Source organism: Heteronotia binoei, chromosome 2, assembly GCF_032191835.1.
Source record: "Heteronotia binoei isolate CCM8104 ecotype False Entrance Well chromosome 2, APGP_CSIRO_Hbin_v1, whole genome shotgun sequence".
Classification (NCBI taxonomy): domain Eukaryota; kingdom Metazoa; phylum Chordata; class Lepidosauria; order Squamata; family Gekkonidae; genus Heteronotia; species Heteronotia binoei.
In genome coordinates, this window is record NC_083224.1 from 155,599,155 (window position 1) to 155,671,243 (window position 72,089).

Consider the following 72,089-nt stretch of genomic DNA (forward strand, 5'->3'; position numbering starts at 1 on the left):
GGTGTTTAGAAAGAAGGGGGGTGGAGACAGGCTGGGCATTTGGAGCAGTTGCACACATTTGGCAAGCCTTACAGGACATATGCCCTGAGCTGGATAGCCCATGCTAACCAGATCTCATCAGAACTCAGAAGCTAAGCAGGGTTAGCTCTGGTTGGCACTTGGATTGAAAGCCACCAAGGAATAACAGAATCACGATGGAGAGGCATGCAATGGCAAACTACCTCTGAACATCTCTTGCTTTGAAAACCTACAAGGTCACCATAAGTTGTGATGAGCCAACTATGCTTTTTCCATACCACACTTCATTCCAAACTATGGACTGCATAAACACTGTCATTTATGCCAGCCATCATTGGGCATATGACCCTTCTCCAGTTTATGGACAGTGTGATAACTAGAAGGTGTACCTATGCCGCACTGGGGCTTTAGCCCTCATGAACTATAAAGGCCCCAAGTTGAACCAAGCACCTCTCACATGGACTATTGTGCTATGGACAGACACTGTCCAGGGAGTTACAAGGACCTTGGATCATGCTTCATCTCATAGCTGCCCAGCTCCACTGCATACAACTACAGCTATGTCTCTATAGAAACAGGACAAGCAGCAAGCAAGAGGGAAGCCATGAATCTGAGGATTTCTAAAAGGCCTCTGTTTTCCTGTCAGCAGCAGCCGTGTTGAAGCTGTCTCCTCAGCATGCCTTTGATTATGCAGATGTGCATAACAATAGGACTATTGCAACACTCACCTACAAACAAAGAAGAATCTACCTGTTGCCTATACAGATATCACTCCAGTCAATAGAACGCTGTCGGATTAATCACTGCACCATCAACCAGCTCCTGTCACCCATCTCCTTTCTTTCTAAATCCTTTATTCTCCATGAGGTATCACCATTAAATACAATTAGACTCCAAATCACCCATAATATTTTATTTGTTTTTGGCCCAGAGAACTGTCACCAGTACTCCATTGTTATATTTCCTGGGAATCTTTCAGCCAGGCAGATAATCCTGTCATGAGACCCTGGCTCAGGTTATGAATTTGGTTATTTAAGGCAGAGCCTCTTTTGGGCCCCCACCTTGCTGAAAGAGCTACCCTCAATCTTGATGAGTTTGGGCCCCTTATTGCGAGCAACACTGGTCGGTGCACATATCCCCTTCCTTCCCTTCCTCATAGCTGCTGGGTCTTTTTGTCTTGTTGGAGAGGTATAGTATAACCCATCAACAAAATCCTGCTCATGCAACCGTCTATATAATTTTTCACTTCTATTTTCCTTAGTTCTGTATTGTGTGTTGATTGCTTGAACTTCTTGTATATTTAAATCCCCCTTAATAAATACATTTTAGTTTGAATACATTATTGATTTTTGGATGCTTCTGGGAATTCTGACTCCAGTATACACAGGTTATTAATCCTGTATTATTTGGCCATCTTGCCCACCTTACTAAAATTCCCCCCAAAAAACTATTTACTGAGGCTAACTGTGACTTGATGACAAAAAGGGGGATATGTATGCCTTGCTGAACTGTTTTGAAAGAGGACTAGGAGAGAAAGGGCAAGGAGGGGCTGAGCTTTTCCATTTCCTAAACAAAAGCAAAGAGCAGCTTCAACTGGCCATGTCCCCAATGTAAATAGTTGCTTGCATAGATAGGAAAGTGATTTTCCGCAAATGAGTGCTCCTAGTCTTCGTTTGCAGGCATTTGCCTCATCACCATTCAGTACTGTATCTACAGCTCAAAAGTTAAAAAGAAAGCCTGAAAGAGAAAGAATGGACAGAAGATAAAGGAGTAATATGGGTAGGGGACAACCTGTGATGCTTCTAAAGATCCTTCTCTTCCCCAGCAGACTCCTTCCCACATATAAATATACCGTGCTCTGCAACTGGAGCACTGGCTTAAGAAATCTATATAAAACTGAACAAATATTTCAGTTTGTAAGGTTGGAAGTTGATGTACACACACGGAAGGGGAAGGTGTCATAAATATAATTTTCTGTAACAGAAGTACCGTTTGTGCAGAGCTGCAGTGAACCAAATATTTTGTTCCTATGTAGTTTGGGGTAATGATTATATTCATCCTAACAAGTTATTTCACTGGTTAGGTCTTCTAAGCAGCTATTGATTTCTAACCATGACATGCAGCCTTGCCAATAAAATTTCCAGCAATACGGGAGTGCCTTGTTAGGAGTGATACAATTTTCCCAAAGAACTTACTCTGAAGTACTCATTTTTTTTTCCTTTAGTCAAATGCTCATATGATTGTATTGATTTGTGTTCACAATTTGAATGTGCATTATTTCAAGTGATTATGTGTCATTGCAGTTGGAGGCACACAGCATGGCAGCAACTGGCTGGGTAGCTGTTGTGGTTCGCAACATTGTGCATTACTTGGAATGTGTGTACTTCCAGAGTCAGCATTTGAAAAACAGTAACATTTTGAATTAATGCATCTTCTGTTCTTGTGTCTGTACAATGATGGCATTAATAAGCTGGGCATTCTTCAAGTTCGTACATCCTCAGAACTTACTGAATCACTATTTCTAGGAGTTTCCAAACTATTTGTGATCCAGTTTTGATGGACTCACATGGGTTTTGGAATCAGACTAGTAAAACGGGCAAGGCTATAATATAAGAAAAACAAACCACACAGCTTTCCTCCCTACAAGACTGGGACAACTAAGGAAAATAACTATTTTCTAAGTTTATATAATATTGGTGGGTTGGTGCAGAAGGGGAGGAGTCATTGCTGTAATGGACAAAACAAACTAGAAGGACAAGAAGCTGAGCAACAACTCTCAAACACCAGTTTCTAGAAGGCACTGTCCTCAGATCCCACACATGAATACCAGTGAGAACTCAACAAAATCATGAAGGAAGTCTCAACTTACATACAGGAAAAAATTTCAATCAGGCGTTTTCTACCTCTTGCCAAAGATACATAAACTTGGCAGCACCGAACGTCCCATTGTCTTGAGCATAGGTGCCATACGTAAGAGTATCAGGATATATGACCATGATAGCACAGACTTCCTGAGGAAACTGCAGTCCATCAGCCATCTCCCAGAAAACAGCATTCTAGCCACTATGGTGTTGAGTCTCTGTACCTGAGGGACCGTCTTTCCCCATATGAACCCCAGAGAGCACTGAGGTCAACGGGGAAAAACCTAATGACTATCCCTGGGCCGAAGGAAGTTAAATATCAGAGCACCAGAATACGGGCCTTTTCGATCGCGGCCCCTACCCTATGGAACCGACTCCCCGAGGAGGTGCGGGCCCTGCGGAGCCTTGAACAGTTCCACAGGGCCTGCAAGACCATCCTTTTTAAATCAGCATATTCGGACTGCTAAGAAAAATGGTAATTAAAGATCCGCCAATGCGGCCTAAAGATCTATACCGCAGTATAATTGTATTTACTAGACTGGTTTTTATTTTAATGTTTTATTGTTCTATATTGTAATTCTAATGTTTTATTTATTATGGTGTGTTTTTATGGATTGTTGTTAGCCGCCCTGAGCCTGCCAAGGTGGGGGAGGGCGGGATATAAATGAAATTAATAGATATAAATGAAATTAATACACCAAAATCCCCCATTAGGATAGATTACAAACCATTTGAAGCATCATCCCTGACAACACCACAGCAAATCTGGCCACTGAACTCTGCATGTTTGAAGAACAACTACTTCAGGTTTGGTGAGAAATTATACCTTCAAATCAATGGCACAACCATGAGCATAAAAATGACTCCACGGTATGCCAACATTTTCATGGTGGATCTAGAATAGCCTTTTCTAAACTCCTGCCAACTGACACCTCTCAACCAGATGTACCTCATAGGGTTGTTGTAAGAATAAATGGAGGACAGGAGAACAATGCAGTTTTAGGTCCCCACTGGGGGAAAAGACGGGCTATGCCGTTTGTTATAAGTCTAATTTTTAATGGCATTACAAAGGGCGGTTAGATTTTTCAACAGAACAATAATAATCAGGGCTCTTTTTCTTTTTCTTTTAGCAGGAACACACAGGAACGCAGTTCTGGCTGGCTTGGTGTCAGGGGTGCGGCCTAATATGCAAATAAATTCCTGATGGGCTTTTTCTACAAAAACGCTGTGATAATAGTTATTATACAATAATTAACAGATTAATGTCCCATTACCATGCATTTAAAAAGCAGCAGCATAAGCATCCAGCAGAAGACCCCTTCTATGCATAATATTAACAAAGGTTTGCTACTGTACTACTCTTAAGTGCATTCTGCTGCCAAGCAGGATAAGGATGAGAAAGACCTGAGAACTGAGGGGGGGGAGGGGGAGACACACAGAAAAATTAGATGGAGGGAAAGATAAATGAATGAGAAAAGTGTGGAAAACAGGCAGAGGAATTAAAGAAAAGAGAGGGAAAGGCTGTCATTTTTTGCTGCAACATTCTAACCACCATTTTGCAAGATCTGGTGAAGCTGGGTGCAAGGAAAGGAAGGAAGAGAGAAAGGCTGGACAATAGGAGCAAATGACCTGCAGGCTGGCAAGTAGTGTGTCAGCCATTAGCATGCTGTTCCCTCTTGCTCCAGTGCTGGTTTAGTCAATGGGTTTAGCCTAATCTGTAAAACAGGTTTGCTTCTGTCTTGCAGAAGACCAATCTAGCAGATAGTAGAGTGTCTTTTGCTATGCTCAGGCTTCCCTGCCCCTCTAGTGGCTGCAGCTTGTTCTGCATTATAAAAAACAAAAGGAAAGTCATTCAGCCGGATGCAGGGTGATGCTGGCTTCAAAGGCACTATAGCTGATTCTTTCCCTGAATTTTGCGCACACACTCAGTCCCCCTTATTGGTGGCCCTGAGGCTGAGAAGCAGGGAATGCATCCAGTATAGTGGCTTCATTTTCCAAAGTATACTTATAGGCCCTCTCTCAGCTGTCTGGGAGTCACTGTATTAGGAAGTTACTAGTTAGCTGAGAAACATTAGTAGGCAAACAGTATTCCCTTTTAAAATGGATATATACTACCTCTTAATTTTGCATTCCTCTAAAAGCCATGTTGTCCTAATAGCTTAGTAATTTTACAAAATAAACATATGCTCACATTTTGCAGAAAAGCATAATGTACATGACACTTGGTCACTTCTAACTGCTTGTTTATGGAAGAAAAATGAAAGAAAAGTTGTGAATGAAAGATGTTTACTGAGCATCTGCTAGTGATTCAGTTATTAAATTAGCAAACATTGCCGTATAGACTTGCCTTAATATTTTCCTTGCCAGCAATTTTATAACTCGATTTTAAAAGGGCAATTGCTTTCCAGCTGTTGATTGATATTAGACTAGCATCATACTTTTATATTTTAAATACTGCTGGGGCTGCACATGTTTCTATTGTGAATTGCTAATGGAATTGTATTTTACCGTTACCTTTCTATTACCATTTTTCTACAGTTTACAAGTAGATTTAAAAATTCAGCTCATTAATTCAAGTGCATTTTCATATATGTAGAAGAGTCCTGCTCATGGAAAGAGGATTGTATTGGCTTGAAAGGATTGTCATTGTATTTTCTAATTCTGTTTCCTGAACAATGGACCTACCACCATAAATTCATATTCTATTAATATGTATGCACTGCTAATAAAAGCTCTCCCTCTATAAATGTTCTAAGTAACCAATAATGAAAGTTCAGGATTGTGCTTGTGGGCCCAATTCTTTGCCATACCTGAAATCCATGTGTTAGCAGCTCCATGTATGGTTCCATATGTGTAAAACCAGGGTTTTTCTTGTAGCAGGAACACCTTTGCATATTAGGCCACACACCCCTGATGTAACCAATCTTCCAAGAGCTTTCAGGGCTCTTAGTACAGGACCTATTGTAAACTCCAGGAGGATTGGCTATATCAGGGATGTGTGACATAATATGCAAATGAATTATTGTTACAAAAAAAGCCCTGTGTAAAACCCACCATTTTCCAGATTTCATATTGGAATCTGTGCATTTTGGCAGATACATACAGAAGCCCCTGTGCACATGGAACTTAAAATATGAGGTGACTTAACTCATGAAGGAAGTGAAGTCTGCCTTCAGAATATAGGTAGTACAAAGTATACAAATACAAACTGCGTGGCACAGATAACACTTAAATCATATATAAGTTTATATTTACGCTCGTCTGCTTTGAGATTTGTAATGTGCAGTGGAGAGAGTTACCCTTATCAGAATTTGCTCTTGAAAAAGCTTGAACTGTCCACAGGCGGTTCCTCGAAACGCGCAGAGAGTATAGTTGACAGATACGTTGAGAAATTGATGATGGATTGGTTCAGCGAGTGAAGAGGAACCAGGTGGAGACCTGCAGCTGTTGCCCCACCACTTCCTTTGAACAGACTTTCATCTCACTGATGCTCTCTTGAGCCTTTTTCCCCTTTGCAAGGGTTGGGATTATTGGACTAATTTGAACTGTTTGCTTACTTGGAGCTGTGCTCCATCTGTTTGTCTGCACTTGTGATACTACATTTTGTAAATATAAACTTTTATATGATTTAAGTGTTCTCTGTGCCTCGCAGTTTGTATTTGCATACTTTTATACTGCCATTGTTACTGTGTTTTGCTGTTTGTGGTTGGACTTCAGAATATAGGTGACTGGGTGACTACTGTGTGGTAGTGGAATGTGCCATCAAGTCGCTGCTGACTTTGGTGATCCTGTTGGATTTTCAAGGCAAGAGATGTTCAGAGGTGTTTTGCCATTGCCTGCTCCTACGTGATCCTGAACTTCCTTGGTGGTCTCTCATTCAGTTACTAACCAGGGCTGACTTTGCTTAGGTTCTGAGATCTGATGAGATTCGGCTAGGTTAGGCAATTCAGAATAGGGCAGGTGACTACTAGAGAGTGGGATTTTTCTGTGGTGATGCCTTAGTGCTACCAAAGAGGCAGTCTCCTATTTAATTGGGGGAATTAGCTGAGTGGATAACTGGGATTTCCACAAATGTATACCAAGGGTACATTCAGACATACCATTAGTGGCGACACAGCTCTGTCTCACTGATGAATTAAATATGTTCGTCCAGACATCCACATCTGGCAATTGAGTGTCATCTGGGGTCACCCCGGTTTGCTGTGCTGGGCGCACACACCAATCCAACTGATGCCCCCTGGCCAAAATTGGGCGGCTGACCAGCCACACACGCAGGATGCCAGGGACTCCACTCGCCCCACGGCCACAAGCCGGTATTACCCAGCCGCCCCTGCTTACCATCAGGCTCCTCAACAACCGGCACCACGCTTGGAGTAGTGCCGCCTGCACCGCCCAGGCGAGCCGCCCCCTCTGAAGCGTTACCTTCTTCGGAGTCAGAGTTGTCATCACGACGCTCCTGGCCTGACACGCCCGAAGGCCCTGGGATGGCAGCCATATCCTGCAATGAAGAAAGACGGGCCAGGACCTCCTGTTCGAAGGCCCTGGTGGAAGTCCGGGCGGCCTTACGCCCCCGAGCCGGACACGTTGACTCGGAGCCAATCCGTGATGCCTCTCCAATGCCTCCAGCCTGTCAACAATAGCCTGCCTGGTCTGGGCCTCCTCTTCCGCCCCCGGGGGACCTCCGGGGCCGGGCCTCTTTTGCCCAGACCTCAAAGGCTGCTTGCCCTTTGACTTACCTTGGCCCTTCCCTGGTGCCGTATCTACTAAAAGGCCACCCAACCACGGGCCACAAATTGAATGCAAACAAAATGACTGGTGGGGGGCGGAGGAGAATTGGGCCCACACACACACAGCAACCGACGCTGCTGCCTTCTAAGCCCTACCCAAGCACACCCAGAGCCTGAGGCTCAGGCCTGAGCCAGAATAACCCCGCCTCCCGGACTGACCACCGTACCAGCTACCCACGTAAATAAAGGGAGCCCAGACCGCGGGGGGTGGGAGAGGGAACTCCCAGGCCAAATTGGGCCTCAGCGGCAACAGAGAGGGGGCTGAACGCGAACGACGCTGTCGCGCTCTGCAGGGGCCTCACTAACACACAGCCACGGCTGAAAGCCATGCGCAAAGATGACTAACTCAGCCGCAGGCCGCACGCAACAGACGCTCCCGGCCCCGAGGGCCTTTTGCCCAACACAGCCGCAGCCGAAAGCCGCGCGCAACGCAGAAGACGCTCCCGGCCTCGACAATCACCAGAGGTAGGGAGCAGACCGCGCCGCTACGCTTCGCCTCGAGACACCGAGGCCTGGGCCCTGCTGCCGTGCCTCTAAAGGACTGGAGGGAGACGAGCTCTTCCTCCAAAATGGCCAGCAGAAGTGCGTGGCCTCGGGTGTGGTCGGGCTTATAAAGCCCCAGAAGACCACGCCCGCAGCATCCCCGGATGAAGAGGCCGTTGCCTCGCTCCATCCGGGGAGGCAAACTCGGCCCCCACCCTAAAGCTGCCTGAAGTCGGCGCGGGTGGGAAGGGGCCGGATTCTACAGAAAAACCCCTAAGGAGCAACCTATAAGGTATATGTAGTAGATCTTTCTGTTCTCCCTTTTAACTAGGGAGTTTTTGCCAGCAGGCATCATCTCTGTGCCTATATTTAGCTATGTTGTGTCTTCACTTATCTGTGAAGATGGCAGCCTGCTATCACGTCCTTGCTAGAAGCCATAATCTTTGGGACTTCTGATTACAACAAGATAAACGCCTGGGCCATAACACCCTTGATATCCCTGATGAAGCATGCTTTGGGGGTGCAGAAAGTCTCCACCTTTAGTGGAACAGAACCTATGCATCCACCTCATGAAGTTCCTTGGTCTTTTCTTTTTGTCCCTTCACTATATTTACCTTTTTGCTAGTTATTAAGGTGATAGAGAAGCAGACACATTTCAGGAAGCAAAGAATATTTGGTATATCAGCTGTGACTGGACTGTTTTATAGCAATGGGGTCAAGCAAAAGTTTAAAATTGTTAAATAAATCAGTGCCTTACATTAAGTAAGCATGGCACAACTAATTAATTATATTTTGACCCGCTAGCAAATAAATAGCTTAATTAAATAAGGATTAAAAATTCTGGGTTAGTCCAAACATGTTCCCTATCAAGGCCATAGGTATTTCTCATTTGTTCAAATGTGTAATGTTGAACAGGCGTCTTTAGCTAACTAAATACTTATTAATTAGATTGTTCATCATATTAATCTATGCCAACAAGAGTGGATCTATCACCCTCTCTTGGTGTTCCTCCAAGTTCCTCAGTAATCTAGAGACTTTATTCCTACCAGCTAGGTATATTAAAAACCTCTAGGGTCACCAAGTTAATTCCTTTCTAAAACAGTCTGTGTTGTAAATTTGACTTTTACGGCATTCTAATTCTCTGGACCAATTAGCAGATTTTATGACTCCATTTGGAAAGGTTCCAAACTTGCATCCATATCATTGTACTTCATAATTACTCTGTTTAAACAGACTCTCCTAGACCTTTGCCACTTTTTAAGGTGGTCTGTTACTGGGCTATGGGGAAAGTGCATATATTAAGCAGATGTCAACCCCTTAGGTTTTGCCATTCTAATTTCATACCATTTACACTCAAGCAGAGGAGCTATTTAGTGATTAACATACACGAGGCCACTTAAAATAATCAAGAAGGGATGAAAGTGGCAATAAAAGAGCCATGAAAGTCCATTGTTTAGTCTAACAAGATTCCAGGTACGTTATGCTATAGCTATAAGATTTCAGCAATTAAAATATTTAAATATGACATGCAAAGGAAAAAAAAAAAGAAGAAGCTCAGAGCAGCATAGGTTGGTTTACATTTAGCTTTGTTGTAACAAAGCCCACAAGTTGCCTTAATTTTTAGCTTACCTCCTAACATTCAGTATCTATAATGCACCCCAAGAGAATGATAACCCCAATATACAAATGTCCCACACGAGAATGACCACCACAATGTATGGATGCTACAGAATTTCTCATCTTTACTGGTTGGACACAGAAAGTCACCATTTTGATTTCTCCTTGTGACATTAGAATCAGTGACCATTTCCCAAGCTTTAATACTATATTCTGTGGATGGAGCCAGCCAGTTTTTTTCAAGTTCATCCAATTATCCATATCTATAGTCCCCATCCCACATGTTTTTTATCCATTTAGGTCACATGATCTGCAGCATAGCTAGCTTGATACAATTCTTTTTCTCTGTAGGGAGAAAGTGATTATTTTCCCTGGCAGTTCTGCTGGGTGGCACACTTTTCCATAAATGCTATCCCCTACTGGATAGTGCCTGTATAATATTTTGTTATGGGAAATAAAATTCCTCTGATTTGCAAGTGCGATCAAGTCACAACCCGATGAAGTTCCACCTTTAGAGGTGGTTTGCCATTCTCATCCTCTGCACAGCAGCCCCAGTTTTCCTTGGTGGTTTCTTGTTCAAGTACTGACACTGCTTAGCCTTCAAGCTCTGATGAGACTTGGCTACTTAGGGCTATTAGGGCTGCTACTCAATGTGTACCTCATTGAAAAAATGTTCAAACAGTTTGCATTGGCACCCCTACCCTTTGTCAACTATTTTTTAATGACTGTACTCGCTCTGAGCATGAGAGTTTTGTAGTTCTATGACTGTACTCCGTCTGAGTATGGGAGTTATGTATTTCTTTTGATTTTTCCTTTGTAGGAAATACCAGCAGAGTAACTTGCACTCCTGTTGACTAGAGCTGCAACTTGCATCTGCCAGAAGAAGAAGCCATGAGCTGCTGATCTGTACCACAAGGACAGAGCCTCTCTTTCCTTTGTACTTTGACAATGCAGCCGGTAATGGGGAAACACAGGAGTATGAAGAAAGGTCATTGCTGAACCTTTGGGAAAAAGCTAAAAGGCAATGAAGATAAGAAACACAGATGTAATAAATCAAGCTTTGTAACAGCTTTTCAGATGCAAAAGCTAAAGGCCAAATGCAGGTATGTGTATCAGACAATGCCTAACATTCTGTCACAAGTAAGACTCTGAACATGTAAAGGTGGGTGAAGGAGACGGGATGATGCTTCATCCAGTACTTCCTTCACCAATTTGCATGTTTTTCAACTGAGAGGGAAAGGTTGCCTCAGAACATGGAGGCAGTGCCCGGAGCAACAAGAGGAGCCTGGTTTGGAACAATAGACTGGCCCCACCTATGGCAACAGCTGCAGTAGTGGGCAGAAGGGCAGGGAATGACTTCAAGAACAATTGTGCATTCACTCCTCTTTGCCATTGCACCCATACCTCAAAATGAAGACACCTCGCAAAAACTAATTTGTTAAATGAGAGTTTACTAAGTATGATCTGAACTGTGCAAATAATTAAACCCTTCCTGCCTATGGGTTTATCAGCATTTTGGGAATTTACCCTAGCTCTAAGCTTGACATGCTCATATGCCACAGTTTTGCCTTTTCTTGCCTGCTCCCAAATTAGGCAGAGAAAGATCACCTATCGATCCCATCCCCCCACAGTGTACAATACAAAGATTCAAAAGCTGACATGCAGTACTTAGGGATTAACCCTCCCCAGCACTCTGGAACTATGAAGCCATCAGTGGTTGGTTTAGGTGCTTTCCCTAATCCTTAGATGCCTCAAGGTTCTTGCCAGTCTAATTAAACAACAAGCATCTAATCTGCACAAATTTTGCTAAACCCATTCAAGGCCTCACCAACCCCTCAGGATCAGGCCAATTTGTATTACCTAGCCCAATGACAAGTGTGAAACAGATGAAATTATCCCAGCCAATTAGATTGGGACCCAAAATCTTCTTGCTTGGTCTCAGTGTGACTGGCTGATCCCATGTCGTTGTCAAAGGCTGCGCACAGATGGGCAACTTTGTGCACACTGGAGGCACCCCAAACTGTGTTGTCCCAAAATAAAGTGGCCAAATCCCGGTCAGATGCTCCCACACAATGCGCCTGTTTATCTTGCAGGGTGTGCTTTGGCACATTCACATGGTTGTTGCACACCATCCCCATAGGACAGTTTGGGTTTCTTATTTTCCCTTACATTTTAGCGGCCATGTGCACATGAGCTCATGTGTACATGCACACATGCACTCTGGGAAGTTTTTTTTAAAATACCAGTGAGCTCCTAGAGCAGATTGGCAGGTTCACACTGCCAATCCCCCTTGCTTGCATGCTTCTGCATTCAGATGCCCAGAAAGATGGATGCAGTGCAGCAGAAGACTTTGGGTGATTCCGCATTAGCCTTTGCTCCGGCCTCGGTGCTTTGTTTCCCCCGGGGCAGACGTTGATTTCCACATCTCTTGACCCAGAGTGGCAGTTTGACCTGCCTCTAAAGCGGTGTCACCTTGCATCTAGGAGATTGTCATTTTGCGAGAAGTTTATTTTTGATGCGGTTTTGGGGCTTGAAATTTATGTGCGGAACTCACGCCAATGTGCTGTCAAACTTCTCGCATCAGTAGAACACACCCACATAACTCCATGCCCATGATTCTGCTCAGTTATTGCATCATACTTCCTTAGGTGCTTTGAAAATTATTCAAAATTTTCCTGAAATAAAGTAATTTTTTTAACAAATCACGTTTCGCGTTACAATGTGAAAAATATATAACGATGTAACGCAATTTTCTTTTACTGGATACATCCCTTGTTCCCACCCGCCCCCATTCTTTATGGTATTCCACGTGATTTTGATAATGTGTCATTGCATTGTGATTACTTTCTTCCCCCCTTTGATTAAAATCACTCCTGACTATTATGATTTTTTTTTCCAAATAAGATTGTTACAACGCAACTAAATAAATAGCGATGTTACATGAACTACTTTAAAGTTGCGCGATTGCCACCTTTATTGACCCCCCCCCCGGTATGGCCTCAAATGGGAATGGGAATTTGATTATGTTTGTAGGTTTATATTTTTGTTAGGTTGGGGAAACTTTCTCCCTTAACCCCTCGGCATAAATCTCCCCCCCCCCCCCACCCGACCTTCATGCATCTATTTGTAATTTGTTATAGCTTTTAATGGAAAACTGTGTGCTTAACATTCAGAGTGTGTGGATAAAAATGGTGGATCGCTGACTCAGATTTCCCGGGGCTTAGATAACCTGCCAATGGCAGGGCGAAAGGAAAACACATGACTTTGCCAGTATTATGCCTCTGGTATTACGTTGTAATGCAAACAAAGACGATCGCGTTATAACGTGAACACGCATGCATGTTAAAAAAAAAAAAAAGGGAAATGTATGAGGGAGGGGGAAATTGCTATGATTGTGGGGGAACAGATTGGGAATTGAATCCGGGAGAAATCCTCTAGTGCGGAATCGAGAAATCACACCCTCATGGAACAACCACGAAGCAAAAGGGAGGCAAATGTGGAATCAGCCTTTGCTACCACTTCCATATTTGATCCATCTCAGAGGCATCAGAGGATGGGGTGAATATGAGAGCAGGACGGGAGGCAGCTGTACCTGTCTGACCTTGCTTTTTTACTTGGGGGCCATGCCTAGGTTGGCTCCAATTGGCCGTCTGAATTCAGCCATAGGGAAGAAAGGGAGGGGAACTCCACAGCACCTAGTCATGCCAAACAACATGGGAAGAGTCTGATTTCAATTCTCTTATAGCCTGAATTGGACGAGGAAAGTCTTTCCTCTTTCCCCACCTCCAAAGTCTCTGAGAGGAGAGGTGAAAAACTAACATAAGAGAAGCCATGTTGGATCAGGCCAATGGCCCATCCAGTCCAACACTCTGTGTCACACAGTGGCAAAAAAACCCAGGCACCATCAGGAGGTCCATCAGTGGGGCTAGAACACTAGAAGCCTTCCCACTGTGCCCCACCCCAAGCACCAAGAATACATCACTGCCCCAGACAGAGAGTTCCAACAATATGCTGTGGCTAATAGCCACTGATGGACCTCTCCTCCATATGTTTACCTAGTCTCCTCTTGAAGCTGTCTATGCTTGTAGCCGCCACCACTTCCTGTAGCACTGAATTCCATGTGTTAATCACCCTTTGGATGAAGAAGTAACTGCCCCTAAAATATCAGTTTAAAAAAACCCCTGCGCCTGAGGTTATTTGGGCAGAAATGCACTTTCATTTGCCAGGGATAAATGATTGTCATGAACCATGCAAAGGTTATGATTGGATAATTTTAACTGTATGGGTTGTTGGGTTTTTTTATTTGCCCTTGAGATTGTTGTATGGTGCTTTTGTGCTGTTTTTATGTCATATTTATGTCATATTATCTTTTGCACAGATCTCTGGAGAGGCAACATACTCATCTTCCAGATAAATACATTAGGCCAATTTCTCTGTTTGCATGGTATTTGTGGTAAAAGGATGTGTAGGAATATAGTGAAATGGTTTGCAGAAAGGTCTGGGTCTGGGCCATCCCATCCTTCTCAAATTTGATGTGCCTTTACCTAGCAACTGGAGGAAAATAGTGTTTCCTGTGGGGGGCAGAGAATCACATGTTCTATGGCATACCTGAATAAATCTGACTGAATAAATCTGGCAGTGAATGTGAGCTAAGTGCATCTGCCAGCACTCTTAGTTTATTAAGTGATAGCACTGTAAATGGATACGGAATGCAACCTTTCCCCATTTAAAGCTTGAACCAGTTATTCTTCATTTGTCATTACTCAATGTTTGACCTTTATGTCAATATTTCCCCAATGGCCACTGTGAATGCTTGCAGAAAATACAATCACTCAGTATGAACCTGATAAATTGTAGAGCCATACGCTATTATTCCTGGGCATTGCAGCTCTTTGCCATGTCAAGTAATTCTAACGAAACCAATGCACTGCTTCCCTAATGTTTTCTAAGCACTGGTTGAAATGGCCTGTTTCACCTTCCTTTGGTGTGTCTTGGTTGAGGAGTATGTATCACCAGGCCTGCCATATACACTGGGCCATAGCCATTACACCAACTGATGTCCCAAAGCCACAATCAAGATGACTTTTCAGGGACTTGCTTGGACAAGGTAGGCAAACAAATTTTAACAAGAACTACAGTGCTGGATTAAACCCTGTGGAAGCTAACAGACCTTCATGGTCAAAAAGCTACACAATAGAGGCAGCTACAGTGAGGAGGACGAAGTAGATCAAATTGTTCTGACCTCTTACATGGCTTTTTGTTCATGTAGGTTCCCTAGCATTGTCTTTTTCAAGGCTATAGCAGGGCTGTAGGGGGAAGGTAGGGAAAATGAGTCTGCTAGCAACTTAATCTGGTTTTGCATAAAGCCCAATCCACACTTTACAGAGTGAAGGAAAATAGGTTATTTATAATGTATTTGCCTACATAATAAGGGTAGTTATGCATGTTTTGTGTGTTTATTTCATTTACTTCGTATATTCATTCACAGCCCACCTTTCTCACTGAGATTCTAGATGGATTACAGAATATTTTAAAAAAACAATCCATCACACAAGGCAATAAGGCTAAGATTACAGAATCAGAAAACAATGCAAAACGAAAGCTGTCAAATGCATGGCATACCATAAGCAATGCAGAAAGGGGGCAATAAAGGTAGAAAACAATGCAGTGAAAGCAATTCTATGCCCTTATGAAAGTCCCTTCCTGGATTTTTCCATCATATTGTAATTTGACTCCCTTTATAATAATGCCCTCCAGAACATTTCTGTTTTGCACATTCTGCAGAATGTTAAAAGTGTGGGGACCTTCTTGACCTCCACAGGCAGGCTGTTCTGCAAGGTGGGAGCCACAAGAGGGAATGCTCACATACCAGCAGCTGCTGATTTTACCAATCTAGGTAGTTCTCTTCTGATAAGAGATTCTTGACCATAGGGGGGGGGGGGGAATCTCTGAACTGTTCTCAAACATATTCTTGTCTATACATTTCATAGATTCATCCAATCTTATTCCTGGTCAAACAGAGACAGCTAGGGACAAAAAGGCCACACAACATGGATACTTATGGATTTGTTATTCACTTTGGGTGGCAAATTGGTTTTAACATCTATTGACTGTTGCTAGATTGGCATGTTATTCAGGGTTTTTAATAGCTTTTAATGGATGTTTTTGATTTTTGTGGGGAGGGGAGGGCTTGTACACCACTTCAAGTGCCAAATTAACAGAGAGAATGGCAAATGAATTTTAAAGAGTAAATACAATATAAATGCCCTCTGCTTGTTTACTGGAAAGTAAGTGCCACTGAGTTCAATTACTCTTACTCCCTAGTAAGTCTTTTTTCCATGCAGCCGATCTTTCTTACTCAGAGGTTAGTAAATTCAGTGATAATCATTCCCAAGTAAATGTGAATGAGATTGCAACTCTCAGTTCTGGAATTTACTTAAGAGTAAATTTTATTGGCTTCAGTGTCATTTGTGTCTGAGTAAACATATCTAGCACAGGACTATAAATCATAGATGTAAAATCACACACTGAAGAGTATTGACTTTGCGTACTAAGTAGTTCAACAGTATACAGGGGGGTTATGGAGGGATTGTTTAAAAATCAGGAAAGATTTAGGTCAGCTTTCATTTGGAGGAAGCATTGAAAAGAGTAGTGTGAAAACTGTAGAGCCAGTCTTGAGGAAAAGCCATGAGGGGATTCAGGAACTAGGCCAATGAGGAGGCACAGGCACCCGCTTCCAATAGTAAAAAGGGTCAAGCAGCATTTAAAATGGATAGGAAAAGATCAGACAGTAAACTACATTTAACCCTTTGGCTTGGCAGCTGGGATTTCCTGACACCGACTGTTACTGCTGGCCTTCAGGGGTTTCCAGGATAAAACAATAATAAGTCAAGTCACGAAATAAAGGGGATTGCTTTTAGACAGCAAGAACTAAAGTGAGTCCTGGCTTCCTGAATGAGCATATTAAAAGCTAAGCAAGAAGCATACTAAAGCAAAAATAGAAGCTATGGTGTATTGTGTGTTATTACAAATCATGCTTCCTTTCCCTTATGACTTGCTCTCTGTCAGAATGGGGGGAGTTTTCTTTTACTTCTGGCATAGAATTGGTTTTGTTATTGTTGTTGCTTTATTTTGTCAAGTTGCAGCAGTCTTATGAGAACCTGGTATTCCTTGGTGGAGAGCCAGATTGGAGTAGTGGTCAAGACCAGACTCACTCTGGAGAAAGAAGTTTGATTCCCCGTTCCTCCACATGCAACCAGCTGGAGGGACCTTGGGTCAGTTACAGTTCTCTTAGAACTGTTCTCTCAAGAGCTATCCTTGCCCATCCAGGTCAGGGCTGATTTATTGTTACACTATAAGAATGTATGTCCCACAACAGCTGCTGTCATTACATCCATATTGAATGCCACTGTACAGAGGCAGTACACAGCTCAGAAAACCCAATGCCAGGAACAAACAACAAAGGAATAGGAATGAACAAATCCCCTGGCTCCATTCCACAGCCATCTACCTATGCAAAGGCTTTCCATTTCTTTGGCCTTTTCATCCTTTAAACAGTATTTGATCTTCCATATGTATTTGGCTGCATCAATGCAGAGAAATGAGACAAGATGTGAACTGGGAAATGCAAGGAAGTACCTTCTGGATGATTGGGAAAGTGGTGTCAAGCCACAATGGAGGAATTCAGAGCTGAATGGAGGAGAACAGCTGCAGAGGTTGGATCAGAGGGAGCCCAGGAGGAGGCTAAGGCAGACTGGACCAAGCATTTTCAACAAGGGAAGCTGTGGAAAAAGAGAACATGTGAGGTGAGTATGCAATGCAATATTATATTGTATTTTAATGTATTTAATGATTTCAGTAGTTTTAGTGTTGTATTGTTTTTAAAATAATATTTGACTGTTAGTCACCCTGAGTCCACTGTGGAGAGAGTAGGATATAAATATATAGTAAGTAAATAAATAAATATTGCCAACCTTAAAGGTCATCTAATTCACCCTACATTAGATTAGATAGGTTTAGGGTTGCAAGGTCACCACTTACCATTGGTGGGGGATGGGGTGTAGAGTTGCCAAAACTCCTGGCAGTGGAGCCTGGGGAGGACAGGGACCTCCGTGAGGTACAAAGTCATAGACTACATGCTCCAAAGTATCCATTTTCCCCACAGGAATTGATCTCTGTAATCTGGAGATGACCCTCTCATGGATTGCTGCCTTGTCATGGTAAGAGGGCTTGTGTGGTTCAATGAGGCTGTGGGCTATGCCATGCAGGGCCACCCAAGATGGACAGGCCACAGCTGAGAACCTAGACTAAATGTGATCCACTGGAGAAGGAAATGGCAAACCACTCCAGTATCCTTGCCAAGAAACCCCATGAACAGAAAGGCTAAAAGATATGGTGCTGGAAGATGAGCCCCTAAGGTCAGAAGGTGCCCAATATGCTACTGGGGAAGAGCTTTCAAGTAACCACAGAAAGAATGAAGTGACTGGGCCAAAGCCAAAAGGACGCTCAGCTGTGGATGTGTTTGATGGTGAAAGAACAATCAGATGCTGCAAAGAACAATACTGCATCAGAACGTGGAATGTAAGATCTATGAATCAAGGTAAGTTAGTTGTGGTCAAACAAGAGATGGCAAGACTGAACATTGACATCTTGGGAATCAGTGAACTAAAATGGACGGGAATGGGTGAATTTAACTCAGAGGATCACTACATCTATTATTGTGGCCAAGAGTCCCATAAAAGAAATGGTGTGGCCTTTATAGTTAACAAGAGAGTGAGGAAGGCAGTAATGGGATACAATTTCAAAAATGACAGAATGATCTCGGTTTGTATCCAAGGCAAACCATTCAGTATCACAGTAATCCAAGTATATCCCCCAACCACTGATGCAGAAGAGGCTGAAGTGGACCAGTTCTATGAAGATCTACAACACCTTCTAGAATTAACATAAAAAAGATGTTCTCATCATAGGGGACTGGAATGCCAAAGTAGGAAGTCAAAAGGTGTCCAGAACAACTGACAAGTTTGGCCTTGGAAAACAAAATGAAGCCGGGCAAAGGCTAATAGAGTTTTGTCAAGAGAACAAGCTGGTCATAGCAAACACCCTCTTCCAACAACCTAAAAGGCGACTTACACGTGGACATAAACTGATGGGCAACACAGAAATCAGATTGTGTAAGCCAAAATGCCCTCAAAACGAGGTTGGGGAATTGACAGATGGGCACCTGGCTTAAAAAGAATCTTGAATCTATGTATACAGGATACACATCCAGAAATTATTGCTTAAAGTTGCCAAGGACATTAATTAAATAAAACAATTAAAAATGTATTGTAGAAAAATATAGAACACACATACAAGGCAATGAATACATACAATACACATAGTCCTAATAAAAATAGAAAGAAATGCAGAGATAACACAAGGATGGACAATCAGGGTGATAATTACTGATCGTAGTCTTCAAGGAAGGCTCCAATGGTGACGAACAAGGAATAGGGGGAAGGGACCCTCAACTGGCCGAGAATCGGGGATGTATCTAAACAGCAGGGTAGGGATACTGCTAGATGCACACCTGTGGGGAGCTGAACCACAGGTTATAAGGACTACCTTGAGCCCTTAGGGGATGGGAGGTACAGGGGCGGATGACAGTGGTCAGCTGGTACATGACCTCAGAAAAAGGGGAGGCTCCGCAATGACCATAAGGGCTGGACTTATGCGGTAGCCAATAGCCAGTTTATTGGTGGCACCTGATTGGATGCCCATATCTGGCCAATGGGCTGCCTTGACCCTGGTTACCTGATTGGACTTCCAGATAACAATGGGCCAAAGTGGGAGGCTCTAGGATGACCATTAAGGGAAAGAATGTGGGAAATAATTGGGATGGCGGTGATTAAAACTATCAAATTTATCTAAAAAGGTGACAATAGATGGCGAAATTGGTACCTAAGGTAACACCTGGTCTACACAAAGACACTTGGCTCTAAGGGAAGATGTTCTTCCTCCTCTTCAGTCTTCTATTGGCAGCAGTCTTTGTCTTGGGTTCTGTTGGACAAAGGCTTAGGCGGTCAGGCAGGATCCACGCCTAAGATAAGCTTGATGGCTTTATGCATAGGTGACATCTGTTGAGTACGTGAGCCTCCCGCTTCGCTGTTATGGAGTCTGGCACTGCAGGAAGATAGCTGCTGGTGGTGTTAGCCCTCCAAGATGGAATCTCTTGTCAAGGCTGCAAACCGCTTGCCTGGACAGTTCCTGGCGACGCACCTTCTTCTGCTACAACGGCCGAGATGGGGATCGCATGAAGCGACTGGAAACCATCTGTTCTCCTGGTTAGCACTCCTCAAGAGACACGGAGTGCTACTGCTACGTTGTGGCTGTTAGTACTCATAAGTCCCTTCCAGTCTGGTAGACAAAATCCACGTTCTCCTGTCAGATGTGTGTGAGTTGAGTTTCCAGGCACCCTGGCAACCAAATGGGTGACTACGATGTTCTGAAATTAGGGGTGTTTTTCTCACAATTGACTATATACTCTGCAGTCAAAGATGGAGAAGCTCCTTACAGTCAGCAGCTCAGATCATGAGCTACTCATTGCAAAATTCAGGCTTAAATTGAAGAAAACTGGGGAAGCCATTAGGTCATTCAGGTTTGACCTTGATCACATCCCTTATGAATATACAGTGGAGGTGAAGGACAGGTTTAAGGAACTAGAGTTGATAGACAGGGTGCCTGAAGAACTATGGACAGAGGTTTGTGACATTGTACAGAAGGCAGCAATCAGCACCACCCCAAAGAAAAAGAAAATTCAAGAAAGCAAAGTGGCTGTCTGATGAGGCTTTACAAGTAGCTGAGGAAAGAAGGAAAGCAAAAGGCAAAGGTGAGAAGGAAAGATTCACTCAACTGAATGCAGATTTTCAGAGAACAGCAAGGAGAGATAAGCAGGCCTTCCTGAAGGAACAATGCAAAGCAATAGAGGAAAATAATAGAATGGGAAGGATGTGAGATCTCTTCAAGAAAATTGGAGAAATCAAAACATTCCGTGCAAAGATGGCCATGTTAAAGGACAAAAATGGTTGGGACCTAACAGAAACAGAAGAGATCAGGAGGAGGTGGCAAGAATACACAGAAGAATTATACAAGAAGGATCTCAATGTCCCAGACAATCATGACAGTGAAATTGATGACCTTGAGCCAGACATCCTGTAGTGTGAAGTCAAATGGGCTTTAGAAAGCATTACTAGCAACAAAGCGAGCCGAGATGATGGTATCCCAGTTGAGCTATTCAAAGTCCTAAAAGATGATGCTGTTAAAGTGATACACACATTATGTCAACCAATTTGGAAAATGCAACAGTGGCCACAGGAATGGAAAAGATCAGTTTATATTCCAATCCCAAAGAAGGGTAATGCCAAGGAATGTTCAAAGTATCTCACCATTGCAGTCATTTCACATGCCAGCAAGGTCATGTTAAAGATCCTACAAGCTAGGCTTCAGCAGTATGTAGATTGGGAACTACCAAAAGTTCAAGCTGGGTTTCGGAGAGATAGAGGAACTAGAGATCAAATTGCCAACATTCGATGGATTATGGAGAAAGCATGGGAGTATAAGAAAAACGTCTATTTCTGCTTCATTGTCTATGCTAAAGCCTTTGATTGTGTGGATCACAACAAACTGTGACAAGTCCTTAAAGAGATGGGAGTACCAGACGACCTCACATGTGTCCTGAGCAACCTGTATAAGGGTCAAGAAGCAACTGTCAGAATGGGATATGGAATAACTGATTGGTTTAGAATAGGAAAAGGAGTTTGACAAGGATGTATATTGTCACCCTGCTTATTTAATATATATGCAGAGTACATCATGTGGAATGCTGGCCTGGATGAAACACAAGCCAGAATTAAGATTGCCGGGAAAAACATCAACAACCTCAGATATGCAGATGACACCACTCTAATGGCAGAAAGTGAGGAGGACCTAAAGAACCTCTTGTTGAGGGTGAAAGAGGAGAGCACAAAAGTAGGCTTGAAACTCAGCATCAAAAAAATTAAGATCATGGCATCTGGCTCCATCACACCTTGGCAAATAGAAGGGGAAGACATGGAAGTAGCGACAAACTTCACATTTCTGGGATCCAAGATCACTGCAGATGGTGACTGTAGCCATGAAATTAAAAGACGTTTGCTCCTTGGGAGGACAGCTATGGTGAACCTGGGCAGTATAATAAAAAGTAGAGACATCACCCTGCCAACAAATGTCCATATAGTCAAAGCAATGGTATTCCATTCCCAGTAGTAATGTATGGCTGTGAGAGCTGGACCATAAGGAAGGCCGAGCACAGAAGAATAGATGCTTTTGAGATGTGCTGCTGAAGAAGACTCTTGAGAGTCCCTTGGACTGCAAGAAGATCAAATCAGTCAGTCCTAAGGGAAATCAACCCAGACTGTTCCCTGGAAGTTCAGATGCTGAAGCTGAAGCTCAAATTCTTTGGCCACCAAATGAGAAGGGAGCTCTCACTGGAGAAGATCTTGATGCTAGGAAAGACAGAAGGCAAAAGAAGAAGGGGATGGCAAAAGATGAGATGGATGGACAGTGTTACTGATGTAACAAATACAAATTTGAGCAGACTTCGGAGGATGGTGGAAGACAGGAGGGCCGGCATGACCTTGTCCATGGGGTCGCAAAGAGTCGGACTCGACTGTGCGACTGAACAACAACAACAATCTGGAGATGAACTGTGATTCAGGAGGATCCCCAGGTCCCACTTGGAGGCTAGCATCCCTAGATAGGCTATATCTGGCAGTCAAAAGCTACCCAGAAAAACTCCCAGATTTCTCAATATCATGAATCAATGGAGACAGCCTGCCTTTTTTGTTTGTTTGTTTGTTTAATGTTTCTTCCCATTCCTTGAGAAACAGCATTTCTCCCATCCAGTCTTATACCTGCAACCAATCAGGCAAGTTGCCTTGGCTAATCACACACTCTTTTTTGGAGGGGTCTAGGGAATTTTTAAGCTGAAGCCATACATTATGTTGCTTATTTAGTGTCAGAGGTGTGCTGCACTCACTGTTCCTTATGTCTTGGAAGAGATGACTTGTTTAGATTACAGTAGACCCCAGCTGGGCAGATCTTGCCTTGATGGCTCTTCTTGATAAACTGGTTGGAATAATTTATTATTACCACTAGGTAATTTTTTCTCCATCCTTTTCCTCTTGAGAAGGATAAGTCTGGGGGCAGGTGATGGTTGCTAGGAGGTGATTTTGTGAGAGGTATTATTTTCATTGTTTTGGGTTCTGTGTGGTTTACTATTTGGTTTATTTTGATCTGCCTTTTTTGTGGTTCTGGGAAGTTTGTTTCTTGCTTTTCTTTTACATTTTTGTGGTTTGTTGGCTTTTCTGATTACCTTCAGTTAGACTTTCCACATTTAGTGATTTTAACTATTTTCACATTTTTCTTTGCTTACACTTGCATAGGGAAGCTTCCTTTAAAAGAAAAAGAAGAGGAATAGGTTTTAATAGACTGCTTTTCTCTATTCTAAGGAGTCTCATAGCAGCTTTCAATTGCCTTCCCTTCCTTTCCCCACAACTCGGCACCTTGTAGATAAGTGGGGCTGAGAGAGTTTTGAGAGAACTGTGATTGGTCCAAGGTCACCTAGCAGGCATCATGTGGAGAAGCAGGGAATCAAACTCAGTTCTCCAGATTAGAGTCTGCAATGGGATCACCAGGGCAGGTGGGCTCCTTACTAGATGCATTCTAGAAGCACTACTTTTACTTGCAGTTACTAAGTTTGACTAAGAAACTGTGTCTATTCCCGCTATGCGTAGAGGATAGATATGAGCACCTTATTCAAGACACTGTAAAATCAGACCCCCTTGTCCAATTCCCTTGAAACTTGGCGAGTCTATAGAAAAGAAGCTGGATGAGGTTCTCTGATATTTTGATAACATTTGGTGAAAAAAGTCCTCTCAGAAAAATCTGCTATCTTCTGTCAGACATTGGTCAGACATTCTTTCTTAATGGAAATGCAACCTGGGCTACGTTCACACACTTTCAGTTCCCTTTCAATGCACTTTCCAACTGGATTATGACAGTTCACACAGCAAAATCCAGTTGGAGATTGCATTGAAAGGGGATTGAAAATTAATTTTCAGTCAAGGTTTCATGTGTGCTTCATTGTATTGGTCTCGTGTTATGAATATGACTTACCCGATGTGAGTTTGGTTTCATTAATTGTGTGTTGGATATCACCTATTTATATTTGATATAAAATTATATAAATTGCTAGGAGTGTTTTCGTTACTGTATCATAGTATTTTCCTGTTTTCAATCCCCAGTTGGAGGCAAGGGATAACCCGCTTTGGAGGCTTTCCCCCCACTTCAAGGTTATCAAAAAGTCGGAGGGGGCAGATTGAATGTTTTCTGGACACTCCATTATACCCTATGGGGACTGACGGGTCGTTTTGTAGACAAATAGGTGGTGGAACTCCTTAGCATATACCACTCCCCAGCCAAAAGCAAACTGATGCAAGAAAGGAGAGCCCCAGGCAAGTGAGACCTGCTTGGGCTGACTAGAGATTCAGCTAGCCCAAGCAGGCCTCGCTTGCCTGGGGCTCCCCTGAGCTGCCCTCCCCCAGTCAAAAAGCCACTCACCATCTAAAATCACATAAGTGGAGAAAGGGTGGTATGGGTTTCTCCAGGGATTAATGAGGGCTGTTGGGGGCGTGGCAAAGCCCCTGGTGGCTGGCTGGCTGGCTGCTCATTCTCCTAATCCAGGGATTGTTATGTAGCTGCACCTACTATTCAATGGACAAGGTTCATGGGGAGGAAGAGGGGAAACCCTTAGAAAGGATCAGGAGTTGTGCTCCTGTGAGCTCCTGCTGAATCCAAGGCCTGGGGACTGGTTTCCATAGGGTATAACAGAGTATAGATTTGTAGGGGTCCGGGGGGATGTTTTTTGAAGTAGAAACACCAAATTTTCAGCAAAGCATCTGGTGCCTCTCCTCAAAAAAACCCCTCCAAGCTTCAAAAATATTGGACTAGAGGGTCTAATTCTATGAGCCCCAAAGGAAGATGCCCCCATCCTCCATTATTTCTAATGGAAGGATGGCATTTAAAAGGAGTATGGTTCCTTTAAATGTGATGGCCAGAACTCACTTCAGAGTTTGATTGTGCTTGTCACACCACTCCCAAAGTCTCCTGGTTCCTTTCCCAAAGTCCCCAGATATTTCCTGAGGCAACCCTTACAGTGGGATTTGAGAAGAGGAGGAACTTTAGCAGGGTACAATGTCATACAGACCAACTTCCAATGCAGCCATTTCCTCCAAATGTAGTGATCTCTATCAGCTGGAGACCACGTGTACTTCTGAGAGATCTCCAACGACCACTTGGAGGTTCACAATTTTAGTGAAAAGTGAGATACCAGTTTAAAGGCTGGCCTTGAACACTCTGTGTGAGGAAGGGTTGCCAATGCCTAGTAGGGGGGTCAGGGAATCCCCTGGTTTGATGGCCCTCCCCCCCACATCAGAAACCAGTGGGGGGGGGACAGAAATGTCTGCTGAACACTCCATTATTTCCTATGGAGACCGGTTCTCATAGGGTATAATGGAGAATCAATCTGTGGGTATCTGGGACTCTGGAACCCCCTGTTTTTTTCAGTAGAAGCACCAAATTTTCAGCATATCATCTGGTGCCTCTCCACAAAGCATCCTTCAAGTTTCAAAGATATTGGACCAAGGGGTCCAATTCTGTGAGCCCCCCAAAAAGGTGTCCCTATCCATTATTTCCAAATGGAGGAAGGCATTTAAAAGGTGTGCAGTCCCTTTAAATGTGGCAGTCAGAATTCCCTTTGAAGTTCAGTCATGCTTGTCACACCCTTACTTCTGGCTCCACTCCCAGTCTCCTGGCACCATCACCAAAGTCCCCAGATATTTCTTGAGTTGGACCTGGCAACCCTCATGTTAGGACTCAGTATTATTTCAGACTTTTTGTGTGGATGCTGGAATGTTTGTTAATGTCTCACAGGCATTGGTCATCTTATTAATCTAGATTTAGTGTGATCTAGAGTTATAGCATAAGGCAAACCCCTTAAAGGAAGAGGTGGTTCATAGGGACTATTGCCTCATTGTGCAGCAACATTTGACTTTATTTCCTAAAGTGGTTAGTAGAAGGTACATGACTTAAGACAGCTCTTAAGAAGAAGAAGATATTGGATTTATACCCCGCCCTCCACTCCGAAGAGTCTCAGAGCGGCTCACAATCTCCTTTACCTTCCTCCCCACAACAGACACCCTGTGAGGTGGGTGAGGCTGGAGAGGGCTCTCACATCAGCCAGTTTGGTGTAGTGATTAAGTGCATGGACTCTTATCTGGGAGAACCGGGTTTGATTCTCTACTCCTCCACTCCTCCACTTGCACTTGCTGGAATGGCCTTGGGTTAGCCATGGCTATCATAGAGGTTGTCCTTGAAAGGTCAACTGCTGTAAAAGCCCTCTCAGCCCCACCCACCTCACAGGGTGTCTGTTGTGGGGGGAGAAGATATAGGAGATTGTAAGCCACTTTGAGTCTCTGATTCGGAGAGAAGGGTGGGGTATAAATCTGCAGTTCTTCTTCTTCTTAATAGATCATCTTAAAATCTATTATCAACAGTTCAAAATGAGCCTCAACCACATATAGAATGGCCAGTTAAGTGCTAATGGCATTTTATGTTCAATGCAAGTGTGGTTACATTAGAGGTGGACAAGATGTGTCTAATTAGAGGTGGACAAGATGTGTCTAATTAGAGGTGGACAAGATGTGTCTAATTCACTACTCAGAGTTGTAACTTCTAATCACGAAGGGGAGGGAGTTTGCACAAAGATAAATAATTCTAGTAATTATTTGGGAGGGGGGGGTGTCAATGTTTTGGTCCACTGTTTTATTTCCCCCTTCTTAAAGCTGTCTTTGCTCTGGTTACCCACAAGAACAATCCTAGTGCTCTCGGTCATGGTTAATGTAAGCAGTGTGTATTTTATTATTCTGCCATGTTTTACTTTATAGCCCACAGTGAGATTGCAAGATCAACAGCAAACTTTTTAAAAAATGCAGACACACAAACTTCCAAGTACCTCTCTCTTCTCCTTCCCTCCCCCCCCCCCATTTCCATTCCAAGTGTCTGCATACTGGAAAGATAAAGGAATTTATGAGATCACTTAAAGCAATGGATTGCTTGTAATAGCGAGATTCTTTCAAAAGATTGCTTATTTTATTTTTCAACAAGTGATTGTGTTGGAACTTGCAATTTGGCATAAGGCCATTGAAGCCTATAAATGACCAAGAGGACAACAAAAACCTACTGCTGAGTTTTAAAAGAGCAGAGGGAGACAGAGAGAACGTTTTCCATTCTTGCAATATTTAGCAATGCTGACAGATGACTTGGATGAGTTGGGCCAGAGCTATCAACAAAAAGTGCCAATGAATGTGGATCTTGGCTTGCTCCCTTCTCTGATTCCAACCTGGGTTGGAAGGCTGCATTGACTAAGGGGCATGATGATCTTTCTTTCCTCTTCCATCAATGGAGATGTGCTGGCATAAGCTGGAAGAGAAAGTTTGTTGTGTAGAGGGAAAGATCTTCAGATCTTGCACCTATTAAACCTAAAACTACATATGAGAAGAAGGAGAATTTATACCCCGCCCTTCATTCAGAGCAGCTTACAATCCCCTTTCCCTTCCTCTCCCCACAGCAGATACCCTGTGAGGAGGTGGAGCTGAGAGAGTTCTGACAGAAACTGCTCTTGAGAGGAACCACTCTGTGAGAATATGTGACTGACTCAAGGTCATACCAGCAGGAGCATGTGAAGGTGTGGGGAATCATGCCCAGTTCTCCCAGATAAGAGTCCACACATTTAACAACTACACCAAACTGTCTCTCACTCAACTGAAATCACTCATTCCAAAAATTCTGAACAACTTTAAAAAATGAATTTGCCTTCAGTTTGCCATTACTTTATAAACACCGTGAGCTTGAAGCTGACTTCTGTCTCTCTGTTTCATTTTTATCTGATCAATTTTTTCAAGCTTTCAGGGCAGCACACATGCTTCTTCCTCTATCGTCACAGTAAACATGTGAGATTGATTAGACTGATTATGAGAGGGAGAGAAAGAGAGAGAGAATAACTGGCCAAGGTTTCTGTGAAGCAAAGCACCCTATTTCCCTCAAGGGTTAATGTGATTATTAGCAGGCCTGCTCTGACTCACAGGCGTCCATGGTGTAGTCTCTCCTGCAGATACCATCCTTATCTCTTTCAAGGATTCAAGAATTTCCTAATTTGTTAACCATGAGAACCTATGCTCAGTTGTGTATACAGTTGGGAGGGAGGAATTAGGAGTGAACATTAACATATTTTGGAAAGTTCCATAAAGGGAGATTCTTGATTGGATCCAAGAAACAACCTGGTGCCAGAGGGCAAAATACTATATTAAGGCTATAGGCGAGAAGGAAAACATGCTAATTTTATGCTTTTGCCATGCTAGTATGCTTCGATATGTCATGCTACATCATAATGGACTGCAACATATCAAACACTTTAGGCTACAGCTTTGATTTTTATACTGCAAGAAGGTGTGCTATCCAATACCAGGTACTAAGTGTACAGATAGAAAAGTTAGGTTTTTTATTTCTTTGCTGCTAAACTATAGAGACTGTACTGCATAGTGATATCTTTTTAAAAACTTTTCAAAACATCACATATTTTTACAAAGCTCTGCTTTATTTGTGTGCATTTAACCAAGAGGACCCACAGGGCTGGGTGCTGTTCAAGCAAGAAAGAGGAGGGACCCAGGCTTGGGTCTCTGACAATTTCCCAATGAGTGTTATGATAAAGTGGGGATTTGAATCTTGCTCTCCCCAGTCCAAGGTCAACAGTGTAGGCACTGCACCATATTGACTTAAAGCAAATGGAAGATGCACTCAGTAAACAGGTATTGCCAAATGTCACTTTTCTGTAAAGTGAACCTTATGTAGTGTCCAACCACACATATCGTGGTTCTTAGAATTTTTTTTGGCATTTGAAGGAGAACTCATTGGACCCAGTCCTGACTAGGTCTGCCAGTTCCAGGTTGGTGGGAAATTCCTGGAGATTTTGTGGTAAGTTTGAGGAGGGCAGGGTTTGAGAAGGGGAGAGGTCTCAGCTGAATATAATGCCATAGGGTCCACCCTCCAAAGCAGTTATTTTTCCAGGGGAAGAGAGATCTGTTGTCTGGAGTTCAGTTGTGAGACCAGGAGATATTCAGGTTCCACCTGGAGGTTGGTTACCATAGGCCTGGCTGCTTGCTACTGTTCAGCAGAAGCCAATCTGCTATTTCCTCCTGGGGAACAATTGTTGCAAATTTCCAGGTCAAGGCTGGAGATCTCTTAGAACTACAACTGTTCTCCAGATAGCAGAGATCAATCCCCCCAGAGAAAATGGCTGCTTTGCAAGGTGGACTGTTAGGGAAACTGCTCTCAAAATGAGATTGGGGAATTAGATTGAGAGACAGCTGGCCCTAAAAAGGAATCTTTTATTATCTGTGTATACCAGGCTCAACCGATCAGAGAGTCAATGCTCAATAAACTGGACTCTAATTTAATAAAATCAATTGTGGTTTATTTGAAACAATAGTTCTTTCATTCAAGGTACAAAATCAATCACACATTCACACAGGTCTAAGAAATATAGAGAGATCGATAGGGGAACATAAAAGGATGGACATACAGGGTAATACTACCTCTCGCAGACTCCAGGGAAGGCTCCGATGGCGACGAATGAGGAAATGGGGGAAAGGTCCCGAAACTGATCAGGAATCGGGGGTGTAACTACACAGCGGGAATGGGGGTTACTGAGTAGAAGGCACACCTGTGGGTAGCTAGTCCACAGGTTATATAGAGTCACCTTAGTCCTGAGGGGATGGGAGGTGACTGGGAGTGGTAATGGGAGGTTCTGCTGATGACCAAGAAGGCTGGACATCGGCTGGACCAATGGCGAGCCAATGGCGACACCTGATTGGGTGTGTGCTTCAACCAATGAGCATCACCTTCATCCTGGGCATCCTGGAAACTTCCAAGTTGCGACAGGGCCTGGGGCGGCTCCAATGATATCAGTATGTAGATGGTTGGGCGATTGGGAAGAGATGGGATTAACTGGGAAAGGGATAATAGAGAATCAGATATGAACCTAGGTATTCCGGTGTAGACAAAAGGGCTTGGATGTATCAGGAGAGATCCTTCCTCTTTCTCAGCTCTCCTGGGTGAAGACAGTTGTTCAGGAAATCACTTGGCAATCAGGATTAATAGTGGAGCCATTAATCCATTCATAAACTAGATAGGTTGCTTGCGGGCTAGGAATGACTCCAGGCGTGTACGTGAGGTTCCCACTTAGAAGGAATGAAACCCCACCAGGCAGGAAGATGGCTACATGTGGTGTAAGCGAAACACAGTGGTTTCCATGCTTAGCGCTTCAACACCATTCGCCTGGACAGCTCCGTTGTGGCGTAGCCTCCTCCTCGCCATGGCGGATTCCACGCGGTAGCGGGGAAGTGTTTGTGTGCGGCTGTAGACACTCTGTGCCCGTCTCAAGCACTTGTATACTTATTAATAGGTACACGGGAGTCTTACACAGTCCCTGGATAGCTTAGCTCGCATTCACTGGCCAGGCGGATGCAAGCTTACTTCTCCAGGCGCCCTGGCAACCATGTTTGTGACAGAGGGGTCATTTTCTCACAGGACATTATGACTTTATTCCCTGTTGAGGTTGCTTCCCTCCTGTTTTGGTCCACACTGTGATTTCAGACAGTCACAGACTTTCAGCCTAAGGTTGTTGTACAGATTAAAAGAGGGAGATTAGCATGATGTGAGCTTCTTTGGTCCACACTATGGAGAAAGACTCCTGTTTCCTAGGTAGTGGTTGCAAGGAGGGGGGAGGAGATGGAAAGCTGAAGTCAGATCAATTCCCCTACAGAAAACAGCTGCCTTGAGTGGGTGGGAAGACAGCAGCAGGGGGCACTAGCCCAGATCCTCTTTCTAGAGCCCATTGTATTTTTATTCACAACGGGCCTTATTCCTAGTTAATATATAAGGTTGCACTGATTTCCACAAAAAAAACCCCCTTCAGGTTCCCAAATGGTGCCAGCCAACACTCTGTACCAGTGAGTATTGAGGAGGAGGAGGCGGAGAAACTGCAGCCTTGGGAGTGAGAGTTCTTCATAAAGGAATGTATGGCTGAGAACAGACGGGCATTCTGGGGCAGCTGGGAGGTGTCCTGAATTGGGACGCCTCAAGAAAAACCATCCTGGAGCCTCTAGACTGTCCCCGATGATGCAGCCCCATCCAGTCCGTGAGGCAGCTGGGCACCTCTACATGGGAAGGTGCCCTAGAAGCTGGATTCCCTTTTTCCCCCCTTGTGGGGAAAGTGCTCGTGTGCACAAGCACACCAGTGCTCTGATTTGTTTCCTTTAAAAAAAAAATCCAAAACAGCTTGGGGCGGCTTGGAAGCTCCAGACTGCCAAGTCGCCTCACTTGCGCCCTTCCCCATCCAGAAGGTGGAGAGGTGACTGATGGCTGGCTCAAATATTTGCTACCACTTTGAGAGTGGTAGCTTTTTGAGTCAGTCAAAGGAGCCTGGAGGACGGGGTGAGGATGGCCGGCAGATGTTGTTGTCTGCACAGATTTTTTGGGTCGACTTCAGAAGCGTCTCTGAGTCGACCCAAAGTGCCGATCTGTAAGCAGCCTATGAGTCCCAACTCCTTTACCCTTTCATAATAATCTTAATTACACAAATGAGGCTACTTGATGTATAAACTTGGGGCCCTTGCCTCTTGTTTTCTAACATGTGGACTTCTGTACCTAGAGATTCATGGCTTCATCTGCCTTATATTCCCACTCTATAAGAATATGTCTAAAAGGAAAATGGACATATAATTTCAATCTTTTTGTTGCTGTCACTGCATACACCTTTTTCCCCCATGAGCTCCTTTGCAGAACCTGTGGATGTGCTCCAGATTCATCATTTTTCATACACAGAAAATGAACATAGCTGGGACTTAAAGCCAAACAAACTTTTTTTTCTATAGATATTTTTAAAGAATCAAAAATATAAATAATCAAAAGTGCTCCAAGCACCTTAGCAATAAATTTACTGTGACAGAACACTAGCCATGACAAGGAAAGCTCCTCAGACAGCATATGGATAGAATTAACAGGAATATTACTGTCTTCCTATTGTTGCTCTTAGAGACAGCATGCCAAGTGCATACCAAAGATTATCTATGATGTCTATCACATTAATTCCCTCACTACTATTTGAAAACAATGCTAAATAAAAGCTTTACATAAATTAGAGCTATAGCGCAATTGGTAATATAACAATACTTTGGATTGAATAAGAGGGGAGAATTGGGTATGATCCTACTAGTTAACTGGAGAGTAGTCGCTATATACCATCTAGTGAATTTGTTCTCTGTTTTGCTTACAAGTACTTAAGGCCTGAGCATGTTTAGAAGAGCCATCTAAGAGGTAAGAATTAGACTGGTGCAATTTTTTTTTCATTATTAATTGCAATAATAATGAAAAGAGAACAGCCAGCCATTTAAATAGCATTGCCAGGTCTGTGTTGGAAAATACCTGGAGACTTTGGGGATGGATCCAAGAGAGGGCAGGATCTGGGGAGGAGAGAGGCCTCAGAATGGCAGAATTCCATGGAGTCCACCTTTCAAAGCAGCCATTTTCTCCAGGAGAGCTGATCTCTACCAGCTGGAGATCAGTTGTAAAAGCAGGAGATCTCCATGCCCCACCTGGAGGCTGGCAACTCTACTTGCCCGCCATTCAGAATGAAGAGGCTGACACAGTGTTGGATGAAAACTGGGCCGCTTTATTAACATAACTTGAACGAGCAGGAATGGCAAGAGGTCTAGGCGTAACAGGACAAGCCCTGGGGTCAAACCCAGGACCCCGCCTTGTCCTGGGAGGGCAAGCCACCCTGCCCCCAGCACAAGCCCAATATCATCTGGCTGGTGCTGAGCAGCCAGGCCCAAACTCCACCTCCACTTAGGCCGGCATCCAACCCACTGGAAGGATCCGCCCCGGTGAGGCTTTGTCGTGATCTGCACTCCCTGCATTGAGCCTTAAAGCCCATCTGCAGTTCGTACAGACCACCAGCACTAGCTGGTGCAGAGCCATAGGTGCTCCCCTAAAATACTATAGCCAATACCTCATCCTGCCATCGCCAATGCCAAGCCTCTGCTTAGGCATTCGCGCCCACCAGGCAGCCGAGAGCCGACCGCAACCCCCTCCTTAGCTCGTCCAGAAAGACCCGGTTTCCCAGTTTAGATAAATGAACCCCATCCGGCCTATACAGGTCCCTATTCTTGACCCGTATTGCCAGATGAGGAAGGAATATGCCCAAGCCCCCTTCCATGACCTTTTGCAAGGACTGGTTGGCCTTGCGTCTGGCGCGCTCGATACCCCCAGGATACAGGGCAGACCGCCAGACCCTATGTGGCAAAATTGCCAACCAGATCAAGAGGACCTCCGGCCATCTCCGCTTGATGGCCTGCAGATCCTCCTGTGCTTGCAAGGAAAGGGCCTTCCCCTTCATAAAGCCAAGGTCATTACCACCCAGGTGAATGACCAAGATATCCGGAGGGGGCGCTCTTCTCTCCTGGAAAAGCAACGGTATGATGCCCGGCCAATGCAGGCCACGGCGACCAAGCCATTCCACTGTCGCCCACTCACTGAGACCCAGCTGTGTACTAACTGGGGATCTCCTAGCCTGGTGAGCTGCCCAAAACACCATACTGTGCCCGCAGATGAGGATGCAACACCTCGCGCTACGAGCCACAGCACCTGAAAAACAGAAAAATGGTCAGATCCCGGAAATAATATACCAATGGGCAACAACTGCAAATACATCCCAGAAACTTATCTAACCAATGGTCGCACATAAGACTTATAAGCCAATGACCACCACCGGCCCATCCGCTGTATAGCGGAGGGGGGGGGGGTGTAACCCATCGCTGCTGCTGTAGATGCAGCCCTGATTCAGAACGAATGGGTCCCAAATTTGACACTCCCCAAACCCAGCTCGGCCAGGGCTCTACCAGTCACCGCCCAAAATTGATACTTTGTGAGGGGGGACCCTCCAGATGCCGAAACAAAGGGCCATCACCCTCGCCCCTGAGCACAATATATTGCTCCAAAGCTCTGACTGAGCACAGCTTGGCTGTGGCACATTGGCCGATCATAATGACCGTCCCTTTCTGATGTAATCCAGCCTCAAAAATGTTTAGAATGTTTAGAAACTTAAACTATACAATCATAACGTCATTATGCTGGCATTTTTGCAAGTGTTTGTCTCTGCAAAGAATGCATGTGTAATTGAGAGATTGTAATTGCCACTGCATTTTGCATTTCATTTGACAGAGATCAATTAGAAAGTGTTACAGGAATACATATAATGCAATGCCTAATTACATCTAATATTCACTCAATCATATTGGTATTGCCTTTGCAGATGATCTAATGAAAGCCTTCATGCAGAGTTGTTCCAAAACACTACAGGGTTTGTAGAATATATATATTGCTCACTAAAATGAGTGGTGATAATATAGAACCATTACAAGCACAATTAGTTAAGATCACCAAGTTCAACCATACTGCCAAGTAAAATGCAAGCCCTAGAGTAGAATGATTAAATAAGACTACTTGAGAGTAACCAATGTGGAAAAATCGTGTTCCTAGCAAGTATAGTTAGGCGTGAGGAATAAAAAGCTGATGATTCTCTCAAAACCCACTCAGAGAGCTTCAAAAGTCAGCAAGCTTGCAATTAGACACCAAGCATTTCAAAATATCTTATATAAATGCAAATCAGATGGAATAATCAAGAAACCTAGTCTCAAACTAATTTCCATTAACCATCTGACCTAGCATTGACTGGTCTTCACATCAGAGTCTTCTCTGATACCATCTGAGAACCATACATGGAATGCAACTGCGTTGGAGGGACAGTGAAAACAAAAATAAAGAATAAAAAATCCTTCTCAGGGAAAAAGAAGTCTACTGCACATAAAACCTTTTTTAAAAAATCCCTCTCTTCTATTTTAAACAGAATGCTTTCTTTACAAAGGAACCAGTAGGATGAAGTCCCAGCACATACACACACACACAAAAGCCTTTTAAAAAAGGCTTTTTGAAAAGCTATACAATTTCTACAAAGCAGCCTCCTGCAGCCCTTTGAGAAGATAAACAGCCCTTTTAAGTGCAACTTAAAAAAAAATCCTTTTCAACTTGCAGGTAGACTGATCTCAGCATCTAATGGAGAATGTCTCTCTGTCTCCACCTTCACTCCCCCCCCAAACACATACACATGTGGCCCATTGTTTTGAAAAGAGACTGAAAAACAGAGAAAAGGAATCTGACTTTCCAACAGTAATCTCAGGTGTCAATGGGAAAGCAGAAGATGGGGGAAAGTGATCTCTCAAGTAAACTTTCTAGTCAAACAGCAGCGAAGCCTTCCTGAAATGAAAGCAGTACAGATGGGTGAAGAGAAAATAATTGGAAAATGACTGTTTTATATAAAAATTCTGCTGATACACCTCAGGAGAGGTGTTGTGAACTTTGTGGCAAACATGTTTGGCCAGCTACAGATCTCTTTACCTGACCATCATCTGACTGGACCAGCTGCAACAGCTTGGCCACTACACAGTTCAATATTCCCTCTAATTTTATCTTGCCCTACTGAGTGGAGCAGTTCACATCCTGAGCAGAATATAACTGCTGTAATCTTGAAATAGGCAACGGTGGTGCAAGTCCCTGTGCAGCTCCAGACTGCTGCTGAGCAGGGCTTCCTGTGCTAACGAGCAGCCATGCACATGCCCAACTTTCCCTTCTGCCTCATAGCTGCTTTTTGAATCTCTACAATAGGTAAAATCTGTTCTTCCCCAAGGTCATGGATGATTGCATCTGGTAATTAAAGGCACTATAATTCCCACAAAGCTGTGTGAAGATTTGCATACAGGAAATAATGTGAACGCCATGGAATTAGACAAAACCCAACACTAAGCCACCCTGAGCCCGCCTCGGTGGGGAGGCCAGGATATAAATCGAATAATTAAATAAATAAAATAAATAAATAATACTTTTTTTAAAAAAAGAAAATGTTTATAAATAGCACTTCATGCAAACACTTGGCATGTGATAACAGTGTGGGAGGATCAGGGAGTCCCATAGGGCTGTGTTAGAACATGTGTGAAATGAAGAAGGAGGAGGAAGAGGATTTATACCCCACCCTACACTTGGCGTCTCAAAGCAGCTTACAATCTCCTTCCCTTTCTCTCCCTAAAGTAGATACCATGTGAGGTTGGTGGGGCTGAGAAAGCTCTCAGAGAACAGTTCTGAGAGAACTGTGACTGACCCAAGGTCACCCAGCAGCTATATGTGGAGGAGTGGGAAATCAAACACAGATTAGAGTCTGCCACTCTTACCGACTACACCTCAAGAGGGGGTGTAATAAAATGTGCCAGGGAGAATCAGGAGGAACAGGGGTTGGGTTTGTGCTGGAGAAGGACCATTTGGCTAACGTCAAATGGAAGTGATGAATCTCAGTCAAAAAAACCTGACTGGGGGTAGAGAGTTATGGGCTGTCCCATCCCTATTGTGAGATACCCCAAGCTCTCTCAGGTCCATCTAGGTAACTGTCTTATATTGTAACTTAGCTAGGACTCATGGTTTTGTAGTCTTTTCCTTAGATCTAGCCACTTTTCCTTAGATCTAGCTGTTTTCCATGTATGTGCTCTAGCTTTCAGGATGCCAATCTCCAGGCAGGTGCTGGTGATCCCCTAATCTTTGCGTTCGCCCCAGATGCTGGCCAGCTGGCTAGTGTGGGGAAACCCCATCCCCAACAGTCAACTGCAGCTTTGCTTGATAAAGTGTGCTCCATGCGCACCTGCCCAAAAGCTGTGAATTTGCAGCTTGTAGGGCTAGAGCATGCAGTGCCCACTCTTTTCAAGCTGGGGCCACCTGTGCTGCCCTGCAAGTCAGCAGGTACCCTGTGTGCCTGCCCTACAAGTGGTGAATTTGCTGCTTGCAGGGCAGGCATGTGGGGCTTCCACTCTTTTTGAGCAGGGGCCATGCACACCTGCCCTGCAAGGGGTGAATCCACAGCTTACAGGGCAAGCTCTCACAGAGCCCAGTTTTCCCCAACAATTTAAAGGGAAGGTTCCTTTAAGATGGGACCTGGAAACCCTATCTTATCTAGTTTAATAATTAGTAATAAAGTTCAATGGCTGCTTTACATAGAGTTTAGAAGCTTTCCCCATTGCCTGATTCCATTCTAGTTAAAGAAACTGGGACATGGCCGGGGGGAGGAAAATGGCAGCCTCCTTGCCACACTGTAGGAAGCCAGTCCTACAAACATTAATATTGGTTATCAAATTGATAGGTGTTGCAGGGATGAAAAGGAATAAAAGAATGAAAAGTGAATAAATGTGACTCAGCTCTCTAGCCAATTCTGTTCCTGCAGCAAACACTGAATCATAAAATTCTTGAACAAAGCATTTGGTGCTTGAATTGAGAATAAATGCAAGAATGCCTGAATAATCCCCAAGCCCTCTTTTTCTGCTCTGAAGTGCAACCAATGTAAGCACAGATCTACTGGCAACATGAACAAAGGAGATGGGACACCACTAGGGGATTATTGAGACAGCATATAATTATATCTTAGCTACAAGAGAGAGTCTGGCCACATGGTCTTCTTCACAAGAATCGGCAGAAGCAGCTCTGTTGGAAAAGCAAAGAGAGGAGAGGTATTGGATGGAAATCTATGATTTTTTAGCAGAGAGAGACAATCAAGTGCCTATTCCCCTGAAAACAGTAATGGCACATTTAAAAGCCACTGTGACCTTAATAGCTATTGGACACAACCTCTTCCTCTCATTTCTCTTCCATTAGTGTGTTTGGGCAGTTATTGACATCAGCAATCAACAGACCCATTCTCTTCCTCCTCCCTACCACAAAGAATCAAGATGCAGAGATGTAAAATAACATTTCTGGCAAACAGTTACATTAAAAGGAAAAATTCCTAGAGGAAGCTGCTTCTAAGGGAAATGGCAGTAAATCTCTGAAGCGACCTTCTACCAAGCTTAGGCCATCTAGTTCAACAGAGCCTTCTCTAACAGACAAGATACAGGAGATTAATGAATGGGTCTCTCTAGGTATTTTCAACTTTCTTTCAAAGCAACAAAGGGAAAGGATTTGGATCTGGGCCACTGTGCTAAAATGAGGTGCTAAATTATCTTCCACAGAGCTCCCAAACACATGCTGTTCCCTGAATAGAAATTTCCCTTCCTCCTGAGCTACTGTAACATCCAGTGTGGAAAACACAGATCTGCAGTTTCTCATCTAGTTGTGACCTCAGTGTCAGCAGATCTTCAGTCCAGAGATTCAGGTACAGAATAAGTTTTTTTTCTAATACCTGTGGTCCTTTAAACTGGGAATTCCAGGGCTTGAAGGAACACTGCATGTATAGGAGGTGCTCCACCAATGAATAACAGCTCCTGCACAAGGTGGTCAAAATCCAGCTCTGAATGGATCTGGCTCTCTTCCATCTATTCAATTAAAGCTGTCATTGTGACTACATATCCATAGATTTTCCCTCTAATATTTTTAGTTAGTTCTTCCATTTTTAGCTTACCTCTCAGCTTGTCCTCATTTACCAAATCAGAGTACAACAACAGAATAATCTCATTACATGTACTATGAAGCTATAATTTAAATTACTGCTAAAATCATTCATTCAAGAATGTCAGTGAGAAATGAAGGTAGGGTTGCCAGGTCTGACTCAAGAAATACCTGGGGACTTTGGGGGTGGAGCCAGGAGCAAAGGTGTGACAAACATGACTGAACTCTGAAGAGTGTTCTGGCAATCACATTTAAAGGGACTGCATGCCTTTTAAATACCTTCCAGTTACCTCCATTTAGTAATAATGAAGGATAGGGGCACATTCTTTTGGATCTCATAGAACTGAACTCCTTGGTCCATTTTTTTTTTAAACTTGGGGGGCGGGGAGTGTTTCATGCTATGCTGAAAATCAGGTGCCTCTACCTAAAAAAAAAAAAAACCACCCTGAGCCCCAGATACCTGTGGATCAATTCTCCATTATACCCTATGGAAACCAGTTTCCATAGGGTATAATGGAGTGCCCAGTAGATATCCCCCCTCCCACTTTCTTTTTTAGTACCTGAAGTGGGAGAAGGGCCTCCAAACCATGGGTTCCCCTGCCCCCAACTGGGGATTGGCAACCCTAAAAAGAAAAAAAAAGGCCAAATCAGGATTGCTTGCTGACCCACTTCTCTATGATGGTACCTCATTCAAAGAATGTCTTCTCCACAATAGCTTGCCTGCTGCTGGTGCATAACCTTGATAAATGTTGATAGCTGAAAATCTTTTTTTAAAAAAATTCCCCCTTGCAGCACTTTCTTGTTTTAGTGATGTATTTAAAAAGTATTTTTATTCTGTGATTTTTATTATTGTTTGTATCATATCTGCATATTTTGTTTGTTCGTAGTGTCCTGAGCTGCCTCAAGCATTTTTAAAGGCAGCCAATAGTCATTTACAAATAACTAATGTACACATATAAAAACTATGTAAAAAGGATTTCGGAAGAGACTCGCCCGGCTCTTAAATTTGTATTAACCTGGCCTTCCCAGCAGAAGAACACTCAATGGGAAAAACCCCATAAAGAAGTGCTAGACCCCCTATTTTTCTCTCCCATCCATCCTCCAAGGACCTTCGAACAACATGACCATAACAAGAACCTTGCTGGATCAGATCAGTGGTCCATCTAGTGCAGCATCCTATCTCACACAATGGCCAACCAGATCCTCTGGAATCCAACAAAACCCTCATAAAAGAGGAGGAGGGATTTTTCATAACACCCTTGGGCCTCTCTCCTCCAAACTTTGCCTACCCTCTGGTAACTTGGGTGTGCCCTGACCAGTACTACTTGGCTGCTTGAGGCCCCACCTAATAGAGGGTTGTTCAGGGGCATGGCCACCCTGGGCTCCCCCAGTATTCCTCTCTTTGGGGATAGGGACTGTGAAAGGGCTTTTTTTAGCAGGAATGCACAGGAACACAGTTCTGGCTGGCTTAGTATCTGGGGGTGTGACCTAATATGCAAATAAGTTCCTGCTGGGCTCTGTCTACAAAAAGCCCTGTGCAAAGCAGTGGTGATGTTAGGGGGTGTAGCATAATATACAAATAAATTCCTGCTGGGCTTTTTCTACACAAAATCCCTACACAAAGATGATGTTTCTCGGCAAAGTTCTGTTTGTGAAAATATTCCAGTTTCAGGCTTGAGTGAATCTAGACATTCTTTCACAGAGAAACAGTTGAAACTACAGATGCTGTGGCATCTGAAACTAACATTGCTCACATCTGCCTGAGGGAGGCCTACCAGTCTTGCCTTGGTCTCTTAATTATAGGGTTGCCAAGCCCTTGGGCTGGGTGGGGATTCTCCCACCCTGAAGGTTCCCAGCCTGCCAGCCCACATTGGGCCAGAGGGGGGGAACCTCCCCTGACATTGCCAGTGCAATGACATCACCCCGAGCGCACCAAACGCTCTAAGCATTTCTGGGGGGAAACTATGGTTTTTCCAGATGCTCTAGCAATTTGGGAAGGAAAACTCTATGGTACAGTAGATACCATAGAGTTTTTCCCTCCCAAATCATGGCGGTCGTGGGGGACTTGGCAACCCTACTTAATTAGCTCTTCTTAACATCTGGGAAACTCTTCTTAACACCTGGGAACAGAGGCAAACTGACCTGCAGTAAAGTTTATTTCTGTCCCCCCCCCCCGCCCTTGTAAATCACGTGTCTTAGCAACACTGAGAGAGTTCCATCACCTGTCAGGTTTTTGATTGGCGCATCCAGGCCTGGAGTCCATCAAAATCCTCTCTTTAAAGTTAATTAGCTTTTGCCTTTCTCTGGCTTGGAGTCCATTTGGCAGGAACTATGTCAGTGGTCGCCCAGCTCAGCCTTGCTTGGTATCCATCTTGAATTGCTGTTCCATTGTGGGCTAAGGCCCTGTTTTGTCTCTGAAGATCAGAGCCTCTTGATACTGAACCTGAAAAATTCTGGATGACAATTTTGGATTACAACTGGTAACTCTAAACTTTGCTTACTGTGTTAGTTTAGTGGGACACACTTAGATTATTTTATTTTTCCATCACAGTCTTGTCTTTTTAATATTTTTGCATTTTTATAAAACAATTATATTTTAGCCTTATGTGGAGTCTTGTCTGTAGTAACCTCAAAAGCCTAAATTCAGAAGGCCTGGACCAAACCACCTACTGGGTAATTTTTTAGGTTTGGAAACACAGACTGCAATCATACCATGCAGGGCTGACTTCCTTCTTAATCCTGTGAGAGGCCAGGAGGCTTGTGTTTTTTTTTCCACTTCTGTGTTGTGGGGAATAGTCAGAAAAGACTGATGGCCAGGGGTTTTTTTGTAGAAAAAGCCCAGCAGGAACTAATTTGCATATTAGGCCACACACCCTGACACCAAGCCAGCCAGAACTGCGTTCCTGTGAGTTCCTGCTCTAAAAAAGCCCTGCTGATGGCAGATATCTTAGGCTAGAATGAGAATTAGTCTCTTTGGTCTCTTCTGTAACTTTGTCTTTCCATTCTAACCAAGAACTTCTCATCCCAGGCTTGAGGTGAGCAAGACCTTGACAGGGACCTAGCTGATTCCAAGCCCAATAGCCTCTCTCTGTGCTTCCTTCCCCCAGCCTCCTTCCCTGACCAGAGGCCTCAAAAGCCTTTTCTGCTAGTTGGTGTTGCACACAGGAGGTCAGCACAGTTGGCCTTTGTTTGCCTCTTGGCTCCTTCCCATGACCTTCCCTGGAGTTCTTGCTACTGACTTGGCCTCCTCCCAGCATCCTCCAAGGTTGCCTGTGATAGTGTGGCCTGTGTTGGGCTCACTCAGCCTGTCCTCAGCAGTTGTTTCTTCTTCTAGGGCTGCTTGTCAGTGGTGTTCTTCAGTGCTTCCTCTGTGTCTGTGTCTGACTGCATGACCCTATAGCCAGGCATTTCCTCTGCCCCATCCTGGACCTCTGTGTATCCTGGAGATGCCAGGGAGAACCTCCTTGCCTCCAGCACTATCACAGCCCTCTAAGAACATAAGAACATAAGAGAAGCCATGTTGGATCAGGCCAACGGCCCATCAAGTCCAACACTCTGTGTCACACAGTGGCAAAAAATTTTATATACACACATACACTGTGGCTAATAGCCACTGATGGACCTGTGCTCCATATATTTATCTAAACCCTTCTTGAAGGTGGCTATACTTGTGGCCGCCACCACCTCCTGTGCCAGTGAATTCCACATGTTAATCACCCTTTGGGTGAAGAAGTACTTCCTTTTATCCGTTTTAACCTGTCTGCTCAGCAATTTCATCGAATGCCCATGAGTTCTTGTATTGTGAGAAAGGGAGAAAAGTACTTCTTTCTCTACTTTCTCCATCCCATGCATTATCTTGTAAACCTCTATCATGTCACCCCGCAGTCGACGTTTCTCCAAGCTAAAGAGTCCCAAGCGTTTCAACCTTTCTTCATAGGGAAAGTGCTCCAGCCCTTTAATCATTCAAGTTGTCCTTCTCTGGACTTTCTCCAATGCTATAATATCCTTTTTGAGGTGCGGCAACCAGAACTGCACACAGTACTCCAAATGAGACCGCACCATCGATTTATACATGGGCATTATGATACTGGCTGATTTGTTTTCAATTCCCTTCCTAATAATTCCCAGCATGGCGTTGGCCTTTTTTATTGCAAACGCACACTGTCTTGACATTTTCAGTGAGTTATCTACCATGACCCCAAGATCTCTCTCTTGGTCAGTCTCTGCCAGTTCACACCCCATCAACTTGTATTTGTAGCTGGGATTCTTGGCCCCAATGTGCATTACTTTGCACTTGGCCACATTGAACTGCATCTGCCACGTTGATGCCCACTCACCCAGCCTCAACAAATCCCTTTGGAGTTCCTCACAATCCTCTCTGGTTCTCACCACCCTGAACAATTTAGTGTCATCCGCAAACTTGGCCACTTCACTGCTCACTCCCAACTCTAAATCATTTATGAACAAGTTAAAGAGCATGGGACCCAGTACCGAGCCCTGCGGCACCCCACTGCTTACCGTCCTCCACTGCGAAGACTGCCCATTTATACTCACTCTCTGCTTCCTATTACTCAGCCAGTTTTTGATCCACAAGAGGACCTGTCCTTTTACTCCATGACTCTCAAGCTTTCTAAGGAGCCTTTGATGAGGAACTTTATCAAAAGCTTTCTGGAAGTCAAGGTAAACAACATCTATTGGGTCTCCTTTGTCCACATGTTTGTTCACCCCCTCAAAGAAATGTAACAGGTTAGTGAGGCAAGATCTTCCCTTGCAGAACCCATGCTGAGTCTTCCTCAATAACCCATGTTCATCAATGTGCCTACTCATTCTGTCCTTGATAATGGTTTCTACCAACTTTCCCGGTATTGAAGTCAGACTGACTGGCCTGTAATTTCCCGGGTCTCCTCTGGAACCTTTTTTAAAGATGGGGGTGACATTTGCTACCTTCCAGTCCTCAGGAACGGAGGCAGATTTCAATGAAAGATTACAGATTTTTGTTAGAAGATCCACAAGTTCAACTTTGAGTTCTTTCAGAACTCTCGGATGTATGCCATCCGGACCCGGTGACTTATTAGTTTTTAATTTGCCTATCAGTTGTAGGACCTCCTTTTTTGTCACCTCAATCTGACTCAGGTCTTTCAATAGCCCTTCCAAAATTAGTGGTTCTGGGGCGGGCAAAAAGTTCTCATCTTCCACAGTGAAGACGGAGGCAAAAAATTCATTTAGCTTCTCAGCCATTTCCCTATCCTCCTTCAGTAATCCTTTTACCCCATGGTCATCCAAGGGCCCCACTGCCTCCCTGGCTGGTTTCCTACTTCTAATATATTTGAAGAAAGTTTTATTGTTGGTCTTTATGTTTTTTGCAATATGCTCCTCATAGTCCCTTTTTGCCTGCCTGATCACAATCTTGCATTTGATTTGCAACAGCCTGTGTTCCCTTTTACTAATCTCACTTGGACTGGTTTTCCACTGCTTAAAGGAGTCCTTCTTACCTTTTACAGCTTCCATTACTTTGTTTGTTAACCACGCAGGCCTTTTCTTATGCCTGTTTGTGCCTTTCCTAACTTGTGGTATGTATTTTATCTGAGCTTCTAGGATTATAGTTTTAAATAGCATCCAAGCTTCCCCAAGGGTTTTGACCGTATGTACCTTTCCTTTCAGTTTCCTCCTCACATGCCTCCTCATCTCAGTGTATTTACCCCTTTTAAAGTTAAACGTGGTTGTGGCGGTCTTTTTGGACAACTCCCTATTTATACAAACGGTGAAATCAATAACATTATGGTCACTGCTCCCAAGTGGCGCAATCACTTTTACATCTCTCACCAAGTCTTGGGCATTACTTAGGACCAAATCCAAAATCGCTCCACCCCTGGTAGGTTCTGAGACCATCTGCTCCATAGCACAGTCATTGAGAGCATCAAGAAACTCAATCTCTTTCTCTCGACCAGAACACATATTGACCCAATCAATCTGCGGGTAGTTAAAATCACCTATTACGACACAGTTTTTACGTTTAGCTGCTATTTTTAAGCCTTCCATCATATTATAATCATCCTCTCTCTTTTGATTTGGTGGGCGATAACAAATTCCCATAGTTAAATTTCCTTTTGGGCCCTCTATTTCAACCCAAAGCATTTCTAAAAGTGAATCTAATTCTCTGATCTCAGTCTTACTGGACCGTATATCTTCTCTGACATACAGAGCCACCCCACCTCCAACCCTTCCCTCCCTATCCTTCCGATATAGCTTATATCCAGGAATCACCGTGTCCCGCCGATTCTCCTCATTCCACCAAGTTTCTGAAATTCCCACAATGCCTATGTTTTCTCCCAACACTAAACATTCCAATTCATCAATTTTACTTCGAACACTTCTAGCATTTGCATACAAACATCTATAATTTCCCAGGCGAGCTAGGCCCGCCACCTTCCTCCTGCTGCCTCGAGAATCTGGCAGACACACCATATTGTTTGTCACCTTCACAGTGGACTTTGATCTCATGCACTGGGCAAAAGGGGAGGGGGTACCATCAGATCTGCTGCAATCACACCCTAATGTCTTGCTGCAGGATCTCAACTAAGTATATGTGGGAGATTGCCAGCCCCAGATAATGCTTAATAATGTATTTGATTATGTCTACTAATTTGTTTAGGACATACAATAGGCTAATTTCTTATTTTCCTCTGGGCCCCATTTTAAAAATCAGTGTCATATTTACTATCCTTCTGTCCTCTGGCCTAGTGACCAACTTTAGGGACAAGTTACATATACTGGTTAGTAGATCAACAGTTTCACATCTGTGTTCCATAAGCAACTTCATGGTTTGCCATGAGGACCCAGACACTTAGTTTATAATTTCTCCACTAAATTCAGAATTTCATCTCTCATCACCTCTATCTGATTCAGTTCTTGAGGATCCCTCCCTGAAAATAGTTTCTCTGGCCTGAGTACATGCCCCACAAGTTCTGCAGTGAACACAGATGCAAACAATTTATTTAGCTTCTCTCCCATCTCATCATCTTCCCTTTGTTCCATTGTTAGCCAAAGATACTCTCTCTGGCTGATTTACTATTCTGGATATATTTAAAGAAATGCCCATTGTTTGTCTTGATGCTTTTAGCAACCTTTTCCTCAAATTCTCTTTTTAGTAGCCTAAGGATGAACTTACTATTCTTTCACCAGACCCTGGACTCCCTGTCTCTCCTGTCATGCTTTTATCCCAACAATAACACTATGAGGTAGGTTAGGCTAAGAGAGAGTAATCAGGCCATGATATCTACTGATGTTCTCAAGGTTCAGAAAACACTTTAAAATTGAATGCTAGTATGAAACAGAGCCCAGCAACCAAATAGTAACGGTGGTGCCTCTTTGAAACCCAGTGTTGTATGATGTTCCCTAAAGCAGATTTTATCCATTCTGCTCACTTATTATCCCAGAACTTCAATCAGCACTGTGTTCAAATCTAAATTTGAACTAAATTTCTAAAGGAATTAGAGTGTCCAACATGTCTAAGTTTCAGTTCATTCCACGCCCCCCCCCACCCAAATGTGCCTGTGTGCATGAAACAACAGGCAAAAAAACCAATCTTGATAAAATACACTGAGCATTTTTGAGTGCAAGGTTTTACTGATACATGTCTCAGTTTGAGAACTTTTTAAATAATCAGGACATCTTGTACTATACACATATCAAATTTCAGTAAGTCAATTAAGTGACCAAGGTCCAATGAACTCTCTATATAACTCTATACAAAATGTCTTTAGGCATTCTGAAGGAAAGTTAAGAAATCCATTTCCAAGTAGGGTATCAAAATGCAGCACAGGTTGAAACTTGTCTGAAAAACAGTCAGGAAACTTCAGACAGTCTCAAACTCAGCTGGATCTGAGAATATGAAATGAGTCACTGGTCAATTATAAGCATCCTATCTGGAGCAATCTACCAATATAATTGAAGTGTCTCAGTCAGGAAGATGTCTTCAGAGGTTCCATCCTAGGCTTGGTTGTGTGATCTCCATTAAAATGAGAAGGCTTGCTTCAGTCTTCAGAAGTGAAGGTATCATCTCTTTCTTTCTTTTTTTAAAGCCACTTGTATGAAATCTTGATCATATTCATACTATTATTTAGTGCCATCTGGAGTTAATCCTGGAGATTAATTTAAAGTGGAAGTTGTCTGTAAGGAATTTATTTGGTTCTGTAATAAGCATGCTCCATGAAGACTTGGTTTGGTGCAGGGAATTATCTATCATGCAATACTCCTCACATATTTTGGCTCTTACGAGTCTGGCAATAAGCCTGGACCAGTTTCAGGAAACTAAATCTCTCGTCTATGGGCATGATATTTGACTATTTCTACATGCCCGCATAGAGCTTGCACATACATATTCATGAGGACATATCAGACAAAGCCTGTGCAGAAATGATAATCACCACTGTTTCCATTAAACTCCAGTTCAAACATCATGGAGTTGGATCTACGTATGCATTCAGATAAAGAGTGAATGAGGGTGTACGAGTGCTGAGGTGGCTGAAAGGGCACAGGCTTGTAAAAATGCAGTAATGGAATTATATTTCTGAATGTTCCCCTTAGTGAAACACACTATCAAACAAACCCCTGCATGCAAGATGAAAACTAGCTCAGCAAGAAGTGTTCATTGTGGAACTTTCTCTCCCAAAGGAAGTTGCTTGAAGGTTTTGTTTCTCTTTTTAAAGTAGTATCTTTATCTGCAGTGGCACAATCCATTGTGAAAGTTGGACTTCACCACTCATTAGACCACATGTTTACCCAATACAAAAGATTTTGTTAGTGTAACACTCATTTATTAGTATGTTGTTGCTATTACTGATTTGTATAAGTATGGCCATGTGTTTGGTGCTATAAAAGAGTGAAATAAAAATCAAAGCTAGGTTAACTGCCTCAAAGATTACCAACCTGTAAAGCAACCTGGAGTTTCCAAAGTCTGCAACCTGGAAAGGTTTTATGCTTTCTTCTTAAACTGCTACCCAGCCTTATTTCTGACTTTTGCAAGTCAGGAGGATGTGAGGGCCTTGCGGGACCTCGCCCGGTTCCGTAAGACCTGTAAAACCACACTCTTCTGGTTGGCCTTTAACTGATCTAGAGTTACCATTATTGTGGGAGAAAATATAAGAACACTGAAGCCATTGGATGTAAAACAACTACATTTCGGCCCCGCAAAGGCCGCGCCGCAACGCGGCTGCGCGCCACGGGGCCGCCTTTTGCCTCCCTGGAAGGAGGGGAGGCTGCGATTGAGCTTCCCTCCATCCGGGAGTGGTAGTCGGGCGGAGCGTCGGGGCTGTTTGCAGCCTCGGCCCCGCCCTTACAGCTCAGTCGCGTTGCCGCTCTCGGCCCACCCACCCACCCTGCGTAGTACAGGTTTGACCGGTCGTCTTATTAGGGGCCAGGTAGGAATTTTTTCATCTCACCTGATTGGCCTGTGGTGGGGTGTTTTTCGCCTACCTTGTACTACCAACAGTGGTGTGGATATTAGTTAAAGGGTGGGGTTTCAATTTGGTCACTTGGCAGAAGGTGCAAGGGGTTTATACCTTGCAGGTGAGCACCCAGGCAGCTGCACCGGTTCGTGCAGTCGATACGCAGGAGCGGCAGATGGGCTTTACGGCTCAATGCTGTATAATGCGGATCGTATTCATGCCTCCTCCTAAATTCGCCTCCTTCTGGGTATCGGGGCAGAAGTTTAGGGGAGAGTTTTGGCCTGGCTGGCCTGGCATTAGCCAGAATCTTATGGCTCGTGCTGGGAGCAGGGTGACTCGCGCTTCGTGGGACTTGGCGGGTTCTGAGGAAGACCCCAGGGCTTGTCCCACCGCAAGTTGCCCTTGCCGTGTTAATTGTGTTAATTAAATAAAGTGGCCCGTTTCCCCAACATTCTGTGTCAGCCTCTTTATTCCGACTAGGGGGGCAAATGATATCAGCACCACATTGTTTTAATGATTGTTTAATGATTGAATTTTAAATTGTCGTATTAATGTTATGCAATTTTTAAACGGATTGTTTTTATTTTATTGTTGTGAGTCACCCTGAGCCTGCTCCGGTGGGGAGGGCAGGATATAAATCAAATAAACAAATAAAATAATCTTTTCTTTCTCTTGGACCATTGATACCAATTCATGTCTTTAACCAATGGCCCCTAAAAATATAGAAAAGAAGATACCTCAAAGAAACCCAGCAAATTCACTCATATTTGTCCTCTTTGTTAAAATCTGGCCTGCTCTGTGTGTATCATTAAGGCTGAAGTTTCCATGTCCTTTCTGGGTAAATGTCAGCAGACAAAAACATTGAAAATGATGGAAACTGCTGTCAAGATGCACTTGATTTATGGTTACCCTTCATGGGGTTTTCAATGCAAGATACATTCAGAGGTGGTTTGCCATTGCCTCCCTCTGTGTCAAACAAGAGCCAGTTTGGTGTAGGGGTTAAGTGCGTGGACTCTGAGAGAACCAGGTTTGATTCCCCGCTTCTCCACTTGCACCTGCTGGAATGACCTTGGGTCAGCCATAGCTCTGGTAGAGATTGTCCTTGAAAGGGCAGCTTCTGTGAGAGTCCTCTCAGCCCCACCCACCTCACAGGGTGTCTGTTGTGGGGGAGGAAGATAAAGGAGATTGTGAGCTGCTCTGAGACTCTGAGATTTGGAGTGGAGGGCAGAATATAAATCCAATATCATCATCATCTCCTTCTCCTCCTCCTTCTCTTCCTCCCTGGACTTCCTTATTGATCTTGCATCCAAATACTAACAATGGCCAATACTGCTTGGCTTCCAAGATCCGGCAGAATCATACTGGCCTAAGCCATCTAGGTCGGGGCAAAAAAATTGTGCATTAATTTATCACATGTTATGTCAAAGGCACATGAATTGTTGTGCCAGAAAATGAAGAGACAAACCCTCCCTGTAAAAAATATCTAATTTTCAAAATGGCCAGATTTGTGGATACTTAAATCCAGAGACTTGGAGCTGCGACCAGACAAGACAGAACAGAAGGCAGGAGCTCTCAAAACTGGACCTTGGAAGATAACTGAGAGATTGGGAAGATTCATAAGGGATTAGGAGTTTCTTCAGGTATGTCAGTCCCAAGCCATATAAACTTTGGTCAATAGCAGCACCTTGAATTTTGATCAGAAACTGATTGGTATCCAGTGTAGATGGGCTAAGACACACATGAGCTCATGAAGCTGCTTTATACTCAAGTCAGATTTTTTAATACACCAGGATCTATATTGTTTACTCAGTTTGCAAGCAGCTTTCCAGAGTCCCAGGCAGACATCTTTCATATAACCTACTCACTGATCACTTTAAATGGAGGCACTGGGAATTTAACCTGGGATCTTCTGAGGCACAACACAATTTCAAATGATGCAGCAGCAGCAATAGTAATAGTAGTAATAGGAAGGAGGAGGGAAAATGAATAGCCAGCATAGCATGTCAGATTATGATATGGGAGACTCAGGTCTAAATCCCCACTCAGCTATGGAAACTCAATAGGTAAAAGTGGACCAGTCCTTCTCTCGCAGCCTCCTTGATCTTAACAAGGCTATTGTTGTGAAGATAAAATGGAGGGATGAGGGATGATATTGTAAACTGATTGGGAGAGAAAAATGGGTTATAAATAGCTAAATCTTCTTTTTAATAAAAGCCCTGTGGGGTGGCCAAATTCAGATCTCCCATTGTCTGTGGGGTGCATTCCATGCACTCCATAACCCATTGACCCATCACACCTCAGTTAGCATCTCTGGCCTCCCAACGGCTGACCCCCCCCCCCTTCCCCTGCCTACTACAGGCCCTGGAATGTTGAATAAACTGCTGAAACAGTTTTACTTCAGAGACAAGCAATACACAAGAGGAAGCCATGGCGAAATAATAGAGACAAAAGCAAAAACTGATGGCTAATTACTGAAAAATATGTTCTGTATTATATGAAAATATTCAATAAAGTGCTTATGGTAAATTTTCTTTTCCAGAAACAAGATTTCACTGTGCACATACAGTTGCAATTCACACAATGCTGACTCAAACAAACCTCAATCCATTTTCATGTACATAATCAATAGTCCACACAAGAGCTCTTTAAAATACTAAAGAGCACATGCTCTATCTTCTGTTGCTCACATGGAACAGAATAAGACTTTAGTCCAAATGTCCCAGTGGAAACAAAGCCTGCAACAGCAGACCGGTAATCCAAAGCCATTTCTCAACGGAGCCTTGTCAGGCACATGTATGGTATTGGGACCAGTGATGCAATGTTCTGGAGATGCCAGAATTTCTTGCTTGACTCAAAGTGAAATTGTGATTGCATCACTGGTCCCAATACCTTGCATGTGCCTTACAAAGCTCTATTGAGAAATGGCTTTGGATTACCGGTCTGTCGTTGTGCGTTTTTTTCCACTGGGACATTTGGACTACAGTCTTATTCTGTTCCACATGAGCAACAGAAGATAGAACATGTGGGGAAGCTGCTAGACAGAGGCTGTTGCTAGGCAACCAAGGTTGCTTCAGTCAGTAAAGGGAGAGGCCTAAGAGGAATAGAATGTCATAGGGTCCACCCTCCAAAGCAGTTATTTTTCCAGGGGGAGAGAGAACTGTTCTTTGGAGTTCAGTTGTGATCCCAGGAGATCTTCAGGCTTCACCTGGAGGTTGATTATTCTACTGCTCAGCAGTAGTTCCCTAGGGTTGCCAATCTCAAGGTGAGGGCTGGAAATCACTCAGAAGTACAACTGCTCTCCAGATGGCAAAGATCAGTTTCCCTGGAGAAAATGGCTGCTTTGCAGGGTGGACTCTATATCACTATACTCTGCTGAGGTTGCTTTGTGTACACTATAATTTCAGACCAGTCACAGACTTTCAGTCTAACCTACCTCCCAGGGTTGCTGTGCAGATCAAAAGGGAGAGAGGAGAATGATGTAAACTTTTTTGGTCCACACTGTGGACAAAGACTGTACTTTTCCTAGGTAGAGGTTGGAAGGAGGAGGGAAGCTGAAGTCAGATCAATTTCCCTACAGAAAATGGCTGTCTTGGGTGAGTGGGAAGACAGCAAGGGTGGGGGGCACTTGCCCAGAGCCTCTTTCTAGATCCTATAGTATTTTTCCTCACAATGGGCCTTATTGCTAGTAAATAAATAAATGGAAGAGTCCACACAAAGTCTGGAAGCTGAATTTTAAAAGGTACAAATCAGGTAGAGACAAATAGATAAAATCAGGTAGAGTGAACTTCTAGACTTCATGTGGACCATTTATAACCCACACTCATACTGTCACACAATCCTGCGGTTAATCAACTGAGATATTGTCTGTATATCTTTTTTTTTTTTTAGCTAATGACAGTGTCCTAACCAGAGTTATACCTTGCCACTGAAAATTCCAAATCTTTTTCTGAGTGAGAGGTAGGTTGAAAAGTAGAAAATAAGGCAGGTAAAGGGGGGGAGAATATGGGGTTTGCCAGGGGGAGGAAAGAGAACATAGTGTGAGGATGGGGAATTCCCATAAGTCCTTCAGGGTTCCTAGGGCTGCCAAGTCCAATTTAATAAATATCTGGGAACTTTGGGGGTGAAGCCAGGAGACTTTGGGGGTGGAGCCAGGAGTGAGGTTGTGACAAGCACAATTGAACTCCAAAGGGAGTTCTGGCCATCACATTTAAAGGGACAGCACATCTATTAAATGCTTGCCTTCCATTGGAAATAATGAAGGATAGGGGCACCTTCTTTTGGGGCTCATAGAATTGGAGCCCCTGGTCCAATACTTTTGAAACTTGGAGGGTATTTTGAGGAAAGACACTGGAAGCTATGCTAAAAAAATCTGGTGCCTCTACCTCACAAAACAGCCCCCCAGAGCTCCAGATACCCACAGATCAATTTTCCATTATACTCTATGAGAATTGGTCTCCATAGGGAATAATGGAGTGCTCAGCAGACATTTCCCTCCCCCCCATCTGCTTTCTGATTACCCCAAAGCAGGGGGAAAGCCTCCAGACTGGGGGATCCCTTGCCCACACTTGGAGATTGGCAGCCCTAGTTCCATACAATGTAAGTGAACCTGACCTAGTGGCCAGCACCATAGAAATGGGCCATATTTTTCTTAGGTAGAAATTGCTGGAGGAGAGGGAACACCAAAATAAGAGGGGCAGATAAATGTAGGTTGGCTGTTGAATGGGAAGGAGAGAAAGGGAAGAGGAGGAAGAGATTGGATTTGTACCCTACCCTTCACTCAGAGTGGCTTACAATCTCCTTTTCCTTCCTCTCCCCACAACAGACACCTTGTGAGGTAGGTGGGGCTGAGAGAGCTCTTGAGAACTGCTCTTCAGAGAATAGCACTGCCAGAACTATGGCTTGCCCAGACCTTCTGGGTATAAATGAAAAAAAAGAATAATAAATATAGCTGAAAATGGGGCAGATTAAAGGTTGGTTGGTTGGTGAATGGGAAGGAGAGAAAGAAAGAAGAAAAGGCGAGTATGGAGGGAGGCTGCCAGGAGGAGGTAAAGAGGAAATAGAGGGCAATACAAGGGAAAGTGAGGTGCCTCCCCTTAAGTCCTTGTGTGTTCCTCATGGTGCAATTAGATTCAGCAGTCAGCATCACAGTACTAGAATTGGTGACTGGCACTGTGCAGCTCAGCCAAAATTTTCCAGGTGCTGCCAGGGAGAAGGAAGGAGTGAATGAAGGGTTGATGGGTGGGAAGATAAGAAGGATGATGAAAAAGAGGAGAGGCTATAGGGGTTTTCAGGGAAGAAGAAAAGGAAAGAGTAGCGGAGGGACCTCTGTGTCCCTGAGGGTCCCGGACTTGTAATATCTGTTTTGACAAACAAAATCTAATCTGCTTCAATCCAGAGAGCTAGATGCTTACTGAAAACAAAAGCTTGAACTGGATGCACAGCATTCTCCAACAAATAGCTATGGAGCCATCTCCTTTCAGATTCAGGGACTGAGCAGACAGTGTCCAATGAAGTAATAGTGTAAGACATATCATATTCCAAGCTGATTCTTTTTCTGCCAGACTGTACCGTCTCTGGCTTTTCTGAAGCTGCTTCTGTGATTACTCAGACCTCCATTTCCAAAAGCTATTTCCTGTGAGATCAAATTGAGCACCTTGACATGCACAGTGCCTCCTGGATGTTTCCTGATGAAGTCTTTGCCTTCATTTCTTCTAGCATTGTGGGGGGTAGTTTGGAAAGCTTATTTCTTTTGAATGGTGACACCCTGACAAGAGAGATCAGTTCATTGGATTTGGAGATGTGCCTGCTGCAGTAGGTCTGGGCCCAAGGTATCACTAGTCTCTTAGCAAGTATTCCAGTATTCTGTCAGCTGCTTTTGGATCTAGGCTGGCAGGTTTCACAGTTCTATAGCAGATGTTTTATAACACCTCCATTTCTGGTAGGGATAAGCAAATTCTCTATTGCGCTTTTTATATTCAGTTTTGATTCACTTGTCTTTTTAAAAAATTGTCTGTTTTTCACATTCGGTCTGTGAATTCATTTGTATTGTGTGCATGTGCTGTATGCATTTTCTACAACATTCATACAGCATTCGTATATGCATATTATAAATAGTGCTGATTTATTTAATGCACCACTGATTTATTTTAACTGCTTTTCCTCACATGCTTTCCAGCTGAAATGGGACCCAAAGTGCCAAATAATAGTGAAATATTTACAGTGAGGAGACAAAATGGTATAAAAATAAATGCTTTGTTCTCACAAAGATTTTGTTTGCACAAGGAACAAGCAACATCAAAATGAAGAATTTTTGACTGAAATAACCTGGATATGAAATTTGAAACCATCTCTAAGAAGATAACAGCAGCCCTGCTAGATCAGAGCAATGGTCCATCAAGTCAAGCTTCCTGCTCCAAACTGCATTCAGCCAGATGACAGATCCCTAGTCCTGTGTCCAACCAGATGATCGATTCCTAGTTAAGAATCAAAACTTTAACTTTTCATCCATCTAAGCCCTGGGAAAGCCATAAAAACTTCACTTATTACTTTTGTTAGGTTCTCTGGATTGACATAGCAAGCCAGGAAACTGGTGACAACATTCGACTGATCCTTCTCAGCACATACAGAGAATGCCTAGGACTTATTTCTGTTGTTACATATCAGAAATGCTCTAGGTGATCTCTGAGAGAATTGCCAAAACCGGTGCTGCAATTGGCAGTAAAGTGTAATAGCAGAAAGGGACAACCAAGACACAAAGTGCTTCAGCAAAGAGGGAGACATCCATCCCTGTCTTTTAAGAACATATTTGGGAGAACCATGGAGCACTTACCTTGTCCCATGTTTTATATTGTGTGCATTTGAAAAGGGGGAAAAAACCCTGTTTGCATTTTAGCTGAAGGCAATACTGCCACAAATCTTGTTGTCTTGATCATGGCAAAACTGTTAGATGTACTGTGACCCATACAGAGCACTAATGGAACAATATATTCACCATCTACAAAGCTGTGAAGCTGTTTAATTTAACAAGTTAAAATACATCAAGAAGTTTATGCAGCTTTACAACATTACTGCAGTGCTTTTGTTTTGTTGTCTCAGCAATCCTACAGCTATTAGCTGGAGCCAAGAGTATCAAAGCACTCCAAATATTTGATATGTGTGCAAATCAACAAGATGAAAACGTCCTGGTTTGCTTTCTCCAGGGATACAGAAACATCACAACCTTCCTGACTAGAGTTCCTTTAGCAACCCCATCAGCTTTTGCAGTTTGAATCCTCCTGTGACTTGGAGGCCCTAGGAGCTTCCCATCCCTGTCTTTCAAGAACTTGTTCAGGATGACCAGAAGCAATTCAGCTTGTCTAATGGGATCCTCTGTCCAATGTGTTTTTTATTATAATCATTAAAAACCAAAACCTGTCTGCATTTTACCTGAAAGCAAAGTTTCTACAAATCTAGTTGCCTATTCTGTTGACTCCAAAAAACAGATTATAGCCTGAAATGTAACTTACAAAACAAGCAACAGAAGCTTCCTTTTCAAGTGGGAGATAAATCATAAATATCCTGTTCATGTCCAGTGAAACTCTGCTGCACAACAGAAGATACCTAAAGAATTATGCATTTTGACAGGTTGCAATAAGCATGAAACAATGTCAAAGCACAATAAAATAAAAAAGGAACATATTTTACTGATCAGAAAATGAAACTCAGGCTGATTCTACACATCATTGGATATTCTACTTTCACTTTGCTATAGCAAACACTCACAACTGGATTTTCCTAGCATGGAGAAGAAAATCTGGTTGCAAATGATTGTTATAGCACAATATTGCATAATATCTAATGGCATATGGATGTAGCCTGAGATTGTCCCCACAGCTGATTTGATTGAACAGGGTTTATTAAAAAAAAACAAACCTCTGAACTGTACACTAGTATTGACCTTTACAGCCTTATAGTCTTGCAAAGCCTGGGACCGACATTCCTGAGGGAACACCTCCTCTCATATGTGCCCCAGAGAGTCTTGCGCTCTACCAATCAAGATCTGCTGTTGTCCCCAGTCCAAGGGCTTTTTCTGTCCTGGCCCCAATCTGATGGAACATGCTCCTATCTAAGATCAGGGCCCTGCAGGACTTATTACCATTCCACAGGGCTTATAAAATGGAGCTTATAATATAGTGGGTTCTATACATTAATGAGGCAAGGTGGTAGTGAACATAGCTCTTTTATTGAATACAGCATGGTATAGTGCTGCCTACAAAGACTGAAAACTAGGGCCGCAGGGCCCCCTATATATACATACCCAAAGTTCCCATGCTGCCTGTGACTGAACCATTCAAACCAGTCGGGGGCTCTTGATTGGAGCAGGGCAGCAGGATTTGGATCCTGCTGCCTATTGTTCCCGAGTCCCCCAAGCTCTGTCCTTCAGGCCCCAGTAAGCCAGGCAAGAACTCCAGCTTATAGATACAATTCTAAGCACATATACAACAGAGCTGTTCCTCCAGGCCTTTGGCTGAGGCAGTGGGCATCCAATAAAAACTCAGCCTCCCCTGCTGAAGCTACTAGCTCTATGTGGCCAGATCTATGAGACTTCAGAGAACCAGTAGGAACAGCTTAGAAACGATGCATATAAACCTATAGTGCCATCTGGGTTTTTTAAAAAAACAAACATGTAGTTTTAAACTATTTTAACTATGTATTAATGTTTTATGGATGTGTTTTAGAACTTTTTTGTGATCTACCCTGAGCCCACTTGTGGGGAGGATGGAATATAAATTGACAGAAATAAATAATAAATAGTTCCTCCCCTTTAATGTGGGTTCCTTAAAGAGTGCCCCAAGTCAGTTTTGCTGCTATTATGCAATCCCATCCTAGCTTCAAGCTCAGCATGGCCAGAGGCTGAACCATGATTTTGCTTGCTTGTACCAAATTTGTTTAGATAGACATTGCCCTTCATCCCCCACCATTCAGGTCCAAACCCACTTGCGGGGAGGGCAGAATATAAAACAAACAAACTACACATTATATCTACTGCTGAGTGCTTGTACATACAATTCTCCTGACAGGGCAAATCTAGGACTGTTTCAGGTCAAAAAACAGTGCCAGAAGGAAAACAGGAACTTACCTTGCCCATGCCATTCTTCTCGTCCAAATCGGGTCTTTGTGGCACTGTTGAATCTGCAGGAAACTGGAAGCTGGTGTCCTGCCACAAGTCCGCAGGGCAATCATCAACCATGCTGAAGATGTAATACATAGTTTGGGCCTCTTTATAAACATTCACATAGCCCCCCTGAACTGTTCATCTATGAATGGCTGATTTGGGTGACTGCCAAGTAGGCTTCCCAACCCTCCCGCCCTGGCGCGGGACCCCAGTTTTTCCAGCCTCTTCCCCCGCTCCCCAAAAAAACGGAAGTGGGAGGAGGCTGCACTACTGCCGCCTCTTCTCCGTAGCTGCTCCTCCGAGATGGGCTCAGCCTGAGCCCATCTCGGAGGAGCAGCTACGGAGAAGCGTGGCGAGCCCCTAATCCGGGTCCTTCTAGGACCCCGAGCAGCAACACTGGAGGAGCGAGAGCAGGCCGGACTTGCGCCCTGCCCCTCCACTCCCTGTGGGGCCGAAGGCGGCCTGAGTGGGCAAGGGGGCGCGCTTCGCTTCTCCGCCCAGCCCCTCTGCTGGGCCTATGGCTGCGCGGGTGGCAAGGGGCATGCTGGGCCAGCCTCGGAGGAGAAGGAGGCGGCGCTGAACTGAGCCGTGGTGGGAGGAGGGGGAGGTGGCATGGCTGCGGCGGAGGCGCGCTGGCCTTCCGAGCCAAGGACTGGGTAAGGCCGGGGGTAATGCAGAAGGCTGGCGGAGGGGAGCTGCGCTGGTAGCCGGAGGGAGAGGCTTTCCTTGCCTTCCCTGCTGGCCGGTAGGGTTGCCAATCCCCAGGTGGGGGTAGGGGATCCCCCGGTTTGGAGGCCCTCCCCCCCTTCAGGGTTGTCACAGCCTTGATCTTGGCTCCACCCCTAATGTCTCCTGGCTCCACCCCCAAAGTCTCATGGCTCCACCCCCAAAGTCCGCAGATATTTCTTGAATTGGACTTGGCAACCCTACTGCCAAGTCCTCAGATGCTTAAGGGTGCATGCCCATCTAACTTAATAACAAGCCTCAACCCAGTTAACAGCTCCCTAAAAATAAGAGATTCAATTAGCCCTCACCTGAAACAATAATATGTATTTACTTGCTTACTTATTGTCTTTCTATACCACTTGTCATTATTCAAATGTGAAGTATGAAAAAAGAAATTCTCATGACCAATCAGAAGAGAACATGAAAAATCCCCAAGCTGACTGGCTATTCCTACATTATTGTGTAGGAAGGGACTGGTGGGAAGAGGCAGAAAGGTTTTAAAAAGTGATCATAACCTTAATTTTCCATTGGCCACATGAGGCAGCTATTCTTTGAATATCAATATTTGCCTTTAAAGGGGAATGAAAGGCAAGGTCACCAACCATACTTATGTACTACAGGAAACCAGCTAATGGCCAGGTTCACACTAGCTCATAGCCTCCACATGAGTAGTTTATGTGACCAGGAGACACTGTCAGGCAGGACTGTTCACAGTGCTGTCACACAGATACTTACTTAAATATGAAACTCTATGTTTAGGGGTGCTGTGTGCGATTGCAGAGCCTCAAAAAAAAAAAAAAGTAGTGGTACCATCACAGAGGTCATGGTGGGTATGAACTCAGGACCCACATGGAGGCACCAGTTTTCAGAAGAATCATACTCAGCTTTAAGGAAAGTGGGGCACTAGCTTCTATAAATCAATCCAGTGACTTGTCATGAATTACAGAGCTGATTTTTTTTTCAATTTCCCATATATTGTCATTATCATCAAGTTCAGTTTCCTTTATTTTCATTGCTTCTTCTAATGATCCTTTTGCTTCTTTCACACCTTTTGCTCAACCACTGGCTTTATTGGTGGTGTAAAAATACATTCCTGTAGCGAAAGGAAATTTGTGTTCATGCTATTGTTTATAAAAAGAAAACAATCACTATCCTGTATCCCTTTAAAGTGTCTTGACAAGGGATGTGAAAGAATGTCTCATGTTCATCAGTAATGCCATTTAGAATGGTTTCTTTCAAGCCATGGGACAGATCCTCAACCATCAAATACGCTCAACTCCCATGTGAAGTCTTGAGAGGATGACAGGCATCCATGGAGATGGCTGTTTCTCTCTCTCTTTTTTTGGTGTTTACAATGAATTGTTTATTCTATTGTAGGCTGTTTTATTCTATTGTAGGCTGTTTTCTTCTTTTTGTCCTCTGGCTTTATCAAAACATTCCTTCCCAATATTTCTTTCTTCTTTTGTGATCCTCTGTTGGGTGGGTTTTTTTTTTTTTTTTTTTTGTGGTCGTTTTCAATTAATTCACTAGGGTGAGTACTATTTTTGGCTATTGTTTACTTCAGAGCTTTTCTAACTTGCATGGGTGGTTTATTTTTTAAAGCAACTTTGGCTTGGTTTCTCTCAGAAGCTCAGATCAAGTCTCTCTTTGTGATCAGTAATAATGTTTTAAAGCTATTTCATTCCATAACATCATGGCTTATGCTTAATAACATACTAATGGTTTCACAAAGTGAATTTTACTGTTATTAAAGAAGTTTGCAGTGACAGGAAAAAAATTAATTTTAGGAATTGAATGAGGGTGTTGACATCACTGATGCTGATAGCACTCTCCCTTGAAAATCCTGATTATTTGAGGCACATGTGGAAGACAATAAACAGATTCTCTGGAAATGCAGACACTTTGGAAATCCAGAGAAGACAGCCATACAGAAAAGCCATGCCCAAATTGATACCAATTTTTGTGGATCAACTGCCAAGAAAATCAGGAGTAACTGGAGCCATGCAGAAAGGCCCATACTCTTGTTTATATATGACATTTAAAGGCAATGACCAACAGAGCTACCAGCCTCCTAGTGGGGGTAAGAAATTCCCTACCTTCAGCTGAAGCTTTCCACCACTGCTCAGAGTGGTAGGGTAAATAAATAAAAGCCTGCCAGTCAACAGCATGACATCACTTCAGTGTATCCCTCAGAAATAACAGTAGTTTTCTCTATGAATCACTAAAAACTCAGTCATTTTACCATAGAATTTTGACCAATTCCTACAAAGGCGTGACATCACTTCCTGGATTTTCCAGAAGGGACATTATGCCATCAGTTGACAGCACCCCCGTGTTCCCTTCCTTCTCTGTCTCCTGTGGTTGTGAGCCTAAACCTGGCAACCTGAAACCAATAGCATTTATTTACATACATCTCAAACTAAATAGAAATTCTCTTTTCTAACACAAGCAATACCTTCATTGGAACACAAAGTATCCTGCTTTCTTCAGTGAGCTGATCACAGTCCTCTCCCTGTGCCCTGTTATTCTTGATATTCTTCAGACACTGGAGTCTCCTGGGGCACCTATTTTCTGCCTGAAATAAGGCATGGATTTTTTGATCTATCTGGTGTGCCATCTATGTTTCATTGTTTTATTGTTGATGTTTTTTTATATTGTAAGCTGCCCTGAGTTCACTTGTAAAATACAGTGAGTGTAAATTAAATAAAAAAGAAATAAAATAAATATAAAGGAAAAAAATGGTGCAAAAACCCCAGCCCACCAATCATGAACAAAACATAGGTTAAAGAATATTGGCAACTACTGTCCCTTCTAATTAAAAGTTAATCTGGTAATGGTAATCAGTTCAAAAGCTATGGTGGCTGAAAAGCAAAGGATATATAAATTGGCACAGCATGACATATCACAAACTGATACCATTCAGATAATATCATATAACAGAACATATTGAAACCATTTGTAAAAGATGTTTTTAAAAAACAAATGACAAAAGCAACATTTGCATAAATGTGTCACTAAAAGCTGGCGTTTTGGAAAAGAATTCAGGGAGAGGCAAAACAGGGTTTGTTAAAACTTAAAGAATTTGCAAAAAGCCAAAAGTGTACAGGTCCAAGGTTACCTGGGTTTGACAGTGTTGGAAGAATGCTAAGAACTATTAAGATAATTTCTCTGTTTTGAGTTGGGGTCACACCATACAGCACCCTGACTTGTGAGTGGGACCCTCCCATATGGAGAAGGTGGGAGGGGGACTAAGAAACAACCCTTCCAGAAATAGCAGTTCTGTTGTAGAGTGTAGGAAGAAATAAAGCAGGCCCCAGAGGTCATTATGGAACACTGAAAGGAAGGTCAAGAACCCTCTCCCCCAAGAATATTGTTGTTAGCCTTGATCTTGATCATTAATCAGTAAGTCAGATTAGGTATTGGAGTATGGATAAAAAGGACAGGCCTAAACTTCAGACGTGAACTCTCTAAGCAAAAAGTAGAAAACTCTTAATAAGCTTTGAATTTGGCTTTGAAGCAATAAATATACCATGTAGCTACCTTAATGGACAAGCAGCTGCATTTTGAAGTTACCTGCCAGCAAAGCTTGGCACATTATTAGAAGCTAGTCCTCACTAAGGTTGTAAGTTAGATACCTGTTATATGCAATTAGAGAAATAGAAGGGACTTGCATAGGATGATCTGGAGTTCGACGAGTATCTCTCTCATTAACTTGCTGTAGTGAAAAGGCCTTGTGTAAAAATAATTATAGGAAGGAAAAGCTTCAACAGATAAGGCCTGGTTGTGTCTTTTGAACCCTTGTTATTTGAAATTTGCAGTTCGTTTTGCTCATCAAGTGTCTGGAAATAAAACCTTGAACCACTGGTTTGAAATAATTGGTCTGAAACATTTTATCAGTAGTAAATTTAAGACATCATTATCTGAAAAAAGTGCTAACAAGTCAACCATGAGAAGAACAAAGAGGTTGTTGGTATACATGCTCCTGGTTTCAAACAAAAAAAAAAAATCAATTGAGCATGCCCAATGATATTAAAAGGGGTGGTTTTAGGGCTGCCAGTCCCCAGGTGGCTAAAGGGAGAGCTGTTGTGCTGTCTTAATCTCCAGGCTGGGGCAGGAGATCCCCTGGTTTGGAGACCCTCCACCCACTTCAGAGTCATCAAAAGGTGGGAGTGGGAATGTCTGCCGAGCACTTCATTATTCCCTATGGAGACCATAGGGTATAATGAAAAATTGATCCATGGGTATCTGAGGCTCAGGAGAGGGCTGTTTTTTTGAACCGCACAGATTGATCCATCTCTGAATAGTTTGTCCCTTATAAAATGCCACTCAAGACAGGCGTGACTGAGATTGCACTGCAGGGAAGAGGGATAACTCTTTCTCACAGAGTCATTTTCCCAATCTCAAATGGCAGCTAGGGGAGGATATCTCATGCAGAAAAAGACCATGGGTGTGTGTGTGGTGGAATGCAGAAGCTAGCTTGCACCTCAGTTCCTTTTGAATATGGCCTCTCACAGCTTTTTGAGTAAAATATATGTAAAATATATGATGGTTATCTGATTACAAATCTTCTAGCATCTCTGAGGATTTGTCACTTAGTCAGAAAAGCCATCATATTTGTGTGCATGTCTGGAAGAGTGAGATGTTTCTCTTTGTTGCTTCAGACCAACACAGCTACTCGCCTGGATTTATTTGGGATATTCGCATGCACATGAAAGCATTATACCTTGGTCATAAAGGTACCACCCGACCCTCTACTGGTCAGGTAAGTCAAAGGCTGAGAGCCTCCCACTTCAAAACAAGCAGCATGCAACACTCTTCAGTGTGTATGCCCCAACCCTTCAAGCAGATCCTGCAGAAAAAGAACAAGTTCTATGCTGATCTACGCAACCTCGTACGGAAGACCCCTACAGAGGACAAGGTGATCATCCTTGGCGACTTCAATGCCAGAGTAGGTAAAGACTCGGAAGCCTGGAAAGGAGTACTTGGCAAACACGGCATTGGCAACTGCAATGATAACGGGCACCTCCTGCTAGAATTCTGCACGGAGCACCAGCTCACCATCACTAACACTATCTTTCAGCAGAAGAACAGCCTGAAGACAACCTGGATGCACCCACGGTCCAAGCACTGGCACCTTATCGACTACATTCTGGTGCGCCAGAGAGACCTTTGAGATGTCTTACACACCCGAGTAATGCCCAGTGCGGAATGTCATACGGATCATCGTCTTGTACGTTGCAATCTCTGTCTTCACTTTAAACCCACACCCAGGAGAGGAGGTACCCCTCAGAGGAAGCTTCAGGTTGGCAGCCTTCAGTCAGCCGAAGTTAAAGCTGCCTTCCAGGCAAAACTCCAGTCAAGAATTGAGGACCCCAGTTGTCCCACAGACCCTTCTCCAGAAGCACTCTGGGAACACCTAAAAACTACCATCCTGTTGATCTCTGAAGAAGTCCTCGGGTTCTCCACAAGGAAGAACAAGGACTGGTTTGACGAGAACAATCAAGAGATCCAAGAATTACTAGCGAAAAAGAGATCTGCCTACCAAGCACATCTTGCTCAGCCCTCCTGTCCCGGGAAAAAAGCAATCTTTCGCGCTGCATGTAGCAACCTCCAGCGCAAGCTTTGAGACATTCAGAACGAGTGGTGGACCAAGCTTGCAGAGAGAACCCAGCTGTGTGCAGACACTGGTGATTTAAGAGGGTTCTATGAAGCCCTGAAGGCAGTATATGGCCCATCATATCAAGCTCAGAGTCCCTTGCGTAGTACAGACGGCCAAGTGCTCCTCACAGACAAGGCATCCATACTGAACCGGTGGTTGGAGTATTTTCAGGTTCTCTTCAGTGCCAACCGCGTAGTTCAAGATTCAGCAATCCACCTCACCCCACTTCAACCAGTGAAAACAGAGTTGGATGAGATCCCCACCCTAGAAGAGACTGTTAAAGCCATCAAGCAACTGAAAAGTGGCAAGGCAGCGGGAGTTGATGGAATCTCACCAGAGATCTGGAAGCATGGGGGCACAGTACTACATAGCACACTTGACAAAGTACTTGTCACCTGCTGGGAACAAGGCAAACTACCACAGGACTTTTGCGATGCAATCATCATCACTCTACACAAGAACAAAGGGGAAAAGTCAGACTGCTCCAACTACCGGGGGATAACCCTGCTCTCCATCGCAGGCAAAATCCTTGCCAGAATACTCCTGAACAGACTGGTGCCCACCATTGCAGAAGAACTCCTCCCAGAGAGCCAGTGCGGCTTCAGAGCTAACAGGAGCACCACTGACATGGTATTTGTTCTCAGGCAGCTCCAAGAGAAATTCAGGGAACAGAACAAGGGTCTATATGTGACTTTTGTCGACCTTACCAAAGCTTTCGATACTGTTAGCAGGAAAGGCCTGTGGCAAATCTTGGAACATTTAGGATGTCCCCCAAGGTTCCTCAGCATGATCATCCAGCTACATGAAGACCAGCGAGGCCAAGTCAGACACTGCAACGACCTCTCGGAGCCCTTCCCAATAGGCACAGGTGTAAAGCAAGGCTGCGTTCTCACGCCAACTCTCTTTACGATCTTCTTTAGCATGATGCTTCAAAGAGCCGCAGTAGATCTAGATGATGATGATGGTGTCTACATCCGCTATCGCACTGATGGCAGCCTGTTCAACCTGAGGCGACTAAAGGCTCACTCCAAGACAATGGAAAAACTTATCCGAGAGCTACTGTTTGCTGATGATGCTGCACTCGTCTCCCACTCGGTATCAGCTCTGCATCATATGACGTCCTGCTTTGCAGAGGCTGCCAAGCTATTCGGCCTAGAAGTTAGTCTGAAGAAGACAGAAGTTCTCCACCAGCCTGCACCCCAGGAAGATTATCACCCTCCCTGCATCACTGTGGGTGAATCAGTTCTGAAGACAGTCCAGCAGTTCAGCTACCTGGGGTGCATCATCTCCTCAGATGCCAAGATCGACAAGGAGATTGACAACAGGCTGGCAAAGGCAAACCGTGCATTTGGCCGACTGCACAAAAGAGTGTGGAGCAACAAGCATCTGAAAAAAGGCACAAGGATCAATGTTTACAAAGCGGTTGTGATGACAACCCTCATCTATGGCTCCGAATCGTGGGTTTTATACCATCATCACCTGCGACTCCTTGAGCACTTTCATCAGCGCTGCCTTCGCACCATCCTCAACATCCACTGGAGTGACTTTGTAACCAACACCGAAGTCCTCAAGAGGGCGGAGGTTACAAGCATCGAGGCACTGCTGTTGAAGACGCAGCTGCGCTGGGCAGGGCATATTTCTAGGATGGAAAACCACCGCCTTCCCAAGATTGCTCTGTATGGCGAACTTTCCACCGGCCATCGAAATAGAGGGGCACCAAAGAAGAGGTACAAGGACTCCTTGAAGAAATCCCTTGGCACCTGTCGAATCAACCATCACCAGTGGTCTGACCTAGCCTCAGATCCCAAAGCATGGAGGCATACCATCCACCAGGCTGTCTCTTCCTTTGAGAACGCACGCATAGCTGGTCTTGAGGACAAAAGGAGATTGAGGAAGAATCGCACTGCTACAGCACCAACCCCAAATCTGACTTTTCCCTGCAGCCACTGTGGCCGGATCTGCCTGTCCCGCATTGGTCTTGTCAGCCACCAGCGAGCCTGCAGCAGACGTGGACTACTGCACCCTTCTTAAATCTTCGTTCGCGAAGTCAAGCCGAGAGAGAGAGAGAGATATGCCTCTGTGATGATGGGGAAATTGATACATTAGAACATGTTATCTTTGATTGCAAGATGTATAATTAGATATGTAAAGTTTATATATTGCCCATACTTTCAGTCTATTCAGGGAGACATAGAGCCCCACTTCTCACCAAAATGCTTTCTAATAAGAGCCAGGACATAACATACTAAGTTGCTAAATATGGTTGGTTAGCTTTGAAGTGTAGGAAATCTCTAACTAATATACACAGGAACAAAGCAGGAGTCAAGTCACCTTTAAGACCAACCAATGTTTATTTTAGAACGTAAGCTTTCATGTGCTCTTAAGCACATTTCATCAGATGAGGAATCCAGCACAGTGAGCAAAGCCATACATAGCTGAGCAGAGCCATACATAGCTGGTAGACCAACATGGCTTCCTGCTTAGATCTATCTAATATATAGAGGGAGTACCTCCAATTCTGTTATTTATGAGAACTATGACTCTGTATTTTGAACACTGAAATTTATTCCCTGATTGTGAAATGTTTTAGTGTTATATATTGTTTTATATATTTTATCTACCATTTTTGTACTATTCTTGCTGGTCTTGGACCGTAGTAATAAAATTATTGATGTTGTTGTACCACTGGACTCAAACTTCATTCTGCAGCTTCAAACCAACACAGCTACCCACCAGAATCTATCCTAAATCTTTGAGCTGCTGTTTTTGTAGCAATTCCCACTGCCTCAAAGCAGTGTGTATATCATTGAATCAGAATGCTGCAAATCTGCTGTGAAATTGCTTCAAATCAGCTGTATGCTGGATCGAAGCCTTCTGCCATAAAGCAAAATGCTAAAAATGAAATGCAAAAAAAATAATAGCTCTATATTAAAGTATCATGTTCAATTCCATTTTTACAGATTAGATTCTAAAACTCAACAAGGAAAGTGAAGTGCTGGTAAAGCTTCTCAATGCTGAAGATGTAGCTGTTATGATCATCTTGTTGGAGATCTCATGCTTTGTAGCACAATATATATGGTTTTGAGTTTCTTTCACTTCAACAGATTGTCTGTGCAATATTATTTTTCTTCTTGTAGTGATATGGTTCCAACAGGGTATTCATAATGATTTGCGCCAACTGATATAAAGTTATATAAAGTTTAGCTATAGTTCTGCCAACCTCCATTTCCATCCAGATTTTCAAACTGGATTTTACAGAATTTGATAATACACATTGCAAAGCTGCCTGGGAACACTTTTCTCATTTTTCTAGTGCAGAGCAAAGGATATTTCTAACTGCCTGCCAGTAACTCTCAAATATGCCTTCATCCTTACAGCACAGTTTGTAAAAATGCACATTGCAAGGGGGAAAGCATTGTGGGGGGAGGGCTAAGGGGCCATAGATTTTTCAAACACTTTGATCTGAATGCAGTTAGATGAAATACTGACTGCTGTACATTTCAGCTAAAAATACTGTAACTCCATTCAGTACTAAGCATTCTTGTGTTCCAACCACGTATCGTACAAGAGGTCAAAGCGATCTCTTCTTTATTATGATCAGACATTAAGCTTTCCAAAATAATGTTTACAAGTATCTTTCATGAGACCCATAAGAGTACATACTTCTGCAAATTTGTGTGGTGTTCACTTGTGCCACATCAAGGTTGCCATGTCCAGGTTGGGAAACTCCTAGATATTTGGGAACGGACCTTGTGGAGGATAGGGACCTCTATGGGGTAAAATGTCTTAGAGTCCACCCTCCAAAGCATCCATTTTCTCCAGGGGAACTAATCTCTTTAGTATGGAGATAAGCTGTAATTCCAGGGGATCCCCAAGTCCCACCTAGAGGTTGGCATCTGTAGAAACATCTGGGAAAGAAGAACAACCTTTCCCCATAATTGTGCTTTGAGGACCTCTACATATTCAAAAAGGAGGAACTATAAATTATATTCAGCAATTTTCTTTGGAACTGTGATGACTAATAGACTGGTGTGTCAGTAAAAGGCATACAAATAACCTGAGAGCTGATATATCTCTTTTGTAATCTCAAAATAATTTATTAAACAACAGATAGAGAACACCTCTCTGTTGACTTGGCTGGGATACTGCACTTTTTAAAAGCTTAGAAGTGCTGAATAAACAGCTAAAGGACCGCGATTTGTGTTTTTTCACACAGAGAGCCTTGATTGAAAGGCTATTCCAAGCATCTGATTGGTTAGCATCAGCTGAGAAGAGAAAGATTTGAAAACTGCATTCTGAGGAGAGAGTCAGTCAGACTTCTCCCTTGACTGAGTTGAGTCTGATTTCAGCCCTAGCTGAGAAAAGTCAAGTACTAATAGTTTTGGAATCCAGCCCTGACTGAGAGCAGTTTAACACAGTCAGGAGAACTAGGGAAAGTTGGCAAGGACCAGTGGGTAGTTAGACAGAGATTCCCATTTGGGCCAAGGAAAGGGGATAGATCTAGAGAGAGAAGGAATTTCCCCAACCAGTCAGAACAGGGTGATAGCTCTGAAGAGTGCAGAGTGCAGTCTGTTTGGTTAGAAACTGCCTTTAGAGACTTTAAGAGTCAGTTAAAAACTCAATGCAAATACTGGCAGGACTTTTTTTTTTAGCAGGAACATACAGGAATGCAGTTGTGGCTGGCTTGGTGTCAGGGTGTGTGGCATAATATGCAAATGAGTTCCTGCTGGGCTTTTTCTACAGAAAAAGCCCTGAGTACTGGTATTTCAAGAAAAGGGGGTTGGGTACTTGAAAGAGTATACCAGTCTTCTGGAATCCAAAAGTCAGGGAATACTCAAAGAAAGTGTACTGAAGTGTTTCAGGAAAACACTGGGGGAAAAGCCTCTCAACATAAAGATTTAAGTTACTGTGAAAAGTTTGAGAAACTCCCATTAGCCTGAAACATAAGAACTAAAGTCTGTGCATGTACTGATTTTACCTCAGTTATCTATATTGAACTACCTCAGAAATGTTTCCTGATTTCACCTGAACTTTCCCCTCTGTGTTGAATAAAAAGTTTTAATTTGGAATATAAAAAAACTTCTTGAATGACATTAAAGTTGTATAAACTAAAGGGACTTCCATTCCTTTCCTCAGGTTCCTGGCCTGAGCAAACAGCCAAAATATCACTCTGTGACAGGATAGAACAACCAAAATTCTTCAGGAAAGAAGAAAACAGACAACTAGGGTGGCTCAGTCACAAAAGGGATGAAAAAGCAGAGAGAAAATTTTACCTCTGAGGGAGGGAAGTGGATGGGGAATCATAGTGCATTGCCAGTTGGCCATCTAACCTCTGTTTGAAAACCTCCTCACAAAATACTAATAGTTTTGGAATCCAGCCCTGACTGAGAGCAAGGAAGGAGAGCCCACCATTTCTAAGGAAGCTTGTTCCACTGAGGAACTGTCAGAAAGTTCTTCTTAATGTTGAGCGGGAAACTTTTTTGATTTAATTTCAACCTGTTGTTTCGGGTCCTACCTTCAGGGGCCACAGAAAAAAATTCTGCACCATCCTTTATATGACAGCCTTTAAAGTACTTGAAGATGATGATAAAATCACCTCTCAGCCACCTTCTCTTCAGGCTAAACATACCCAGCTCCTTCAACCTTTCTTCATAGGACTTGGTCTCCAGACCCCTCCCCATCTTTGTCGCTCTACTCTGGACCCATCCAGCTTATCTATATCCTTCTTAAAATGTGGCACACAAAAGTAAACACCATAGCCCAAGTGAGGTCTTACCAGAGCAGAGTAAGCTAGGCTAATTCTTTGCGAGGCAGAAATAGGAGAGGTTGCTCAGGATCGATAGGGTTGATTGATAAGCACCCTGAGACATTTGCATGGTTAGAGGGAGGTGTCTGGAACAGGCCATCACATGCCTTGTGGCTGGGTAAGCTGGGAAGAAGTGACCTTGGTGTTGGGCAGCATCTTTTGAACCTGGGAGGAGCCTTGCAGCACATCAGGGAAGAAACTGGGCACCTCTCTGCACATATGGCTTTGCAGGCAGTGATAAGGCTGGTTTGGAGTGGAAGAGATCTGCATTAAAAGGGCCTAGTGCAGCCCACCATTAAAATTGCAATTTACTGGAATAAACAGTGACATAGATCACCATTTAATTAATGTAAATAATTATCTGAGTGAATAAAACTAGTTGAACCTGCCTCCGGTTGCTTTGTGTCATTATCTAGGAAGGAGTGTGCCTAGGCAAAGGAACTTCCCCATTCCTCCATCTGTCCATTGGATTATTTCATTTTTATCTGTGTAATGTCATTGCACTGTTATTCATCTTCAATAACTGAAAACCATAGTTTTCCATGTGTTTCCTAGTGCTGTAATTAACTCAGAAGAGGATGGGTGGGGAATCACCCAAAATCCCCTGTCCACGTGGCTGGTGTATGGGAGCAGGCCAAGTAGGCAGCCCCTCTCCTCATGCACAGCATGTGTGTTCCTTAGAGCCTGCCTTCCCCAATGGAAAGTAGGCTGCATGGAGTGCAGATGCTGCCTGGTCAGTTTTGCATTCCCCATGTCTGTTACAGACCCAGGAAACATGAAAGTAGATGGCACCTGCACAGTGCGCTCCTCAGAGCCCAGCAGGGATAAATTAACCAACTGTAAAAGCTGAAGAAGAGCCAATTATAGTTTCTAAAAATTGGATCCTGTTGAACTTGTATGTAGGGGTGTGCATTTGGTTTGGCCGAATCAAAGAAACCCCCGAATCACCCCTGATTCAGAAGTATACAGCGCTGTATACTTCAAAATCCATTTTGAAGCCATTATACGGGAGCCATATACGGAACTCCATGGAAAAGGTGGGAAAAGAGCTTCTGCAGCCTCAGGGAAGCTGCTTGCCTCCTTTCCTGACTTTGGAAGCCTTTCCCCGCCTCTCCCATAGCTTCCCTGGGATCAGGGAGGGAGGGGGAGAGGAACCCCAGCAGCCAATTCAAAGCATGCATTTGCAAAATGCTTTACAAATGCATGATTTGCAGAGCTGTTGTGTAGCTGATGGCTGGGCTAATCCCGCAGCCATCAGCAACATTGTTGTTCTTTTGTTTACTTGGGTATCCAAGTAAACAGTGTTCTCTGGCCAATCACAGAGCAGTGGTATTTTTTTAAACTGCTCTGTATAGAGCCAGAGAACTTTTTAAAGGCATCTGCCTGGCTGAACTCCATTCCATTGCTGCTGTGTTGGTGTGTGAAAGAGATTGTGCTGCGGTGGTCCTTGGCCTCAGCTGCTGCTGCTCTCTCTCAGCCTTGCCTGACCTGCTAGGAGAAGAGAAGACGTCTAAGGTAAGACAGTCTTGGAGTTCTTGTTTTTATTTTAGTTAGTAAAAAGACTTTTTAAGACTCAGGGTCCCTTTACTTATCCAGATTTGGGTGGGTGAGTACTGGGTAGCTTATTTGGGGTTAGGGGCTTCTGCTGGGGGTGGGGGCCTGGGGTGGGGGTTTGCCAATTTGCCCATATCTTACTGTAATGAGAGGACTTTTAAAAGTGCAGTGTCCTTTTACTTTTCCTGATTTGGGTGGCTTGGATTTCTTGGGGTCAGGGTGAAGGTGTTTTTTGGGGGGAGGTGTTGGTAAAGTTCCTGCATTGTTAAAAGTCAAGTTTTTTACTATTTTAAAAGGATTCTGTGTTTGATTTGTTGCTGCTGTGTTTTGCTGCTGTTGTTGCATTTCTCTTCTGGTTCTGGTTCTTGTGGAGGGGGGGCTGTTTGGCCTAATTTTCATTGTTAAAATGGTCACTTTTTTAACAGTTGAGTTTGTTTCTCAGTGGTCTTTTTGGATCTGTTGTTGTTTGAATCTGTCCACCGCTTCTCTTGTTTGAGAGTTGTGTTGTTTGGGGCAGGGCTGGAGAGCTGGCATCTGTAGATTGTGTGTTCTGTGGCAGGGAAGTTGGCACCTGTGTGAGATACCTAGAACCAGCAGATTTGTTGTGCTTGGCCAGCTCTCCCCGTGTTGTTTGGGGCAGGGCTGGAGAGTTGGCATCTGGGTTTGCTGCAGCCAGGTGTACAGAGAAGACCTTAAGCAGATTGTGTTTTGTGTGGCAGTGACATTAGCAACTGGGTTTATATTGGTTCCAGGCCAGCAGGGTTCATAGAGTAGATAGATGGATGTAGTGCATTTGGGTCCTATAGAGATTCTGTGGTGTGAAGTTAGGTTTGGCTTTGGGTGCCCCTGGAATGGGACCCCCTGGCCCAATTTTTTTTGGGACTTGGGGGTTTTGTAGGGGAGAGTCCCCTGCATGTTCCCTGCAGTTTTGGGGGCTCTCCCTCAACCCCCCTGCCTCCTAGTAGCCTCTAATTATGCCCTATGTTGCCATTGATTTCAATGGCCCACAGGGTATAATGGTGAGATAGGGGCACCCTCTTTGTGTGCCCCTGGAATGCGACCCCCTGCCCCAATCTTTTTGGGACTTGGGGGGTTTGTCGGGGAGAGTCCCCTGCAAATTTGGGGGCTCTTCCTCAAACCCCCTCGCCTCCAGATGGGTTCCAATATACCCTATTTTGCCATTGATTTCAATGGCCATAGGGTATAATGGGGGCATATATTCAGAAATAGCCGCGCATCTACCGTATATGCGGCTATTCCGAATACTGGTATTTGGAAATACATGGTATTCCAAATTTTTTGGCCCC